Source organism: Phocoena sinus, chromosome 4 (genome assembly GCF_008692025.1).
Source record: "Phocoena sinus isolate mPhoSin1 chromosome 4, mPhoSin1.pri, whole genome shotgun sequence".
In the NCBI taxonomy this organism is placed as follows: domain Eukaryota; kingdom Metazoa; phylum Chordata; class Mammalia; order Artiodactyla; family Phocoenidae; genus Phocoena; species Phocoena sinus.
This window is the reverse complement of record NC_045766.1, coordinates 127869432-127941520: the sequence shown is the minus strand read 5'-3', so window position 1 is coordinate 127941520 and position 72089 is coordinate 127869432. Positions and strand designations below refer to the sequence as shown.

The window sequence follows — 72089 nt, the reverse complement described above, 5'->3', positions numbered from 1 at the left end:
TTTTAATCTTTATAAGAACCCAGGAAGGTAAGTGTTACAATCTTCACTGATTGGCACATGAAAAACAGGTGCAACAAAGGGTCTACGTGACTTCTAAATTACAAAGGATCACAGACAGTGCCTGGGCTGAGATAGAAACTTGGGCATTTTGGCTTCTTGCTGTTGTTTTGGAGGGATGTGCTCAACCATACAGCAAGTTGGCATAAAGTAAATCTTCTGCTACTCTCGTGCCTCATGGTTTGGTAGAAGAATTTTCTTATGATGTTTGGCTCTGGTGGTTTCCTCTAATTACCAAAGCCCCGCGATGACTATCTTTCCACACTGCGGGGTCAGCACAGAGAGGGGGCAGGGAGCCAAGCATCTCTTCAGAGCACACATCAGAGGGATGTTGGGTATCCTTAGGTTCCAGAATGTCACAGACGTTTGCAGTGTTTAATAGGATTAAACAGATTTAGAATCAAAGAAGTACAACTGAAGTTTCAGTTTTAACTAATCATAAATGTGAAAATTTCTGCCATAAGTGAATCAACCCAGATAAAAAGTGTTGAAAATTTTGATACAGTTCATCATGAGACACATCAGCGACATGAAACAGAATAACAGGAAATATAATGATAGACTGTGTGATGCATTTATTATGTTTGACAGCTAACATCAGACAAATATATTAATATTGAGAGTTCATTCCTATAATCTGTGATTCAAAAAATATTTAGATTGTCTACCATATGCAAAGCATTGTGTTTAGGCCTACATATAGCGTAGCAAGCAAAACAGGGGTGTGTTCATTCAGATTATTTCTATTTTAGGTGACAGAATTTCTAATTAAACTAGCATAAACAAAAATAAAGATTTTATTGACATTGTGAATTCAAGGTTTCTAATGTTACTGTCTTCTTTTTTTTTTCTCCCCTTTCTTATTTTCTCCCTCTTGCTCTCTTTCTCACCCCTGCTTGGCTTCATTCTTAATCTTTTTCCATTGGTGGCATCTCTAAGATAAATGGCAATTATCAGAGACTGACTAAATGTTGTTTTCACCCCCTTTCTTCTTGGGTTCACACCTGCCTCCCTCTGTCTTACATCTGGGTCGCTCCCTATGGCTAGTTATGCCAAAGGACTGTTAACAGAAATGAAGTATGCCACTGTTGGAAGAGGCAAGTAAGAGAGAATGCCTTATCTACCGTCTCTTTCTTCCCTTTCTAAGTCAGCCTCAGAGGCAACAGGTGAAGAATGGGGTAGGATCACAGGATGAAACAAGGTTGAATTCTTGATTGATTGCACGGAGCGGCCTCCCACCTGCCATCAACCCACAAAGAACTTTGATATCGAAGGAGAAAATACGATTACGTAAAAACACTGAGAATTTGAGGGTGTTTATTATACACTTAGAATAAACTTCAATTGTGTGAGAACATTGAGAATTTGTGGGTGTTTTACAGCAGTTAGATTTCTGTTTTTAGTACATGGTCCTTATAGCTTTTGATCATGGAAAGAAAAGTATATTTGCCTAATGACCTGGCAAATGTCCCAAGTGAGAATACAATGGGCAGAGCTCTTTCTGGGACCAATTTCTATGGCCAGGTCTATGGAGAGCTCTGAGCTGCCAGGTTTGGTGTCAAGTACCCAGACCTGTGGGAATGGGACAGAAATGGGATCAGCTTTACTCAAACACGTGGATTAGGGCTCCCTGAAAAGGTGTGGTTTTATTATTAGAGAAAGAATGGTTAAGAAAGGTGACAAATATCAAAAAACACATGCACAAATACTTTTAAAAAATAGTTAACATAGATGTTTTGCATAGTTACCATGTATCTATTCATGCCTCCCATTTGCAAGTTACCAAGCTAGAAACTGGAGTTACAAGGTGATAAAGATAAGCATAGGTCCTGTTTTCATGGCGCATGCATTCTAGTGGAAAAGGCAGACATAAAGAACGGGAGAGGGAGGGAGGGAAAAAGAGAAAGAAGGAAGAGAAAGAGGCCAAGAATAATTCTGATACATGGAGTTATCTTTGGCATGCAAAAAGTTTACTTATGTAGGAGGAACCCAACCATTAAACTTGTCAATGATCAAAGGCAAAAACAAGGTTTATGATAGAGCAGAGGGAGAGAAACAAAAACAAAAACACCTCAGTCTCAAGACATTGTTTTGCATTTTTTTGAGAATAAATTATTTGGCTGATAGCTAGCAGAGAGTCCAGTTGGCATAGTTTACCCTTTAATCCTCTGACAACTAATTTTTTTAAAATTATTTTTAGATTTTCTGAAAATTCTGTAGAATTTAGCTGTGGAACGTATGTGAGAGGCTTTCTTTATGTCATACTTGATAGTTTCCTGCTGTGAATGCCTCTGCCTTATGTAGTTTCAACCTGCATCATTTTCCTCAACCCACTTTTCTAAAATAAATCTCACGAGGAAGTAGGTGAATAAAATACTGACCGATTTGATTACTGCTGTGGCAGAAATAAATGAAGATCTGAGATGCAGAAAAACAGGCTAGAGATGATATAGTTCATTGTAAATATGTGTTTAGTAATTCACAACCAACTACTGGTAATTAATTCTAAAGTCATGAGTCAAAAGAGCTCTTTCAGGTATAATTCAACAGTCACTTAAAACATTTGGGCCCAAACTGACATGGACCATCAAGGTCTGATAATGACTGTGGACAGATCTGGTAAGGACTCCTTTGAGAAGATGATTTTGAATGTAGGTCTGAGTTTCATGAGTGACAGCACCACAACCTCATTCTTTCCAACCCAGCTCTGTTCTCAATAGAATGTGATGCCCCAAATGCCTGAAGGACAAGGGGAATCTTTCTTCATCACGTATATAGACTGGAAAGGGTGTAGATGGCTTGAAAGAGGATCCCGAAATGAGAAAAACGAAGGAGCAAAAGTAAGAGTCTGGCTTTGGGAACAAATACATAAAAATTTGGGCAAAGATTAGTTCCCTCAAGTACAACGCAATCAAATTCTATTTCCTCTTCTCTTCCTGCTGCCTCAAGCCCATCTACTCATATTCTTAAAGATGAGAGATAACGACCTCATTGAGACCCTGGGTCACGTCAGTAGAGGTGAAAGGGGAGTTTCCAACAGGTTCAGGATGGACTAACTGGAAGAAGAAAAGAGGGAGAGTTGATGGTGATTGTCATGAATGGGCTCCTTCCTTGAACTGAGAATAAAATTTTTACTCAGTAAGTCAATAAGTAAGAGCGGCATTGTTACTTCCTGTTTCCGCCATGATTCGGGGCTTGGGAAGAGGGGTATAGGAAGAGGGACACCTGTGAAGTAAAATAAGGAAACACTGCAAGCTCTTTACCTGCATCCCCATCCTCATGTAGGATCATAACCAGGATAACTGCTCCTTCCACCTGCTAGTACCTGTCTAAGAAAAGTATGTGTTGGACAGGTATGTATTAGTCCATGGATAATCATGAAAAATGATACTCTGTATTTCTTTCTTAAACCATCTATGCAACCAGCAGCATGGGTGGAAGGTAAGCTTATTGATTAGGCAGCCACTGTCTTCATTTCCTTACTAGCCAGGGGCGAGTGAGGCAGGAACCAATTGATGTTTATCAGCTTTGTTTGGACTAACTTCCGCTTCTTACTTTACTGACCAGAATAAGGCAAATACTTTTAATAAGGAGAGATTCACTGGTTTCCAAGGAGACTGTGATATTGCAGAGGTTGAACAAAGTGTTGCTACCATGTAAACTTTACTTAAAAAAACAAAAAAAACCCACTAGTTGTAGGGCTATGGAACAACAATTCTTACCTGCTACAATTACGATGGCAACAACTACTCATTACGCAATTTGAACTCTGCTTAAATTTGTCATCATGAAGGAAAAAATAAAAAACTCAAATGTTTTAAATTACTCTAGGCTGGAAATTCCTGATTTTCCATGTGTTTCCAGTAACGTTTGATTTTGAGATAATTTTTGGAAAAAAAAAAAGAACTTGAGTAACTCCTAAAAGAAAGTAATATGTGCATATTTGTGTGAGAAAAGCTAAAACAACGTTTCACAGCTGGTCAGCATAAAAACACTTGTTGGTTTTACTTTACAGATAGCACCTGTATGTCTTAAATAATACCATGTACATTACTCACTTTTATACTGTATAAAATTTCTGCATATAAAAAAATGAAAATCTAGCTTTGTCCAAAATTTATTCTTTATAAAATTAAATAACACTGATTCTGAAGCATATGTTATCTGTCACAAGAGATAGACCATTCTGTAATATGTCCTAAGCAGAGACCAGAGAAAATGGTTTTGAGTTTTATCAGAAGTGTGGTATATTTCCCTAAAAAAATAAAATCTCTACAGTGAAGGTCTCAAGAAAGTTTTCTCTGCAAGGGGAAAGGAAGAGCTGGCATAATACCCTCTCTTATTTTCTCAAGACATTCTATCCCCTTGTCACATCAGTACAGCCTAGATGGGAAACCGAGTTAGGGCGAAGCGTGTGCACAGGTGCACACATGCTGCTGTGTGTTGTGTGTCTAATATGTGTGAGATTGTGCATGTACATTGATGTGTACACCATTGTAGATTATAGGAGGAGATGGAGAGGGAGGTAAAGGGTTAGGAAAAAAGAGAAGGATAGGGCATCCCTGGTGGTGCAGTGGTGGAGAGTCCCCCTGCCGATACTAGGGGACACGGGTTCGTGCCCCCGTCCTGGAAGATCCCCCATGCAGCAGAGCGGCTGGGCCCGTGAGCCATGGCCGCTGAGCCTGCGCATCTGGAGCCTGTGCTCTGCAACAGGAGAGGCCACAACAGTGAGATGCCCACATACCACAAGAGAATCATAGTTTAGGTAGTAGTTTTACCCTCTAAAAATTTAGGATTCATATCAAAGATAGCATACACTTCTTTCCCTATTCCCCAAGTGTAACCTTCGGTTTTCATTTTGTTTTTGTGCTAAGAATATTTAACATGAAATCCACCCTCACTAAATTTTTAAGCATACAGTACAGTATTGTTAACTATAGGCATGATGTTTTACAGCAGATCTCTAGATTTCATTCATCTCGCATAACTGAAACTTTATACTCTTGAAGAGCAACGCTCCATTTCCCCCTCCCCCTAGACCCTGGCAGCCAGCATTCTACACTCTGCTTTTATGAGTTTGACTATTTTATGTGGACAGCATGGATGAACCTGAAGGACATTATGCGAAGTGAAATCGACCGGTCACAGAAGAACAAATTCTGCATGATTACACACTTACATGAGGTATCTAAAATAACCTTTGGTTTTGAAGCAAGTCTTCTGAGAACTGGAATTTGCAAAGTTGAGTGGCACTTGAGGAAAAGGCTGACCTAGAATCTTTAGAGCATTCATATAGAGCCTCAAGCAGCAGTGGAGCTGCTTCACTCTCAGCATCCAGCATCCTGCCTCAGGGACCTGATACTCAGGGACTTCAAAATACAGCAAGACCTAGGGTAGGGATCCTGATGTGGGAAAGGAAAACTATTACAGAGTTGACAGGCTGTCATTCTCCTACTTGGGAGGTAAAGAGCAGGTGTTTGACTAGAGGGGAATATTTTATTGTCAGTTATTTCCTCATTTTTAGCATTAAAATCATAGATGGGGGAGGGGAGGAAATGACACATTAGCAAATAGAAATTTGAGAAAATACTACTTACAAGAATATACACGATAACACGGGGGGGACCTTGAAGATGGCGGAAGAGTAAGACGCGGAGATCGCCTTCCTCCCCACGGATACACCAGAAATACATCCACACGTGGAACAACTCCTACAGAACTCCTACTGAAGGCTGGCAGAAGACCTCAGACCTCCCAAAAGGCAAGAAACTCCCCACGTAACTGGGTAGGGCAAAAGAAAAAACAGAGACAAAAGAATAAGGACGGCACCTGCACCAGTGGGAGGGAGCTGTGAAGGAGGAAAAGTTTCCACACACTAGGAAGCCCCTCCGCGGGCGGAGACTGCGGGAGGCAGAGGGGGGAGTTTCGGGACCGCGGAGTAGTGCACAGCGACGGGTGCGGAGGGCAAAGTGGGGAGATTCCTGCACAGACGATCGGTGCTGACCAGCACTCACCAACCCGAGAGGCTTGTCTGCTCACCCGCCGGGGCGGGCGGGGCTGCGAGCTGAGGCTCGGGTTTTGGTTTTGGACGGAGCTCAGGGAGAGGACTGGGGTTGGCGGCTTGAACATAGCCTGAAGGGGTTAGTGCACCACGACTAGTCGGGAGGGAGTTCGGGGAAAAGCCTGCACCTGCCGAAGAGGCAAGAGACTTTTTCTTCCCTCTTTGTTTCCTGGTGCGCGAGGAGAGGGGTTTAAGAGCGCTGCTTAAAGGAACTCCAGAGACGGGCGCGAGCCGCGGCTAAAAGCGCGAACCCCAGAGACGGGCGCGAGCCGCGGCTGAGGGCGCGAGCCCCCGAGACGGGCGCGAGCCGCGGCTGAAAGCGCAAACCCCAGAGACGGGCGCGAGCCGCGGCTAAAACCGCGGACCCAAGAGCCGGGCGGGAGACGCTAAGGCTGCTGCTGCCGCCACCAAGGGGCCTGTGTGCGAGCACAGGTCACTCTCCACACCCCTCTTCCGCGGAGCCTGTGCAGCCCGCCACTGCCAGGTTCCGGGGATCCAGGGACAACTTCCCCGGGACAACGCACGGCGGGCCTCAGGCTGGTGCAACGTCACGCTGCCTCTGCCGCCGCAGGCCCGCCCCGCACGCAGTGCCCCTCCTTCCCCCATCCCCCAACCCCCGGCCTGAGTGAGCCGGAGGCCCCCGAATCAGCGGCTCCTTTAACCCCGTCCTGTCTGAGCGAAAAAACAGACGCCCTCCAGCGACCTACACGCAGAGGCAGGGCCAAATCCAAAGCTGAGCTCCTGTGAGCTGTGAGAACAAAGAAGAGAAAGGGAAATCTCTCCCAGCAGCCACAGAAGCAGCGGATTAAAGCTCCACAATCAACTTGATATACCCTGCATCTGTGGAATACCTGAATAGACAAGGAATGATCCCAAATTGAAGAGGTGGAATTTAGGAGCGAGATCTATGATTTTTTTCCCTTTTCCTCTTTTTGTGAATGTGTACGTGTATGCTTCTATGTGAGATCCTGTCTGTATACTCTTGCTTCCACCATTTGTCCTAGGGCTCTATCCGTCCATGACTTTTTTTTTAAAATTCTTTTTCTTAATAATTAAGTTTAATTGTAATAACTTTATTATACTTTACCTTCGTTCTTTCTTTCTTTCCTTCCTTCCTTCCCTCCTTTAGACAACGAATCACCCCAAATTGAGGAGGTGGTCTCAGGGAGCAGGATTTATGATTTATCCCCCTTTACCTCTTTTTGTGAAGGTGTATGTGTATGCTTCTGTGTAAGATTTTCTCTGTATAGCTTTGCTTCCAACATTTGTCCTAAGGTTCTATCCGTCCCTTTTTTTTTTTTTTTCCTAAATATTTTTTAATTCAATAACTATATTATACTTTATTTTATTTTTACTGTATCATCTTTCTTTCTGTCTTTTTTCCTTCTTTCCCTCCTTCCTTCCTTCCTCCCTCCCTCCCTCCCTCCTTTCTTTCCTTCTTTGCTTCTTTCTTCCTTCCTTCCTTTCCTCCTTTCCTTCTTTCTTTACTCATACTTCTACTAATTCTCCCTACTTTTTCTCCCTTTTATTCTGAGCTGTGTGGATGAAAGGCTCTTGGTGCTCCAGCCAGGAGTCAGGGCTCTGCCTCTGAGGTAGGAGAGCCAACTTCAGGACACTGGTCAACAAGAGACCTCCCAGCTCCACATAATATTAAACGGTGGAAATATCCCAGAGACCTCCATCTTAACACCAGCACCCAGCTTCACTCAACGACCAGCAAGCCACAGTGCTGGATAACCTATGCCAAACAACTAGCAAAACAGGAACACAACCCCACCCATTAGCAGAGAGGCTGCCTAAAATCATAATAAGGCCACAGACACCCCAAAACACACCACCAGACGTGAACCTGCCCACTAGAGAGACAAGATCCAGCCTCATCCAGCACAACACAGGCACTAGTCCCCTCCACCAGGAAGCCTACACAACCCACTGAAACAACCTTAGCCACTGGAGACAGACATCAAAAACAACGGGAACTACGAAAGTGCAGCCTGCAAAAAGGAGACCCCAAACACAGTAAGATAAGCAAAATGAGAAGACAGAAAAACACACAGCAGATGAAGGAGCAAGATAAAAACCCACCAGACCTAACAAATGAAGAGGAAATAGGCAATCTACCTGAAAAAGAATTCAGAATAATGATAGTAAGGATGAACCGAAATCTTGGAAGTAGAATGGACAAAATGCAAGAAACAGTTAACAAGGACCTACAAGAACTAAAGATGAAACAAGCAACGATGAACAGCGCAATAAATGAAATTAAAATCACTCTAGATAGGATCAATAGCAGAATAACTGAGGCAGAAGAACGGATAAGTGACCTGGAAGATAAAGTAGTGGAAATAACTACTGCAGAGCAGAATAAAGAAAAAAGAATGAAAAGAACTGAGGACAGTCTCAGAGACCTCTGGGACAACATGAAACGCACCAACATTCGAATTATAGGGGTTCCAGAGGAAGAAGAAAGAAAGAAAGGGACTGAGAAAATATTTGAAGAGATTATAGTTGAAAACTTCCCTAATATGGGAAAGGAAATAGTTAATCAAGTCCAGGAAGCACAGAGGGTCCCATACAGGATAAATACAAGGAGAAACACGCCAAGACACATACTAATCAAACTGTCAAAAATTAAATACAAAGAAAGCATATTAAAAGCAGCAAGGGAAAAACAACAAATAACACACAAGGGAATCCCCATAAGGTTAACAGCTGATCTCTCAGCAGAAACCCTACAAGCCAGAAGGGAGTGGCAGGACATACTGAAAGTGATGAAGGAGAATAGCCTGCAACCAAGACTACTCTACCCAGCAAGGATCTCATTCACATTTGATGGAGAAATTAAAACCTTTACAGACAAGCAAAAGCTGAGAGAGTTCAGCACCACCAAACCAGCTTTACAACAAATGCTAAAGGAACTTCTCTAGACACGAAACACAAGAGAAGGAAATGACCTATAGTAGCGAACCCAAAACAATATATAAAATGGAAATAGGAACATACATATCGATAATTACCTTAAATGTAAATGGACTAAATGCTCCCACCAAAAGACACAGATTGGCTGAATGGATACAAAAACAAGACCCTTATATATGCTGTCTACAAGAGACCCACTTCAGAACTAGAGACACATACAGACTGAAAGTAAGGGGATGGAAAAAGATATTCCATGCAAATGGAAACCAAAAGAAAGCTGGAGTAGCAATTCTCATATCAGACAAAATAGACTTTAAAATAAGGACTATTAAAAGGGATAAAGAAGGACACTACATAATGATCAAGGGATCGATCCAAGAAGAAGATATAACAATTGTAAATATTTATGCACCCAACATAGGAGCACCTCAATACATAAGGCAAATACTAACAACCATAAAAGGGGAGATCAACAGTAACACATTCATAGTAGGGGACTTTAACACCCCACTTTCACCCATGGACAGATCATCCAAAATGAAAATAAATAAGGAAACACAAGCTTTAAATGATACATTAAACAAGATGGACTTAATTGATATTTATAGGACACTCCATCCAAAAACAACAGAATACACATTTTTCTCAAGTGCTCATGGAACATTCTCCAGGATAGATCATATCTTGGGTCACAAATCAAGCCTTGGTAAATTTAAGAAAACTGAAATTGTATCAAGTATCTTTTCCGACCACAACGCCATGAGACTAGATATCAATTACAGGAAAAGATCTGTAAAAAATACAAACACATGGAGGCTAAACAATACACTACTTAATAATGAAGTGATCACTGAAGAAATCAAAGAGGAAATAAAAAAATACCTAGAAACAAATGACAATGGAGACACAACGACCCAAAACCTGTGGGATGCAGCAAAAGCAGTTCTAAGGGGGAAGTTTATAGCAATACAAGCCCACCTTAAGAAGCAGGAAACATCTCAAATAAACAGCCTAACCTTGCACCTCAAGCAATTAGAGAAAGAAGAACAAAAAAACCCCAAAGCTAGCAGAAGGAAAGAAATCATAAAAATCAGATCAGAAATAAATGAAAAAGAAATGAAGGAAACAATAGCAAAGATCAATAAAACTAAAAGCTGGTTCTTTGAGAAGATAAACAAAATAGATAAACCACTAGCCAGACTCATCAAGAAAAAAAGGGAGAAGACTCAAATCAATAGAATTAGAAATGAAAAAGGAGAAGTAACAACTGACACTGCAGAAATAAAAAAAATCATGAGAGATTACTACAAGCAACTCTATGCCAATAAAATGGACAATCTGGAAGAAATGGACAAATTCTTAGAAATGCACAACCTGCCAAGACTGAATCAGGAAGAAATAGAAAATATGAACAGACCAATCACAAGCACTGAAATTGAAACTGTGATTAAAAACCTTCCAACAAACAAAAGCCCAGGACCAGATGGCTTCACAGGTGAATTCTATCAAACGTTTAGAGAAGAGCTAACACCTATCCTTCTCAAACTCTTCCAAAATATAGCAGAGGGAGGAATACTCCCAAATTCCTTCTACGAAGCCACCATCACCTTGATACCAAAACCAGACAAGGATGTCACAAAGAAAGAAAACTACAGGCCAATATCACTGATGAACATAGATGCAAAAATCCTCAACAAAATACTAGCAAACAGAATCCAAAAGCACATTAAAAGGATCATACACCATGATCAAGTGGGGTTTATTCCAGGAATGCAAGGATTCTTCAATATACGCAAATCTATCAATGTGATAAACCATATTAACAAATTGAAGGAGAAAAACCATATGATCATCTCAATAGATGCGGAGAAAGCTTTTGACAAAATTCAACACCCATTTATGATAAAAACCCTCCAGAAAGTAGGCATAGAGGGAACTTTGCTAAACATAATAAAGGCCATATATGACAAGCCCACAGCAAACATCATCCTCAATGGTGAAAAACTGAAAGCATTTCCACTAAGATCAGGAACAAGACAAGGTTGCCCACTCTCACCACTCTTATTCAACATAGTTTTGGAAGTTTTAGCCACAGCAATCAGAGAAGAAAAGGAAATAAAAGGAATCCAAATCGGAAAAGAAGAAGTAAAGCTGTCACTGTTTGCAGATGACATGATACTATACATAGAGAATCCTAAAGATGCTACCAGAAAACTACTAGAGCTAATCAATGAATTTGGTAAAGTAGCAGGATACAAAATTAATGCACAGAAATCTCTGGCATTCCTATATACTAATGATGAAAAATCTGAAAGTGAAATCAAGAAAACACTCCCATTTACCATTGCAACAAAAAGAATAAAATATCTAGGAATAAACCTACCTAAGGATACGAAAGACCTGTATGCAGAAAATTATAAGACACTGATGAAAGAAATTAAAGATGATACAAATAGATGGAGAGATATACCATGTTCTTGGATGGGAAGAATCAACATTGTGAAAATGACTCTACTACCCAAAGCAATCTACAGATTCAATGCAATCCCTATCAAACTACCACTGGCATTTTTCACAGAACTAGAACAAAAAATTTTGCAATTTGTATGGAAACACAAAAGACCCCGAATAGCCAAAGCAATCTTGAGAACGAAAAAAGGAGCTGGAGGAATAAGGCTCCCTGACTTTAGACTATATTACAAAGCAACAGTAATCAAGACAGTATGGTACTGGCACAAAAACAGAAAGATAGATCAGTGGAACAGGATAGAAAGCCCAGAGATAAACCCACGCACATATGGACACCTTATCTTTGATAAAGGAGGCAGGAATGTACAGTGGAGAAAGGACAGCCTCTTCAATAAATGGTGCTGGGAAAACTGGACAGGTACATGTAAAAGTATGAGATTAGATCACTCCCTAACACCATACACAAAAATAAGCTCAAAATGGATTAAAGACCTAAATGTAAGGCCAGAAACTATCAAACTCTTAGAAGAAAACATAGGAGGAACACTCTATGACATAAATCACAGCAAGATCCTTTCTGACCCACCTCCTAGAGTAATGGAAATAAAAACAAAAATAAACAAATGGGACCTAATGAAACTTCAAAGCTTTTGCACAGCAAAGGAAACCATAACCAAGACCAAAAGACAACCCTCAGAATGGGAGAAAACATTTGCAAATGAAGCAACTGACAAAGGATTAATCTCCAAAATTTACAAGCAGCTCATGCAGCTCAATAACAAAAAAACAAACAACCCCATCCAAAAATGGGCAGAAGACCTAAATAGACATTTCTCCAAAGAAGATATACAGAATGCCAACAAACACATGAAAGAATGCTCAACATCATTAATCATTAGAGAAATGCAAATCAAAACTACAATGAGATATCATCTCACACCAGTCAGAATGGCCATCATCAAAAAATCTAGAAACAATAAATGCTGGAGAGGGTGTGGAGAAAAGGGGACACTCTTGCACTGCTGGTGGGAATGTGAATTGGTTCAGCCACTGTGGAGAACAGTATGGAGGTTCCTTAAAAAACTACAAATAGAATTACCATATGACCCAGCAATCCCACTACTTGGCATATACCCTGAGAAAACCAAAATTCAAAGAGAGTCATGTACCAAAATGTTCATTGCAGCTCTATTTACAATAGCCAGGACATGGAAACAACCTAAGCGCCCATCATCGGATGAATGGATAAAGAAGATGTGGCACATATACACAATGGAATATTACTCAGCCTTAAAAAGAAATGAAATTGAGCTATTTGTAATGAGATGGATAGACCTAGAGTCTGTCATACAGAGTGAAGTAAGTCAGAAAGAAAAAGACAAATACCGTATGCTAACACATATATATGGAATTTAAGGGAAAAAAATGTCATGAAGAACCTAGGGGTAAGATAGGAATAAAGACGCAGACCTACTGGAGAACGGACTTGAGGATATGGGGAGGGGGAAGGGTGAGTTTTGACAGGGCGAGAGAGAGTCATGGACATATACACACTAACAAACGTAGTAAGGTAGATAGCTGGGGGGAAGCAGCCGCAAGGCACAGGGATATTAGCTCGGTGCTTTTTGACAGCCTGGAAGTGTGGGATGGGGAGAGTGGGAGGGAGGGAGACGCAAGAGGGAAGACATATGGGAACATATGTATATGTATAGCTGATTCACTTTGTTATAAAGCAGAAACTAACACACCATTGTAAAGCAATTATACCCCAATAAAGATGTTTAAAAAAAAAAAAAAATTAAAAAAAAAAAAAAAAAAGAATATACACATCCGATGAAATGAAGCTGTACTGGAAATACACAGCTCAAAGCACCTGCAGAAGTTGTTCTCTTGCTTTTTTCCCCTCTTTTTTCCCCTCTTTTTTCCAGTTTGCATTCCAAGTATCTCTTGGTACAGTTGGCTCCATCTCTGAACTGTCAGCATCTTTGAACATTAATCATGACTTATTCATTTTCATATGTCTCCAGAGAACCTCCAGAGCACTTTGCAGTGGGACCTCGACAGATATTTGTTACACTGGGTGGATTTTAAGAGAGGTTGTAGATTGCCCATCAAATCAGGGGGAAGGAATTTAGGTTGCAGGAGAGCTGGCCACTAGTGGATTTTTGCCTCCCAGGCAACTCACTTTGGTCTCAACTCTTAGATAATAATCTCTAAAATAATTTCCAATTTGTAACATTCTGGAGTAGAAAGACTCTCTTCCTTTGGGGAAATGTAAAATTACACATCAGGTGTGGTCATATACTCTAGAAATGCAGTGGAAACTTCTCATTAAATATGCACAAGTAACACTTCACTTGGAATAATGAAATAACGAAGTAGCAAATTGTCCCCCTAAATGTGATTCCTCATACATGTTCTTTTTCTTCTTTAAAAAGAAAATAAAAACATGGGCTACTTTTAGCCAGTGCAAAGTATATTATTGGACTGACAGACATTAATTTTTCTGGAACATTTGTGGAATATTCATCTTAATCCACAAGGGTAATATTTTTAAAGTGTTACCACATGAACTTCCTAAAGTGCCCAAGTTACTTTCACAGAAAAAGAAAAAGGTTATATCCAATTAGAAATGTTCTGAATATGTAAGAACTTACTCATTAAATTTATAAGCTGTATTAGTTCCTGTCCTTGTGAATATGTGGTTATATTTATATTTAGTACTTGATATTCACGTTTGGAGCTTTATCTGTATCTATCTTGTTCTTCAACATACTTCTAAAATTTTGAATAATCTACCTGAGTACAAATATCATTATGTAATTAAAATTGAAGGCATAAAATTCAGAGGCATGTGAGATTCATGTGAGAAATGCAGTGTTTCTGAGAGAGGAGAAAGATGTTCATTCACTAAGAAGAAAATTCATTTGGAATTTCTTTAAATGCTAACTATGAAATCTGTGAATTCAAATAATTATAATTAATTAATTTACACCACTGCCATCTGCTTCTCTATCAAAAGGATCCTTTGAGATTAACAATGATGAAAGGGTTAAAATTAATGAATCCAAGTTGTTTTAGAGATGGTATTTAGTGACAAATATTGGGCTACTTTTTACTGAAATTGGTAATAATAACAATAACAAATCCTATCTAAAGGCACAGGCAATGACCCCTGAAGAGAGAATGGCCAGTACAAACTTGAAGGCTACTGGGGGAACAGGAAGACTTCAGGAACTAGGTTCTCCTTTATTTCCTGATTCTGAATGTCTCTGGTTCCTCAAAATATTCAACTGGTAGTATTGGTCTTGGACAGCTGACCACTGAGAGACTAAGGGGTCATGGAATTAAAAGGCAACGGCCTTCAGCAATAGAACTTCCTCCCAGATCTTGAGGTATTTCAGAATCCACTAGAAGTTATTGGGTGGTCCAGAAACCCCAATGATCAGTTCATTTATAAGTGAGAACTAACTCTCAAAACACGCTTCACCCCTCCCTCCAGGTGACTCCAGAGGGTGCTCCAGGCACAGGGCAATGGGCATCACTGCTGGGCAGCTCTGGGATTCCCGGGTTCATCGCTGCTACTCAGAGGACCTCAAGCCAGTTCAGGACCCTCCCGATTCCCTGAAATAGTCATCAGATCTCTTAACAAAGATACAAAAACCACCAGCAGCTTGGAGTGCACAGAGGTGCCCCTGCTATCCTTGGCATGCATCTCTGTGAATTAAACAAAGGTAGAAAGACAGAAATGTGCTAACTATATAGCAGATTCATTTTCCACTGATGTATTCATTAATTCGTCTTGGAATAATGGGGAAGGAAGGTACTCTTGTCCCTATGGTAGACCTTCTAACCATTATCAGTAGTGGTTAGAAAGTCGGATTTTCCTTCTTTTCTACTAGAGTTGATAATTTGAGGAAAGAAAGAGGAGAGAGAAACCAAGTAGCAGTAACAATACCACTCAGATACTAATAAACACCAACCTGCGCCCTTCCTCCCCACAAAAGTCTTCTTTTTCACCTAAAAGGAATTTCTGAGAATGATAGTAGGTCAGGGCCAAGGGTGGTGGTGGTTGTTTTAGGAGAAATAAATACATATATGGGTATTTATCGTTTAAATATCATTTTTGACGAAGGAATAAGAGAAAAGTGTGGGCACTTTTTTTTTTTTTTTTTTTTTTCCCTAATCTTATGGGGAGAAAAAAAAAATGAGCGCAATTCCCTTCAAGAGTTAACTCTCCCCCCCTCCCGCCCTTGCCTTCTTAAAGCAAAGCAAAGGAAGTTCCAGTCATCCGGGATTAAGTGACAGATCGTGGGCGAGGATGAAAGGCGCGCTTGAGGAAGGGGGGAGCCCGCGGCTCGCACACAAAGGCGCGGAGTTCCCAGGCCTCCCGCGGCCCTGTCCCGGGGACACGCAGCCCTCGGGGCGCAGAGACGCGCCAGGAAGCGCCCGCGGCTCTCCGCCTGCGCGGCCACTCTGCTGGTGGCTGGGAAAAGTTAGTCACCCGAAGACCGAACCTAGTGTGCAACCGAGAACGAGAGCGAAGAGTCCGAGGGATGCGGAGGGAGGAAACCGGTACCGGCAGAGCGGGGCGAGGGGGCGCACGGGAAGCTGAAAGCCCTTGGCTGATGGATGCGGTTGCAAGGTCTACGAGGCCAGAGCGCACCGGCGTGCACAGGGCAAAAACGTGCTGCAGGAACTTCCTACCGAGGGAAAGAAAAGCAGGAGAAAAGGGGGCAGAGAGAGACTTGAAACGTCTCAGTAACTTTAAAAACATACCAAAACACCCCGTCAGGAGATGAGGTAAGCCGAGGTTAGCCAACCCCGATTGGTTGTGAAATATCAGACAAACCCCAGCCGCTGTGGCTTTAAATGAGGCCAAAGAAATCTTCTGTTTTTCTTACTCAAATACTTTTCTCCCCCTCGCCCTTGCTCCCTCCCCCACCCTCCTTCCACCTCACCGGGTCCCTTCCTCCTCCGCTGTTGCCCTTTCCTCGATCACCCCCCAGGCCCGCCCTCCCCCATCTGATTAGGCGCGGACCAGGAAGGGTGGGAGTGGTGGGGGAAGCTCTCCCTTTAAGAGGCAGCTTGCAGTGACGAATTGTTGAAATTGCCATTGCAGGATGGCATGCCGCTATAAATTCATTGTTCCACCTCCTCGCATCTTCACAGCGCTCGCGCTGCTCTCCGCGCTCGCAGCGGCCGACTGGGGATGACGGCGGGCAGGAAGACACTGCATCAGAAGGGACACCGACGCGCAGCTTCGCTGGCTCGCCGCAGGCCGCCCCTTGCATTTCTGTTTTAATTTTTATGGCTTTTTTTCTTCTCTTTCTTCCCTTCCTCCCGGTTCCAGTAGAGTCAAGGAAACCCACAAAATAAGAAAGGAAGCGGGCTCCGGAGCTTGGAACCCCTGCTGCCGGCGGGTCCCGAGCAGCAAGGGGGCTGGAGGCAGCACGCATCAGTTGCCCGCCTGGTGCGCGGCACCTTCCTTACTTTTCTCGGTGCTCCAATCCTGGCTGGGGTTGGATTGGGGTTTTTCCCCTTTTCTCCACAACCCGGCTTCTTTTTCTTTTCTTTATTTTTTTCTTTTATTCTTTTTTTTATCCTCTTTCGGGAGCACGAATCCAAACATTTTCCAAACCAACAAAGAAAAGTTCGCACGCTGGCATCGCGGCCGGGACAGGCTGGCGCTGCTGCCGGGTCCCCCTCCCTCCGACACTTGACTCAACCTTGCAAGCAAGTGTCTGTGTGTCCCCACCTCCCGCCCCGGTAACTTCCAGAGCGAATAACAAACACCCATAAAGTCCCCGTCGCGCAGCCCCTCCCCGCGGGCAGCGCACTATGCTGCTTGGGTGGGCGTCCCTGCTGCTGTGCGCGCTCCGCCTGCCTCCGGTCGCGGCCGGCCCCGCCGCGGCACCTGCCCAGGATAAAGCCGGGCAGCCTCGGGCTGCTGCGGCGGCCGCGCAGCCCAGCCGGCGGCAGGGGGAGGAGGCGCAGGAGCCGGCCGAGCCTCCCGGCCACCCTCACTCCCTGGCGCCGCAGCGCACGAGCCGCGGGCTTGTGCAGAACATCGACCAGCTCTACTCGGGCGGCGGCAAGGTGGGCTACCTGATCTACGCGGGCGGCCGGAGGTTCCTCCTGGACCTAGAGCGGGATGGTTCGGTGGGCGCCGCTGGCTTTGTGCCCGCAGGAGGCGGGCCGAACGCGACCCGGCGCCACCGGGGCCACTGCTTCTACCGGGGCACGGTGGACGGCAGCCCCCGCTCTCTGGCTGTCTTTGACCTCTGCGGTGGTCTCGACGGCTTCTTCGCGGTCAAGCACGCGCGCTACACCCTGAAGCCGCTGCTGCGCGCGCCCTGGGCGGAGGCGGAGGCCGGGCGCGTGTACGGGGACGGGTCCGCGCGGATCCTGCACGTCTACACCCGCGAGGGCTTTAGCTTTGAGGCCCTGCCGCCTCGCACCAGCTGCGAGACCCCCACGTCCCCGCCAGGGCCCCGTGAGCGCCCCCCGGCGCACAGCAGCCCGGACCGACGCTGGGCGCTGGCCCCGCAGCTCCCGGACCAGTCAACTCCCTCGTCCGATGGGAGTCAGAGACCACAGACGTGGTGGCGGCGGCGGCGCCGCCGCTCCGTCTCCCGGGCCCGCCAGGTGGAGCTGCTCCTGGTGGCCGACGCGTCCATGGCGCGGATGTATGGCCAGGGCCTGCAGCATTACCTCCTGACCCTGGCCTCCATCGCCAACAAGCTGTACAGTCACGCCAGCATCGAGAACCACATCCGCCTGGTCGTGGTGAAGGTGGTGGTGCTGGGTGACAAAGACAAGAGCCTGGAAGTGAGCAAAAACGCGGCCGCCACACTCAAGAACTTTTGCAAATGGCAGCACCAGCACAACCAGCTGGGGGCTGACCATGAGGAACACTACGACGCGGCCATCCTGTTTACTCGGGAGGTAGGTTCCGCCTGGGGGAGTGGTTCAAGCCCCGGAGTACGGAGGTAGGTCAACAGGACAGCCTTGTTGACAGCCTTGTTTCTCCCACAAACTGCCTGCCCCCATGGGTTTGCTTCCCTGCTTCTTGCAGGAAACCCAGCCAGCCTCCAGATCTGCTCCCGTATTCGGGATAGAGCCGGAGCAATTCAAGCCTTAAATGACCAAGACCTGCTCACACAATCAGTCCAACAGGCAGGATGTCTCCAGTCTGAGATACGCAGTCATAGATGCGTAAATATGGTAAAATGGAGCTAGAATGCTTGGGGGAATGTGCGTCGTTAAATGAGAAAAGGGGGAAAGCAAGTTTGTCTTAGGAATCAGGGATCATCTACTTTCCAATGAACCCAAAGATATAACTTTGTCTAACCTAATGGCAAGGGCTGATGATTCATTCACTGTAGTCACTTTTACCCACCATCTTCCTTTGTAAACGTCCATACCTTCTTACTTGAACCCCTTTCAAGACATAAGTCAAGAGAAGGCTTTCCAAAGGAAGGACTTGTTTTCCAGTCTGGCTTCCTAATAGAGTTCTTACATACCCAGCTTGGTGGAATCTTACTTCCTTGGATGGAAGGGATTGGGGATGGCCAGGAGGATATAGAAACCCAATCTTGTGAGGTTCCTTAGCAACTCCTTTGCCTAGTCCTCCAATGCATGGCAAGAACTGCTCCGTCCTCCACAGCTGCCAGTCAAGGGTCACATCCAGCTTGCATGTTTGGGTTTTGGATGAATGTTTCTGAAGCCCCAGTGTGGAAAGATCTGGGCAAAGAGTCAAGACATGAAGCAATGTTTTCCCAGGATTTCCCTCTTTTAAGGAAGGGGGTTACAGGAAGGGAAAAAATACTGATCTTTATAGGCCCAGAGGTTCTGGGAGGAACACAATATCTATGTAGACCGCCACAAAAGTGTGACATTCAGATACAGAGTCTGGACTGGTTTTGAGCTTGTTTTGCTCAGAGCTTTGAGCCTCAGTTTTCACAGCTGTACTCTGATTGGCGGTTTTGAGTCATGCTTTCACATGCCTGGTAAGAATGGACTTTGAAAGCTCATTCTTTAAGTGTTTGAGATCCATCCAGGATAGAGAGAAGGATTAGAAGCTTTGAAATATTATGCAAAATCATGGTGCAAAGGGAGCAACCAGAACTAGGACAGGAAATTCAATGATGGCTTGCAGGAGGTTTCAGAATCACATAGCTCCACCACCTAATTCTCCTATTTTTACTACGGCACCTCTGGTATGAAGGAAAAGTGTTGATAAATTTGGAGTGGAGAAACACTTGTGGTTCACAGGGTGGACACAGATGTAAACCACGTGTAAATAAAGATGCTGGAGGGCAGCAGTTTAGGGAGAAGTGGGCAATGCACAGTGCTTTGCACAATGGAAAACCTTTCTCTTCATGAAGTGATCTCCTGGAAACCATCCTTTGATTTTTCTGCACAACATTAATCTTTAAAACGGAAGAACATTCATTTGTGTAGCCTTCCATATGAAGTGAAGTTCTCCTGTAAAACTATCCCTTTTTTATTTGGTTTCCAAGTCTTTTTTTTTTCTTTCTTTCTTTTTTTGGTTCACAACTTTCCATGTCTGGATTTCTTGCTTTGCTACATCACTAGGGGCTGCCAAGAAGGAGGCTTCAGAGAGTTTATGGAAGGAAGTTCTCTAAAGACTGAAGAAAAAATACTTTTGTAGGCCTACTACGGCAAAGTGTTCACTTTGAACATTTTCATGGTTCACTTTCATTTTGGAATAAAAATGCACATTCCATAAACATTAATAGAAGACTCCAATACTCCCTATTTCCTGCCCCATAATTTTCCTAATTGCTTCTTAGAAAAAAAAGGAAAACTAGTCAGTGATTCAAAATGATCTGTCTGTTGCTTTTTCTGCATTTGTTTTTTGTTTGGGTAGTTAACGATTCCTATTTTCCAAGCTTTGAAATATATCAGTTCCTTTAAATAGATAAAGCAAGGGGAAAATAAGTTAACATCTATCTTAATTTTAATAAGTATTATAAGAACATTCATTTTTCAAACTAGTCTACACATGGAAAATATTTTACATGGGCCCTCCCTGGCCTCCTTGCCAAGCAGAAGCATACTTTTAGTAAAGTAAATCTCATTTAGTTTGTGGTTGGCCCTCTGGTATATACATCTAACTTGATGAGAACCAAATATTTGAAGAGCATATTATTATGAATGTATGCACCTAATTTTAAAAGCACAATTAATTAGGGGGCTGAGGAAAATATTACAAGACTCATGTAGCATTCATTTGAGAGTACTTTAAAATATAATACTTCAGAATGTGGAAACCAAGAGAGCTAGAGGAGAAATGATCTGAGATCTTCAGTTTCATGGAAATCAGATATCTGGGACCTAAAGAAAAACTTTCATGGCTATTTTTTTTTCAATGAGAAATACCCAGAGTTGGCACCAGGATCTACTTTTACATCTCTGTTTTGAATGTAAGAGGTACGTTGCTTAGCAGCCAGACGCCAAGCCATGAAATCCATGTTTTGATGGGCTCTGAGCACTGTTCAAATTCTGTATCCAGATGTCTTCTCCTAAATTGCTTGCTTTTCAGGCATGAAGCAAATGTGTGAGGATATGTTTTCCACCCATGTTGACTAGCCGAGGGCACCTTGAGCGTTATGTCTAGGAATCAGCAGAATACTGCTAGTAATTCATTTATCAAACTAACAGGCTTCACTATCAGGACTGTACCCCAGCACAAGGCGCTGTCCTAATTAGGGAAATATAGCACCAGTCACTTTTTTGCAAGAGGAGCCTTTTTCATTCCAGAGTGGCACTTACGCTGGAATTCATATCACTTCTACCATCAAACAGTAGAAATCTGATCTCCCCAGGATTTATGTTTGCTTTCCAGAATCCTTTTCTGGTTCCTGGCTTCCTCTTTTCTTTTAAGATAGTTTCCTTAAAGGCACACTCCTAAATCCATTTTGGAGATGATGCACTCTCCTTTAGAAACAAAACACCTACCTGCTTGAGAAAAAAAGTGGGAAATTGTTTAACGTTCCCTGTCTATGACCATACCACCCTGAACATGCCCGACCTCATCTGTTTAACATTCCCTCACCCCTGCACAACAAAGCTTAATGAAAGCTTTACTTTTTCATGGCTTGAAAGCATTGGATTGAAACTGAACCAGCTACGAGACTATATAATAGAAAAGGTTCATTCATTTTCATTAATCATCAGTGTGCCAGTTAACAGGCAATTGTGTGTCAGCTAACACCTCACTTCTATATTCTGCCTTTTTTTTTTAATTTTATATTGGAGTATAGTTGATTAACAATGTTGTGTTAGTTTCAGGTGTATAGCAAAGTGATTCAGTTATACGTATACATGTATCTATTGTTTTTCAAATTCTTTTCCCATTTAGGCCATTACAGAGTACTGAACAGAGTTCCCTGTGCTATACAGTAGGCCCCTACTGGTTATGTATTTTAAATATAGCAGTGTGTACATGTCAATCCCAAACTCCTAATCTGCATTCTGCCTTATAATGCTGTGGTGGGGACTCCACCCAGAATTAACAGCTGGCTCCTTGCAAGGTTATGACAATAGGGGTCCCTAGAGGAAGACTGGAAGCTTGGAAGAAGGAAACGGATGTGCTGCTTTTTCTTATTTGCTTGTAGACTGGATCGACTATTTCAATCACATATTTGAGTTCAAATCCCATTTAAATTCAAAAGCAAGCCCTTATCAAGGAATCATAGCTGATAGGTCAATTCTAACCAATAGAAGGCTAAATGTCTAAGAAATGGGAAGACTGGGAGCAGATTCAGCAGCTCAAGTTGGCATTTTAAAAATAAATAGTGGGGCTTCCCTGGTGGCACAGTGGTTGAGGATCCACCTGCCGATGCACGGGACACAGGATCGTGCCCCGGTCCGGGAAGATCCCATATGCCGCGGAGAGGCTGAGCCCGTGAGCCATGGCCGCTGGGCCTGCACGTCTGGAGCCTGTGCTCCGCAACGGGAGAGGCCACAGCAGTGAGAGGCCCGTGTACCACAAAAAAAAAAAAAATAATAATAATAATAAAAAATTGTGAATTGAAAATTGCTGAGAGTAGGTCTTAAAAGTTTGCATCACCAGAAAAAAAACTATGTGTGTGATGGATGTTAACTAGACTTACTGTGGTGATCAGGTTGCGATATATACATATATTGAATCATTATGTTTTACACCTGAAACTAATACAATGTTGTAAGTAAATTATATCTAAATTAATTGTGAAGAATATTACGTAAAATCTGAAGTCTATTATACGAGAGACAGTAAACCACAGCACACAGGACATATTGTCTTCCTCACTTTCAGCACCTGCCTCTGGGCATCTCCTAAGTGTGAGACACTCATTTAGGGAGCTGAAAGCAGCGAGATGGAAAATACCTGATCCCTGCCCAGCCCAGCTTATCACAAGGGGAGAGGAAGCAGATATATGCATAAATCAGCTAATGTTAGGAAAACTCTAATAAATGCTGTAACTAAGCTATAAACAAAGGCTTAGAAAGGAAAAAGGAAGGAAGAATCAATTCTGCCTCTGTATCTTTATACAGGCTTCATTGTAAATGTAGAATTGAATTGGTCCTCGAAGGATGGACAGATTTGATTTGGATTCAACCACCTTTTATTGAGCATTTCATAAGATGCTATCCATAGTCATAAACCATTTTATAATTAATCCTTTCAACAGTCTACAACCATAGTGACATTATCATAAGTTGACAGATAAGGACATTCATACAAAGAGAAACAGAGATAAACTTAGAGTAACAGCTGACAGGTGGCTGAGAGGGAAGTTCGTCCTGTCTAGTGGTCTCTAAAATAAAAATATTACAGCAAATTTATTCAAACATTCAATATGTTTCTAATAGGCAAAGAGGGATGAAGAGATTTGAAAAGTAGCCCCTTTCCGAAGAACCTATTCTAGGAAACAGACAAGGAAATGAATAATTGTTATACAGTGTGATGACTTTTGTAATAAATGTGGTCATTAAATGTCATGGAAGTACATTAGAAGGTAGCCTAACCCATTTGAGTTCAATTTGGAAGAAAGAGGAGAATTAACCAGATCTATAAGGAGGAAATAAGCATTGCAGACACACCAAACTAATAGTGCAGTGGCCCAGAGGCAGCATGGTAATTCTGGGAAATATAAGGGTTTAGGTATAATAGGACAGATGGTATGAGAGCGGAAAGGCGATAGATTAGTCTAGAGAAGATGATAACAACCAGCTTATAGAAGAACTTCTATTCCATGTGTATTAGTATTCTTGGGCTACCATCGCAAAACTCCGTAGACAACAGAAACTTACTTTCTCAATTCTGGAGGCTGGGAAGTTCAAGATCTAGGTTTCAGCCTATTTGCTTTCTGGTGAGAACTCTCTTCCTGGCTTGTAGACTGTTACCTTCTCACTTTGTGCTTACATGGTGTGTTTGAGGGGACAGGGGTAAGAGAGAGTTTTCTGGCATCTCTTCTTAAAAGGACACTGATCCTATTAGATCAGGGCCCCATCCTTATGATTTAATTTTACCTTAATTACCTCCTGATAGACCCAATCTCCAAATATAGTCACGTTGGGTATTAAGGCTTCAATACATGAATTTAGACAGTGGCAGGGAACACGATTCAGTCGGTAGCATAAAGAGTTTAAATTGTAAATTAAATTCAGTGGGAGTCTACAGAAAAAGCATCAGAAGGTAAGAGGCAGTGATCAGAGGGGTGTTCTTGAATGAGCCTTCTGGCCTAAGTAGTTGGGCTAGAGCCTGCGGGAGCCTTTACAGACTATTTTGGTAATTTTCAAGGAGAGACTCAAGATGGTCTAAACTAAAGCAGTGGCATTAGAAATAGAGAGGCAGGGGTCGAGTCAATAAGTGTTAAAAAGAAGTGGATTTGAGTAAATTAATCCCTTCTAGCAGGAGGAATATTGGGGCTAAAGTTTGGGCAAAAAAAGTTGGGGAGATATGCAGGAAATAGTGGACAAAATGGATCATAAAGGTGCAGTTAAAGCTGGCAAGGAAGCCTGGGTTGCATTGTGCAAGGTTTTAAATGCCAGGCTGAGGTTGGCATGCCTTTTAAGTTTTGCAGGAATGGAGGAATCCTATAAGATCTGGGTTCTAAAATGTAATTGACTGCAGCATATAGGTAGGGAAGTCACAGGAGACGAAAGGACCATTTAGAAGCCTTAGGTGATAGTCCAGGCAGGAGGGAACAATGGAAGGAACAAGAAAGAGAGGACATCTACGTGAGGCATTTGGTAGATGGAGTCAGTGACTTACAGTGACTGATCTGATGCGGCAGGTGAGAGACAGGCAAGTTAATGATGTCACCAGGTTTCTTATCCATCACTTCCAGTTTCTTGCTTTCTGGAATTCCTTTCTCAGTGCATTTTGTGTTTTTCTGTGCCTCTAGATTATTGAGTTTCACCAGATATACCACAGAGAGAAAGACTGTGTTATTTGTTACAACCAAGGAATTTGCTTGACCAAGTAGAGATTATGAATGTGAAAGATAAGAGTAATGTCGGGGGAAACACAGGTGATGATTTAACTGCACCTTGGTGAAGTAAGTTCAGGAATTGGAGTGTTTAGATATAGGTTTGAATTGCAGCTCCACCAGTCTCAAGCTTCTGATTTTGGACACTAATGACCCCAGAGCTTTAATTTCTCCATCTATTAATTGAAGTGTTTTCCCTTAATCTCAACATGTGTGTAGCTGGGACAAACCCATAAACCACCTGGTCCAAGTTCCTAATGCTATTGATGAAGGAAAGTAGTCTCAAAGCATATAAATAATTCACGCAATGAATCTAATTAATAGAGTTGAATTTAAAGCATCACTATCTCTAATCAGCTTCCATCTCCATTCTCCAGAACGACGACTCTTCTGAGCATCTATTCCCCTCAATCTCCAATGTGCTCCATCTTTCCTTTCTCTTCTTCTTATCTCATATTTACCAGGATAAGTTCCCTATCTTGGAACTCCGGGCCCAGGCTACCTTTCCAGCTTCCCCTGTTCATCCTCCACCAGGTCTATCCTGTACTCCAGCCACAAGAAACGTGTTGTCATTTCCAAAACAGACCCTGCCTTTTCCCACCCCTGATATATTCACGAGTCTTTCCTTTTTTGAATACCCTTCCTCTAACACTGTCAGACTCTTTTTCATCCCTCAAGATCCAGTGAGCTCCTTTGAAACACCTTTATTGATTCCCCCAAGGAGAGCTTGGCAATTCCTCTTCTGAACTCCCTCAGCAACCTGTTCAATCTGCTTCCTTCTTGACATGTCTTGTTTTGCTCACTAGATCATGACGTTTCTTAAGGGTCAGGGTCAGATCTTATTGTATTTATTCACCACACTGTCAGCACTTCACACAGTGTCTGGCAGGTTGTGGACACACAATAATTGTTTTAGGAATAAGTGTACCTGGATCCCTTGGTCCCTAATCCAGCAGAGCTCCATGTTTTTTTGTGTTACCTAGTTGTATCCAGAAGCATGGACAGAGACTGCAGAACATGGGTCATTGTCATGGTTGGCCTAACAGACCCTATTAATGTAGTTTCTGCTGAGGTCCAAATCAAGATCTCTGCTATTGGGGGCTGCTGTTTAGGTAGCCCTAAATCCCTCTTCACTAGGAATCTGGTAGACAGATAGGTAGATACCTGAGACTAGTTAAACCCTCTTCTCTGCCCTTCCCTTGAGCTCTGAGCTTGTCCTTACCAGGGGGTAATATCTGCAGAAATAGAAGATGCTGCTATTTAACTCCAGATTCCCCCATACAAGGTACCCTGCCTTCATTTTGGCTGCCGTTACCACAGCTGTGATGATATCTGCTCTTATCAGCCTTCACGTTTCCTTCCTTCCCTCAGCGCATTTATGCTACCTGAGAGACCAATCTCACATCAAGACTAGAAATCCTGCGTCTCCTGTTATGCCTTCCACTTTGCACACTCACATCGGCTTAGTTCATTTTCCCCACCCAGTAGCGACCACTGGGATTTTCCAAGTTGTATTAGCTTCTGGGCACCTGCTTCTCAAGGTAGCAGACTTTGCTGGCTCCCTCCCCGACCCCACTCCATCCACAAGAATAGGTCTGATGTATTGTGAGCACCAGTTAAATCTCTGCATGCTCTTGCAACCCTTACATTTTATTAAATCTTCCATTGCATTGTTGTCTACACGATATCAATATCATGATAAGATATCAATCCTGCATAAAAAGAACCATCTTTAACATAGCAGATATAACTTCTCTTCAGATTTACACTTACTAAGCAGAAGAATTCTTGAGAGCACTTTTATTTTGTTTGCCTCTTATGTGGCTACTGTATGTGATTTACATTTCTTTAGTATCCCCTGCTTCCAGATTTGGAAGATAGATGGATGGGTTGACAGACGGAGAGACAGACAGACAGATAGATAAATGCTATTGCCCCAATGGTGTCTTTACTCTTTCTCTGAATTAAAAAAATTTTTTTTCTATAAATTTCAAATAAGGTTTGCACCTGTAAATGTTGTTATAAATCACCATCAGAAAATAGACATGAATGTGATGTGCTGTATTCTTAATAATTTGATGCACAAGTTGAGTTTTAATGCAATTGAGTGAACATTGCCTCCCAAAGAAATACAGGCATTCGTTGTATAACTTGAGGAAGAAACCATAACTGAGCTGCCACGGTTTGAAATTGCATGAGTGAAGTGGAAAGGTTGCCAGTTTACATAATTACAGTTACAGAAATATAGTCTGTGGCTATGCAGTCAAGGGTTTAATCAGTGTGATTAAAAAAATAACTGCTTCTGTTCATTATTTTGTCACATGTACAAATTTCCATGGCAAAGGGCCAAATGCATTTAATGCAATTCAAGGATGACAAGGAGGTTTGATGGGCTCTAATGAGCAATTGATTAGCAGTAAACAGAGAGAGATTAAGAATCCACATTAAACTCTATTCAGAACAAGAGGGCCATTTCCATTAGCTGTGGCTGTTCATCCGAGCTTATTAATGAAGTAAGGAGTAAGAAGGGGAAACAATTCTTCGGTTTTGTTATTTGAACCCCAAATTGTGAAGATAAACATAAAACACGGTTTAAAAAAATATGCATGTGCAGAAATAACCCACAGTGTCCAGTAGTTCACTTAAACCATGACCTGGGCCTTGGTCTTAAAGCTACTAAAATGACTGGGGGAAAAATGGATTAAAACATGTATTGTACTATATAATTATCTCAAAGACTGATTGTTATGCAAAAGTGTGTTCCAATTTCAATTTTAAAAACTACTAATTTGTTCTCAACAGCTGTAATTTGAGATCCCATGGATGACATATGAGGATACCCAGGAGACATTGGGAGGCTATTGTTGGTTTGGTGACTGGATTCACCAAGGCTACTTGGCTGAGATTTCTACTGTCTGCAGCTATAATAATATGGCGGCCACAGTGCAATTCGTCACAGCTGGGATCTCATAATATACAGAACACAATAAGGACCTGAAAATGTACTAGGGAGATCGTAGGGTATACCTTTTAAATATTATTCACCTTAACTGGACTTTTATGCAGCTTTTTATGCAGAGAAAAGTTAGCAGAGTATGTTGACATTGACTAGGCGGCATTAGTTATGTAGTAGTAATATCTCGTGCTGGCTTCCTGCAGTCTGTTGAGGTCTTGCTAGCATACAGCATATTAAAGGTATGTGACAATGTTCAGTAAGGCAAAAATCTGTATAGGATAACCATCTTTTCTCTTGGTCCTGGGAGAATAAAAATATTAGCTCCATGTCATCAAAAAAAAAATAAAAAATAAAATTATGTGAGGTCTACATTGCATCTGACTATATGTCAGAATTCACCTCAATTAAGCAAATGTTTGTTGAGTTCCTATTATAAGTCAGGCATTGTGGTAGTTGGAGATACAAAGATAATAACTGCAACAGAGAGAACACTTATTTCAACTAGTAAATAGTCATTTTTCACAGTAATTCATATTTTTTTAAAATTCTTCTGCAGTTATTCACTTATGGCTTTTGCTTTGGATAGAAATATATATACTGTCAATTAATTTTCATTGAAAACAGGAGTCAAATACAAGAAAGTCTAATGTCCATTAATACTCAAATAGCACTTAATGGAAAGCTTATCATTACAAATCTATCATGTCAAAAAATTTGGCTTATATTTTCTTTATATGCTTCGTAATTTAAAATTGTCTTGTTGATGTCTCTTTCGTCTAATTTGATCATATTAACCATTAGCGAGGTGTGATCATGTTCCCCTTTGAGAATCTCTTAAAAGCTATGCAATTTCTCTCCAGGAGAACAGGTAGGCTCATTTATATAAATACAGTATATTACGTATATTTTCTGAGAATTGATCAGGTTGAAAAACACTACATTAAACACTGTGGGAAAGAGTGTATACATTTCTGAAGACACAACCTATGAAATTACAACTCAATTTGGCAATTAAGAGATGATCTTTTGAGGAATTACCCTTATAGATTAAAATTTAGTTTCTTACCCAAATTACTGGGAAATTTATATTCTGCCATAAATAGGTGATTGCAATTTGCCCCTGTGATGGAAAACAAATTATTAGACTTGGCTTCTGATAAATTTAGCAGGAATTTAGGTCAGAATATTAAGGCTTTCCTAAGCGTGACTGTATGTGAAAGTGATCCATGGCATATGTGCCTGCATATACAGAGTACAGCTTTGTTAAGGCTGCGACTGCTATTGTAATGGACAAGCCACAATCTTATGACATCTTTTAAAACGTAATTGAGTCCCTTCTGTGCTTCTGGGACCCAGAGAAGCTTAGAAGAGCCAATGCTATTAGTTTGTCTTTGGAAGGTTTCCAGAGCTGAGCAGGTGATACCATAAACATATCCCAGTGTTGACATTTGGAGTGAGCAAGTGGCTCTACAAGGTGGCTCCTTCTGGATGTAAATTGATTTTAATGATTTCTTTCTTTCTCCCGGGCAGGATTTATGTGGGCATCACTCATGTGACACCCTGGGAATGGCAGACGTTGGGACCATATGTTCTCCTGAACGCAGCTGTGCTGTGATTGAAGATGATGGTCTCCATGCAGCCTTCACCGTGGCTCACGAAATTGGTATGCAGTGTCTTTTCTCTTCCCTGGCCAAATCAAACACTTGTAACAGCTGCAACAGGAACCAAAATACTTGGCAATTAATTCCAGATTTCTCCTGGTTCAGATGCAGCATTGGGGATTACATTTGTTTATATTTGTACTTTTAGGGTTAACTAATAAGAGGGAAGGAAAACAAAGTCAGGCATACACAGAAGATATTTCCTTTCTGTCAGTGCCATTTAAAAGTTTAAGAGAAATTCACTAGTGCTACTGTCTTTTGAAGCATCCATAAAGGACTCAGACAAAATTTGTCACAGTTGACAATGGAATGCAGAGATGTTTGCCTTAGAAGTTACTCTATTGATTCATCCAGGGCTAATCAGTTTACACAGAAATTCATCAGGTTTTATTCCACTGTGAGTGATAATAGTCAGCTCCTGGAGAAGGTAATCAATAGATTATGGACAGCATTCCTGTCCTGCTTTTAATAGCAAAGCAAATGAAACAAAACCTAACAGTTACCAGGGTTGGTTTTAAAATGTCACTTACCTGGTGACATTAAGAAACTCATCTAAATCCTAAAACTAGAAATTTAGGACTGAGTTAAATATGAAAAATATCCCAGCAATTAGGAATATGTGTTTCCTAATAATTGACCTAGCTACTAGGTATATAAGAAGTTAATTTAGTACTTAGGATTAAATGTTAGAATTATACCCATCTGGGCTCAGTTCTTGCTAAAGTACTTTCTACCTGTGTCATGCTGGTCTGATTATTTAAACTCTCTAAGCTTCAGTTTTCATATCCGAAATATAGGCATAATAATGCCTATTTCATTGAATTATTTCAGGGACCAAGTTGGGTAAGTTACAGATACCAGCTGTTATTTATATCCATATACACTTCTGTTTATCTTTTTAATTAACTAGTTCATTTACTTTTTTTTTTTTTTTTTTGAGGTACGCAGGCCTCTCACTGCTGTGGCCTCTCCTGTTGCGGAGCACAGGCTCTGGACGCACAGGCTCAGCGGCCGTGGCTCACAGGCCTAGCCGCTCCACGGTAGTTCATTTACTTTTTAATGTGTCACCTTTTAGCATTATCTTTTTGGAGGCAAAGTATGGCTTGATAGTTATTGTACTTTTTTGCTGTATGTTATTAAGCAGATTGTTTTCTTAAGCTAAAATCATAATTTTAAAATAGAAATTAAAACTTTTTTCCCATAATTTTAGTAGGCAAAGAACATTTCACAATGTGTTGATTTTTGGCTGCTATGTTTTCTTTTGGGACTTAAAATAACTTCACATCAAAAATGTAACTGTATAAGTCAGTATATTGGAGCAGTAAAATAGAAATTAGCACTTAAATTCCAGTTCGTATGTATTAATCATGATCTTAATTCTCTTAACTGACACTCTTACCATCTAAGCAAAAAAACACAAACATAACATCTTAATGTAAATAACTGTCCAATAGCATCACTGATAACAATTCAATTTAATACTTTATTAATTGAGCATCTTTAGCTTCAAGATGGAATCCCAGCTCTGTCTCCATGGTCTCTTTTTATCTCAGGAAAGAGATTCAGACAATGAGTCTCCATTTCTTCCCTAGAAAGTGAACTAATAATGAATGAGGCATGGCTCTCTGGTGGCTGCACTAGAAGACCTGGTATGTCTGAAAGTGTTTTAAAAACACAAATGCCATTTGAGCTTTGGGGCTGGGATTATGTCTTCACCTCTCTCTTATTCATGCCTATTAAACTCACTGATAAAAAATACAGCCTAACATTGATCCTTCATTGATATTTCTTATATATCTCTGTATGTGCATGAATAAGTGGGAGAAACACAAGAGCCATCCAAGGCAATATTCTGATTTTGCAGCAAAGCTAAGAAGAATTAGTTCAAATACTCAAGAGCATTGTAGTGACGCAGAGACAATTGAAAAAGTACACCAGTAATTAATCACCATTATTCAGAGTGAGAGAAGTTCCATAAGAAAAGTTCTAAGCCCTGGGTAGGTAGAGGCTGGTTCATCTCACACTGAGTAGAGGAATGATGAGAAATAAGCAACAGTGCTGCAGTGAACATTGGGGTACATGTGTCCTTTTGAATTATGGTTTTCTCAGGGTATATGCCCAGTAGTGGGATTGCTGGGTCGTATGGTAGTTCTATTTTTAGTTTTTTAAGGAACCTCCATACTGTTCTCCATAGTGGCTGTATCAATTTACATTCCCGCCAACGGTACAAAAGGGTTTCCTTTTCTCCACACTCTCTCCAGCATTTGCTGTTTGTAGATTTTCTGGTGATGACCGTTCTGACCAGTGTGAGGTGATACCTCATTATAGTTTTGATTTGCATTTCTCTAATGATTAGTGATGTTGAGCATCTTCTCATGTGCCTCTTGGCCATCTGTATGTCTTCTTTGGGGAAATGTCTACTTAGGTCTTCCCTCATTTTTTAATTGGGTTGTTTGATTTTTGATATTGAGCTCCATGAGCTGTTTGTATATTTTGGAGATTAATCCTTTGTCTGTTGATTCATTTGCAAATATTTTCTCCCATTCTGAGGGTTGTCTTTTTGTCTTGTTTATGGTTTCCTTTGCTGTGCAAAAGCTTTTAAGTTTAATTAAGTCCCATTTGTTTATTTTTGTTTTTATTTTCATTACTCTGGGAGGTAGGTCTAAAAGGACACATGTACCCCAATGTTCATTGCAGCATTATTTATAATAGCCAGGACATGGAAACAACCTAAGTGTCCAATGATAGATGAACGCATAAAGAATATGTGGTACATATATACAATGGAATATTACTCAGCCATAAAAAGGAACAAAATTGGGTCATTTGTAGCGATGTGGATGGACCTAGAGTCTGTCATATAGAGTGAAGTAAGCCAGAAAGAGAAAAACAAATATCGTATATTAACGCATATATGTGGAACCTAGAAAAATGATACAGATGAACATATTTGCAGGGCAGGAATAGAGACGTAGACGTAGAGAACAGACTTGTGGACACAGGTGGGGAAGCGGAAGGTTGGATGAATTGGGAGATTAGGTTTGACATAAATACACTACCACATGTAAAATAGCTAGCTCGTGGGAACCTGCTGTATGGCACAGGGAGTTCAGCTCGGTGCCCTGTGGTGACCTAACATGTGGGGGGTGGGTGGGGCGGGGAATTTGGGAGGAGGGAGGTCCAAGAGGGAGGGTATATAGGTATACATAGAGCTGATTCGTTTCATTGTACAGCAGAAACTAACACAACATTGTAAAGCAATTTTACTCCAATAAAAAAAAAAGAAAGAAGCAACAGAGTGGAATTGTGGCATCGACCGCCCATGAGATCATGAGCCCTAAATCCTGACCTTGTGAAAAAGAGATTACAGATTCCATGAAGGAAGGGCTGTTCCTTCAATCCTCTAGTGATCCATTTTTACACATTGACAGCTTCTGGTTTCTTTGTAAAGAAACCAATGTGGCAGTAAATGCAGCTTCTTTGAGGCTGCATTGATCCCCAAGGCAACTGGACTGGAATGAAGAACCTTCCAGCATCATCTTTCCCAGCCCTCCTGAGTTCCTAAACCAAGAGGTTATGCAGGCAGGCAGCAGTCAGAGAGGTAGGAAGCCAGTTGCTAATGAGAACATTTTATTAAAACTGTATATGTACAATAAGAACTTTTCTTAATAATACAAGAATAGTGGACATAGTTTTATAAGAGAACAACGTGGGAGAAATGTGGGTTTCTTTGCAAAAAAAAATCATACCTAACTCTTTGATGTCTGACTATGCTCTGTGTTCCCTTTAATTTCTTGTTTGGATCATTTCTATTTACTTCTTTAGAATTCTCTGTAATTCATTCTCCAATCAAACAGTGCCTACTTAATTTCCCTTTTTCCATTACATGTGCCCTAATCTGAGAAATTTAATGTCTGGGAATAGGGGGATATGGATTTAATTTCCCTTTTATAAAGGGATCTGGCTTTCATTCACTTTGTTTTCTAATTGCTTTATTTTTCTTTAATTTCACTTTTCACCTAAATATTGTAAACATGTGTCATAAAGTATAAGCCTTAAAAATTGTAAAGATAACCTTACAAAATATTTCCTAATCATCTGTATACAATTACAGAGCTTTGCTTCTGCAGCCAGTGTGATCTTGCTATTCTGTTTCTAGCGCTTTATTTTTAGATTGTTGCTTGAAGCCATCAGCTTGAATTAACTATGCTCTGGATTCTAATTCTACTCTGTTCTTCTTATGTAATTTCCTCCCTTCCCTTTTATTAGACATTTACTACTTTCCAAATTTGGAGGTTACATATCCAGGCTACATATGGTGATAAAATGACGTTGTGAAACCTCGGTTTTGCCAGAGTGTTTTGAATTCGCTTCAGTCCATTCCAAAATGAGCAATTTGCTTCATGCAAACAGTGTAAATACATTCCTGTGCTCAAAACATAAGCTGTGGAGAAAATTTCCAGGATGTTCGCATGATCTTTCTACTTTATTTTTTCTATAAGAAGTGAAATTATATATTTGATTAATACTTTTATTAACAGATTTAAATTCCATTTCACATGGAATGTCCCACTCACTGCTTCCTCTTTCTGTACATAGTGGTTTAAAATACAAAGTCATTATAGTTGAATAAAAAGTTTTTTTGTTCTTTTACTCCCTTCATCAAAAAATGCCCCTACATTGAGAATTATGTAAAATGTCAATAAACAGAGGCAAGCCTAAAGTCTTTATCTTGTACCTTTTCTACCCATGATGTTAAAGTCATAATGAAGTGACTTAAATGAACAGTTCTGAAAAGTGACTCTTCATGTGCCACGTATAAACGGGAGCACTTCTCTTTTCCTGCTAGTTCTTTCCAAAAAAAGAGCTAGATTCTGGAGATGCATAGTCAACTGATGTCAATACAGGCTTCTGGAAAATAGAGTTTGATGCGTCTAGACTCTGCCTAGACAGTAACAAATTGCCTGCCATCTTGCTATGTTAGGGGCACGTCAACACTGAGTAAATTGTTAGGACGTTTAAGAAAGTTGTTTGAAACTATCAAGAACTCAGTCCCCCATCCCTGGACCTTGGGTGGAGGTAAGAATTTTTACAATCCAAATGTGAACTGTAGCAAGTTTCAAGTGAATGTAAGTTTACATTTGGAGTTTATATTTTTAACTTGTCAAACTTTTATTATCAGCTTTCAATAATAAAGATTTCACCTGCTGCACACATGGCTCTCCAACATAATAATTTTACTGATGTTAGGCCAGCTTCTGATGTGCTAGGGGGAGCAATCTGATTTTATTTAGACTAATGAAATCCATAATTTGCAAACAGGCCGAAGCTTAACCTTAGAGTAGTTAATTATAAAATGTGCTAAGTGAATCTCTCCACCATGAAAGTCTCCAAAATGCTCCCTAAGCTAAAATCAGGCAAAGTGTCAGGGCCAAATATTCAGCTGGAGGCTTAGGAAGTGGTCGAGACACAACAGTATGGCTGCATATGTTTTGCTGCAGTTGGAGTGATTCTCTGCGGTTCTCTGGTTATGTTGATCTGCATGTGACTCTGCTCCCACCGATGATTAGGTTAAACGAGCCCATGTTTTGAAAAGCTGCAGAGGCCCTGGAAACACCATACACCAAAGCCAAGTGCACAGAATCAGATGTCAGGACTGACTGTGAGATGTGAGGTAAAAGGAAGCTAGGTTTAAATTTGGTATTTACCCTCAAACCCATAACTTTAATCAACATGAACTGAGCGTTTTTTTCTGTCCAGTTTGGAGCAATGCCACACTGTGTCTTTCTTGGCCCCCAGATGAAAGGTGGGAATAGGTCTTTGCTCCATGTCCGGAGGCAGCATTGAAAGATTTAGCGTTTAGTATCAGTTGGTTTGTTTTTAAATCAAATCCCAATTCGTATTTCTCTAGGGGAGGCCTGTAGATTGTCTGTCATGTGTGTGGAAAGCCAACAAGTTGAAGGTGGCATAAAATAAATATATCACACACTTAATGAGTGATTTTTCCTCTTATGAATAGAAAATTTTGCCTTCTCTCACAAATCAAGAGTGTCTAGTAATATCAAAATTTATCAAAGACTAGAATACCCATAAGTAAAGTTATAACAAAACCAAGATATTAGTGAGAACAATGAAGTTAACTAACTATCACTGGGTATTTATGTTTGTCAAGCACGTATTCTAAGCACTTTACATCTTTTATATCCTTTAAGCCTCACAAAATCCCATGAGGCACGTACTATTAATGAGTCACCCAAGAGGGGATGCTGATACACAGAGAAGTTTCAAAACCTGTCTAAGGTCAACAACTAGTATACTGCTCAGGGAAAATTTGAACCCAGTTCATCTGGCTATAGAGCCCAAGATTTGGACACTATCCTATAATGGTTTACTAGTGTTCCTTTTGAAGGAGATAATCCTGAATTTGATTCAAAAAGTTATTGACACAGCTATTTATAAGGTGAAAAAATTTGTTTTCTTCCTTCTAAATTACATCATTGATATAACGTTTAGTGTTTATGTTTAATGTTTTGAAATGGAAGTTTTAAGAGTTTTATCACTGCTACATAAAGATTTGCATTTGAATAGACACATAGGATCCAATTATTGGAGCTCCTGGTTTCCTTCACCAAGGAGTCTAGATTCTGATCCCATGTGAGCTTTTGACTCTCTTTTCAACCTCTGGCAAGACCTTCCTGCATCTCAATAATCTTAACTGGAAAATTAAGTAAAAATAAAAACATCACGTCATTAAGAAACAGATGCTTCATCTGAGCAGTGCTTTCTTAAGTAAACACATGACAGAGCTTCTTGTGACATTTTTTAAAGATGTGGTGCTATGTCTCCTTGTCTATTGGTCAGTTTGGGGTCAGGAGACAAGAGCTTGAAATTCTGTTTAATTTACAGACCAAAGTTTAGAAAAACAACCCAATTTCCCTCCTGAGGTTAATGTTATAAGTCATCCCTAGTTGTACGGTAATAACTGATTTGGATAAGAAGCTGAACCAACATTTTCCTTTAAAGTAATGTGTCTTTACCCGGGTGTCCATTATCTCAGATTTTAGAACACCAGATTCACTTGTGAATTTAAGGAGACAAGATGCTTTTTAAATCTACATTGTGAATGTCCAAGACGAAATTTATTTAATGAAATGTCACCCATTTACCAATTTTAAAAGACCATTTCTGTCCTAGAAAAATTATCAGGAGACTAATTGTTTGCTATTTCTGAGCTAACACTAAACTCAGACTCCTACCCTACAGACTTTGCTTTAATGTAATTTACCATGAAACTCATTTCCTTAGCATAATTCAAATAAACTCCTTCCTGAGGTTATTTTGTGTGATGGGCACTCAGCAGGACTGTTGTATTTATGACATGATTTAATACATATGTGTATATGTATAGCTGATATATAGCTGATTCACTTTGTTATAAAGCAGAAACTAACACACCATTGTAAAGCAATTATGCTCCAATAAAGATGTTAAAAAAATTAAAAATAAAATAATAGGTCAGTATTTTATACAGAAGCCCATTTAATTTACACCTTGAGTTTTACTAATGATTTCAAACAGCAACACACAATTCTGGAGGCTGCATCACTTGGGAAAATACTGAATTGGACCCCTGCATTACTCTCTAAATTTTACTGTGACTTCTGTAATACTTAAAAAAAAAAATTTAGTGTGTGAATATACAAATGCCATTAACAAACTCACCCACTACATAACTGTGTTTGGTCCTTAACTCTGTCGGGATTTTAGGCGAGAAGTGGCTTCCAATAACAGGAGTCAAGAATTAAAGATTCACTAAGAAAGATATTGTTGTAAATAAGATTGCCTAACTTCATTAAGGCCAACAAACCGCTCTTCAATCTTTTGCATGTCTACTGATTACAAATGGTTCCAAATACAAATGCTAATGCTTCCTTGCAGTGAGTCTTTGGGACCTCTGCTTTAAACCCAGACCTTGAATTGTGGTCCTTAATCCATATCAGTCCTGTCCTCTCACTAGGATTTTTCACAGCCTATTTTACTAAGGTAGCTTGGTTGAACTTCCTCAGATCTCTTCCTTTACCTTTTCCAAATTGACTTGAATCTTCCTCTTTTCCTATACCTGGACTAGAGAAAGAAGTATCTCCTCTGTCTTTCAAGGGAAAGAATCGCCTTTCTCTGTGGCTTTCTGGAACCCCTTGCCCTGACTCCTCCAAGACCTCACCCCTCAACTAACTCTGGTCTGCATTGCTCTAAAAACTCATCATAAAATACATTTTGATTAAAAAACAATACGTTATTTTAGGAGTTGTCAATATTTTCTCCAACATTGTTTTATTCTCTGTGGCACACGTGTTTAAATCTCAGCTGCACTAATCCTGCCCAAGGCTGCTTGTGGGAGAAATCCTTAATCTCTAATCTTTAAACATTTCTGTGGATGATTTAGGAACAGTCTCTCACTGGAAAAGTCACTCCTAGGCAATCAGTGACATCGTGATAAATTCTGATTAAGCTCTTCACAGCATTTCCTTAAAATGTGTTGTTGTCAGCCATGACATTACATTTGAAATTTCCTAGATTCCAGAATTTTCTCTGTTAATAAGCTTTGAATAACATAGTGTGTGATCTCTAATGTAAGTGTCCCTTAAAAATAGCATATGCTTTTATATGTAACTTGTCATTTCAGGGTTCAAAGATATTGGCAGATTTCAGACTGACATTAGGTGTCCTAGCTTAATGATTGGGGGAATCGCATTTGAAAATGCCATTTCTTTGGCCGCTCACAGCCTTTAGTATGCCTGTCACGTCTCTCCAGAAGAGCTTCCAGACATCACTCACATTGTTCTTCCATTTCAATTCCTCTTCAGCTCCTGAAGGGAAATCACATGGGTCTCTCTTGCTGTGCCCTGGTTCCAGCTCCTGTGGCACTGGCTGCCTGTTTCTTTGGGTGCCTAAACGTTCTTCACATTGCCCATGACTCTCTTTGTCCTTGGGAGAGCATACCTCTCCCAGCCAGCTGACAAGCTTTCTTCATGGAAAACAGAACTTTCATCCTCCCTCCAAGGAGTCTGTCTCTCTCAACTGACCCTCAGGCAGTCCCTTTCTGACTGACTCTTGGAGATCTTACAAAATTCACATCTCGTCTCAGCTCTTGCTAAAGTGGAACTGAGATGTGTTCATGCCCAGAATGGCAATCTTTTCTGATGGCCGTCTAAGCATTTCTTATATGTATCTTCAGCAACAAGTAAATTACATTGATAAATTAGCAATTTAGGGGCCAGAGTGCATGTCAAAAGATTCATTAAAAGAGACCAAAATATCTTAAAATAAATTGCTTTGCTTAGATGATTGATATTTAACATTATAGGCTTCACCATTCTGTATAAAAGAAAAAATGGAGGTACTCTCCCAGGTCCCTCAAAGCGAATTTGGTGTTTACCACCTGGCTTGTATTTATATCGGAAATCTAAAATTTAGCCTCCAAATGAAGGGAATATCTCTTGATGCAGTAATACAAAGGCATATAAAAAGTGCTATTTATTTAGATACATTTGGAGGAAAAGACTATTACTCCATTAAATAAATATAAATATCTTATGAAATCGAGTGCAAAGATCACATTTTTTAAAGTAGAAAACCTGGATTCATATTATAGAGGTCCCCTTAGGCCACTTTCCCTTTCTCTTCTATGCCAGGGGGGAAAAAACTCAAGTATGAAGCTTCCACACTAATGCCACAGTGTTAGCTGATAAACATTCTACATTCTCAACAGTGTTTGATATACTAAGTAACTTCTAGCAGTTTTGAATAGGACATGAATGAAAGGTTCTATTCTTCTGTGAGTGCGGTGAAAAACTCAACATACCACCCCAAAATTGGACAAGCTGCTGCCAGTCTTCTTTTGCATGTTACTTGGAAGATATTTTACATACTATGATGCGCATTTATGCTCCTGACCAAATAGAAAGTGAGTGGTGGTGAGAGGGTTTCCCACAGAGAACTGACTAGCCTAGTAAATGCTGCTGAAGTACATAACTGCATAAATAGCATCAAAATGTGGAGCCCTAGAAGGTCACCGAGCCCTGGCCACTTAACTTCAACCACAACATCAACCAGCTGCTCAGTGGACAATTTTGTTATGAGGTGTTAGTGATTTAACAAGTTGGCCAACAGTAGTTTGGCATAAAAAATTTCATCTCTGTTGGATTTTACTGTTGCTCACTGGACTTTTTCTTGGCAGAATGGACAAAGTTCCTGCCATTGGCATTCAGGAACCCAAGGAGAATGCAGTAATCACTTTTCTGTGGTATTTTCCACATTCTTTTTTGGTGGTTTGTGTATGATTCTATAAAGCTTTGCAGAAAACACTACTAGGATGACTTGTCTACCTTTTTAGAGTCTCTCCAAACTGTTGTCCTGGATTTTTTTCAACAATATTTTAAATTTATTGGAGAATGCATTATACCTTTAGACTATGTGAAAATTAATCTTATGTAATCAAAAAAATTTAGTCAGATTATAAGAATGGGGTATGTACTCTGTGAAATAATACCTAGCTTGATAGAATGGGAACGGCAGTGTGGGATTGCACAGAGCGTGTTTGGTAGACTTAAGCACAAGCACCACCTGAGTAGTTGTGGACAATCACTTACCTTCTCAGTATTTTCTTTCTCTCCAAGCGCTAACACTCTGTAATGGGCATCTTGGTGCTTTAGACATCTCTTAAGTGTAAGTGAGTATATCTTCAAAATATACCATTTACTTGTGGGACTAGTATACCTTCACAACTCACTAAATAACTAAAAGAAACGGGAGTGAAGCAAGCTTACATATGCATGGAAACAGAAATTTACTTGAAATCTTTTTTTTTCTCCTCTAGTCATCTCTTTTATGGCTACCTATCTACTTGGCCAAGAAAATAGAAGTCACTGACATTCAAATACCATCTATTAAGTGTTTGTAACTTGCAGAACATTGAGTTAAATACAGATTTTTTTCAACAGTGGATGACGGGGGTAGGCTGGGGGATGCTCTCTGATCTCCTGCGGCTTATAGTTCGTCAGAGAAGATAGAAAATTAGACAAGCATTCAAAATAATATGTAGTGAGGGCTATGACATAATCCCACAGTTGCCTTGCAAATTCTAGATTCTAAATAAGGCCTGTTTCTACATATCCTTGAGCATGTGTGATCCAGATGGATTATAGGAACATCTACTCTAGTGTTTTTCAGTTTTCCTCTAAATATTCACCAGAGTGACCACTCTGACTACATGCAGCTTTAATTTACCTGGGGGTCCAGTCTCTATGTGAAAAGGCAGTTAAAATAAACTCATATACAATTGGGAGGAAAAAAGTCAAGTGCTAGTATAATTTCCACAGAAAAGTAGAAATACAAATATCACTCATTATTTGCACTTCATTTGTTCTGTCCCTTAGGACATCTACTTGGCCTCTCCCATGACGATTCCAAATTCTGTGAAGAAAATTTCGGTTCCACAGAAGATAAGCGCTTAATGTCTTCCATCCTAACCAGCATTGATGCATCCAAGCCCTGGTCCAAATGCACCTCAGCCACCATCACTGAATTCCTGGATGATGGCCATGGTATGTATAGTTCCATAGGCTCAGAAACAAAACTTGGAATTATTGCAAGTTGTGCTTCATTATGTCCTCGTGATGTTCACCTTACCCTCTAAGACAGTGGTTGCTTAGAAAGTGTCAGAAAAAGGAACAAGGGGACTGTCTGTTGGTGTGTAATGCCAACGTCCTCGGTGGCATTATAGCAATGGTATTTTTGCTTTTGAATTACAAAGTTCAAAGAGAAGCAATGTGGGAGGCCACACAAAATGCCTAGCCAGTGCCCAGAAAGCCTGGCTTTTATTCCCTCTTTCACCACTAGCTTACTGTGAGAACACTGGCAGATAATCTTGCTTCCCTGCTATTAATATGACTCTCAGAATTATTTGTTACATCCTTATTATAGGGGTGTGGTTAAAACGTAGGTGACAGTTCTGTCAGATTCTCTTTATGGCGACATAAAACCAAGAATGGAAGCTCTTTAGATTTGCATTCACTAAAAAGTTTGGTTTCATCCTGACAGCCTGTTTTCCTGAAAGTGGAGTGAAAACTGCAGAACAGGAATAGAAAAATCAATCTGAATGGTGAGAAAACAGTTTAAGAATTTCAAAAGAAAATCCTTGGCTTTATCCCCTAAGTACAGTTCAAGAGCACAGCGCATTTTATTAAGTTCTGCAAATCTAGGATTAGTGCTGTAAATTATATAAAAATACTAAGGAAGTCACAGTTTTAGAAATAATAAATTCTGACCCTTAAGTAATCTTTGAAACAAGCTGTTGCTAATTTCCTAGCATTCCTTGTTACCTTAAAATATTAGAAACACAGGAGAAGAGATGAGGTAGAGTTGGAAGAGATCTTCAGAGACCACAGAGTTCAAGTTTCTCATATTACAGAAATGGACATCTTCTCATTCCTTTTTTTTTTTTTTCTCTTAAAACATGTCTCTTTCTAAAACTGGTGGTTGAAGTGAATGTGACAGAAATTCTTGATCACGATAATTGTTCACAAATTTATCTCATGATGTATGGTTCAAAGTTAGATAAACAGAATCTGCAATAGCTGTTTTTCCTTGTTCCACAAAGTTTATGGCTTGAAATTTTTGTAACTTCATAGTGAGTTGGTCATCTTGAGCTTTGGCTACATAATTACACAACAATTAATAAATTCAGTTCTTTTCAGACAGAAAGAAATTCCACTACACAGTTCTTTGCTATCTTGTAGCCAAAATGTTCATAAACTCATTTTTGCTATGTTAATGGTGAACTGGTAATGCTTTAGTTACTTTCATCTACTTACATTGACTATTCCTGAAAACAATCCACACACATCTTGCTTTAAAATTTCCCTTAATACAAAATAAATATTCTTTGTTAGTTGAAATGATGGCCTAATATCTTGATGATTCAGAAACAATATCAAGAATCAATGTATTAGGTTTTTCCTAGACTAATATAAAGTGGTAATGTTCTGTTTAGTTAGCCCAGTTTAAAATGCTGATTAAATGCTGATAGAGTCCTGGAGTGAATGCTTACCTAATTACCGGCCTACCTACATTGATCAAGTCCATATCTAATAACGTGCTTCTTGGGAGGAATCTTAGTTTCCACTCTTAATATTACTTTTACTGTTTTTCTTCAAGTTTCCTAAAAATGGAATAACATTAATATTTCATTTCAAAATCACACATTACTCATTCCAAAAGGTTGAGCTAAACTTTGAATCACTAAATGAACAGATTTAGTTGCTAAGGCAGCAAATACTTATGGCTAAAATTGAACCAACTTTTTTTTCCCTGTGTAAGTATTAGGTCAGCTAATTACAATGCTGTGCAGAATTTTGTTCCTATTGCCATATTTCTGGAATGATTCATTTATTTCATGTTTGTGGAATTCATGATTTTACTTTCCATGCAGTAAAGATGCTCCCAGTATTGTTTTCATTTTTTAAACATTATTTCTGTATTTAAAAGAATCTACACTCAGATTTTTTAAAATTTTACAACAAATTTTATACATCTTTCTGTGTCTACTCCAAAGGGTCTCATGGTAGATAACAGCCAAAACCATACTTTTGCTAGAAATAGGTCTTATTCATTTGCACTGAGGAAATCACATCTGAATTCCCCATTTATATGTTAAATAAATAAATAAATTCAGTTACCAACATTTGTCGGACAGGAAATTCTCATAATATATTCATTCATTCATTCCTTTCATTATGCCTAGGCTCTCTCACTTTTGAATGTGTTGGTTAGGCAGTCTTGTGTTTTAACTGCCCCATCCCACCAAAAACTTCAATTTTATCAGTAGCCTATAGTGAGTAAAGAAATTTCAGAATGATGAGGATCTAAGAAAGGCACTGTAGCTGTGACACAGTGGCAAAGTTCAATTACATTCATTTCAAAACAGACGCAGAACTGAAGCTACAATACTCTCTGTAGCACTGTCATTTACACTTGAATTTAAATAATTTAATAACGTTTAGATTGCAACCAAAAGCTGACTTAAGTCAGTTAAAGCCAAAGTATGACAATAGGAACTAATCAACAGGATTTTCAGATGGTGGCAGTTCTGACATTTCAACTCCAGATCTTAGGAGAGAACCAAGGGGACAGTCAAAGCCCAAGATGATGGAAAAACAAACAAAAAAGCAAACAGAATACATCTTTGTTCGAAGACTAAGCTGATATCATATCATCAAACCTTTTCAATTTACTCGTAGGGAGCTACACACATTTGCAAGCAGAGCCCATTCATTCATATGTAGTAGAAACAGTTCTACTATTTTTCTGTTCTAATTTTCTAGGCCACTATTTAGAGCAAAAAAAAAAAAAAAAATAGTCATTTGGGTGCATAGGGGATGCCAGACAGGTAAGCTGAGAGAAAGAAGTAAAATCATTTGACAATAAGAGAGAAACCAGAAGAGCTGTAAAAAGTAGCCCTGAAACAGTAAAAGCACAGTGGTCTGGCACCATCTTCCAGAAGGTCAGAAACCCTCTTACCCCATTATTGTATCCTGCTGAAATCCCTCAAGATTTCAGCAGGATACAATAATTGATACTCAGAAAAGAAGTGATTTTCTGTTATTTAGGAAGGTTAAATTAGGACACTCATATAAAAGGCAGCAAAGCTATTGATGTTTTTAGGTAGATAGTCTCACAAAATTGATACAATTTTTAGGTGGTGCCTAAAGACTACATTACCTAGAGAATCCATTTATGTAATAGCTTATCTGTCTTGTTCCCACCTCCAGCAATGCCGGAGAAATGATGTCTTAGAGTACAATTAAATTTGAATCATTTCATTTGTTTTTAAAATTATTAGCCATAAGTAGCCAGACATGTGTAGCACTCTACCACTGCCAAATTTAAATTTCCTAATATTGAGTGTTTCCCGATTTAGTTCCAACAAGAAATATGCAGCAATTAGGTTATGGTTGAAAAGTCAGTGTGCACATTCTAAAATAACTGGGCCTGCAGATTTGATTCAGAAAGGAAGAAGCCATGTCTTATGGAGACTACCTCCTCCAACTCAGCCTGGCCAAGATACTTGCAGACTTCCTGCAGTGTTTATACAAGTTAGCTCTAGGCAAGCTAGCTAGGAGTATGATCCTCAAAAATAAAGGTAAGCACTGGCAGAGAAACTGTTCAGCAAAAACAGGTTATTCAATTTCTTTTCTCAAATGTTTAATAACCATGAAGCCAAAAACAATAGCCCTGTCTGCTGGATCCCTCAGTTCACAGTGCCAGGTGATAAGAAGGACCACTGCCTGAGCAGACACAGCTCAAGAACACCCAAGACACAGGCTGCTAAGGAAAATCTAAAGACAGCTTTGAAAAATTCATATTTAAAGAGCTAAGTTTACAGCCACTTACTGAACACAGAACTTTGGAGAGAAAGTGGTATTAGAAAACCAATTCTCTGAATCCTTTGTTAAGTGTAGACAGTGAAGCTAGTAATAAGATCTTAACATTCAGTTTTTAAGGCCCTACTCATAAAATTCAAGGCCCATGATGGTATTCTCTTTATTTTCACAATAAATATGTTCTTTAACATGGTCTGTGAGTAAAACATGTTCTTTAAGTCCACAGTGACCCATATGTTTAAAAAGCTATGCTTCATCCTTTAACACAGAGAATTTTTAATCGAATTTCCTTGGCATCACATCTGCTAAACAGTGTACCACAAACAGATCCCTTGAATTACTTTGGTCAGCAACCACTGTCTGTGCCTTTGTCATTGCCCAAGTTAGTTTATTCGTCACTGAACCCATAATGCATCAGTGACTCTTTTAAACATGCAAATAAAGACCTTAGAAAAGAGTTGCAAGACCAGGGAGATGATGATAAAAGAAGAAACTTTGCAATGTTGTGAGCCTTCTTTGAATGAGTTTCATTAGGTATATTCATTGATTTTTCCTAAGCCAAGGATATTTGGACCAATTCGTTTTCTGTTTTTTTTGCCACACCATGCAGCTTGCGGGATCTTAGTTCCCTGACCAGGGATCGAACCCGGCCCCCGGCAGTGGAATCGCAGAATCCTAACAACTGGACCACCAGGGGATTCCCTGTTTGGGCCAATTCTTATTTTCAGTGTGTGTGTGTTAAAAAGGAAGAGAAGACAGAAATAACTACAGTGCTAGAAACGGGGCGGGGCGGGGGAATGAGAAGAATAAAGAACAACCAACCTTCATCTGATGTTTCATTTATCATTAATATGAAAGACAAACAGTGCCAGAAGTCAGATACAAAAAAACAAAGATTTTTCTGCTCCATTTCCTGGAGGCATGGCATACCTTCCACCACCCCAAGTGTACTTTGTGGCCATGGAGAGACCACCACTTTCTTTCCTTTGTTTATCCATCTCAGATCACTGGCTCTTACTTTTTAAAGTTTCTACTTTACTTATACCCTAACAGTTAACTTAGCATTTAACTTAACATGGATGGTGAAACCAAATATGTGATGTGCACACCTTTTCATTGTCTTTCTTTTAGAAACAATCCATCTATATACGCAGAATGTTAAAACAAAAGGAAGGAAGGAAGGAAAGGAGGAAGGAAGAGAAAAAGGAGGAGAGAAAAGGAAAAAGAACTTGGCAATTTTGTGGAACAGAATAAACAGACAAAATGTCAGCAGCAAAGCCCAGACAGGATTTCAGGCTAAGATAAATTTTAAAATATGTGAAGATATGGTTGAGAATAAAAGTAAAACAGATTAAGAAAAGTCAACAATAGATTGGACACTTTTAGAGGTCAATATAAAAGATTCTAAAAGACTGATCAATTTCCTCTCTCAGCCCTCCCCCAAATTGAACATATTTTTTTGATGAAAAGTGTATATCCGACCCACTATTACTTAAATCTTAAATATTTCATATCGTGAGATTCGAAATCAGGCTTTATATTGATTTTTTTATGGTTGTCCCTTGGCCCAAGTTTTCCCTTTGGTAGCACTGTCTGTACCTATTTTATTGCCAAAGGACATAATTCAACATATAGATGGAATGGATAGACTGTAGATTTCACTGTTAACAGAAACTAATGCAGCAACAAATCTTAATGTTGAGAGCATTAAAGTAATAAATGAATAGCAAATCTGAATAAATCATTTTATTTTAAGCAAGAAAAGTTCATCTCCAAATGACCTCTAAGGGAAAATCATAGAGCTAAGATATCTCTTTTTTAATAGCCAAGTAAATATGTTATACATTTTTAAAACTTATACTTTGGTATTGAGCTTCATAAAGAGAGGCCACATCTTGGAGCCTCCTTTGTCATAAGCCGATTCCAAATTGCATTGTACGTTTCTTTTCACACATCATACATCATCAGGGAGGTAGAGGAGGTATCAGTGACCGCATATCCATGGAGATGTGCTGAGTTATTTCAGCTTGCGAGAAACGAGGTCGACCCATGCCACATGCACCCACACATGTTAAAGACTTCCCAGCTAATATTTAGTTACCCAGTCTTACAGTCTGTGCTTTTCAGTAAAATTTAAAAAAAAAGAAAAGTTTCTTCAAACAGCACTTTTGGAGAACTGGAAAGCATTCTTGCTGCCTCAGAGATCTGTTGACAGTCTTCTACCATCAGCAATCCGCTATGCATTCCCTGGTTTACACAGGCTCTTTTTTATGTAGCAAGGAAGATAATGCTTTTCCCGAGTTCCAAAGGGCCTCATCTCACTTTATCTTCTAAACAAAGCTTAGTGAGGTTTTACTATCATTCCTTCCTATTGACTTGCTGTTGATGTTTTTCTTTTAACTTAATGTTTTTCTCCCCAAGTTCTCTTTGGCTGGATACTGATTTTTAATGCTTTTTCTGGCTTGCCTTAAGAAGCTTTACCTCTTCAAACATTCTGGCTCAGAAGTTAAGTAGGAACTTTGCTCTTTATTCATTTTCATATAATGCCTCCAACACAGATTGACAAATTTCAAGGTATTCGCTTTGAAGAAACTTGAGTGTAGTTGTAAAAACATTTGCAGTATACTTAAAATGTGCTGAATATTCCATTTCTCAGTGGAAAGTAGGATTTAAACATGGTTTTCTTTTGTTGAATAAAAAGAATGACTTGAATACATCTGAAATGTTGTTAAATATGTTGGGCATAGTACCAATATGATTGTTTTCTATTTTTCTGGTCCCCCCTTATAGCTCTGTGAGCTAATTTTACCCTTCCAGTGTCACAGTGAGGAGAGAAACATTCCACAGATCTTAAGAATAAATTAGGGAGCAGTTAACTAATATGGCCAAGAACACTCAGCCATTTAGTGTTTTGCCAGAATTAAACTTTAGATCAACTGTTTCTTCCATTAGCTACCATTTAAAGGATCCCTACACATGCCTGCCCTTTAGCAATAAAATAAGCAATCTATCCATGTGCTCAGCAGAGGCAGGATGGGCCTCTGAGCATAAAACCCTAACAGCTATGGGACCTTGGGTAACTGATCCATCTTTATATTCCTCAGTTTCCTTATCTGCAAAATAAAACAATGAAAGAATCTGCTTCATAGTGTTCTCGTAAAGATTGAATAAGCTAATACATTTAAAGAACCCGTGTCCCCTGCATCGGCAGGCAGACTCTAAACCACTGCGCCACCAGGGAAGCCCCAATTATTTTTAGTATTGTTAATAATCAGTGTGTAAATCTTAAAATCAAGTAGACAGAAAAACACCAGAACTGATGGGCAATATGTAAGCTCCTGTATGAAGAGGAGAAGTTGAAGGTGTTAACTCACTGGGAAGGGATTTCTTAGGGAAGCTTTTTGGGGAAGGTGAGGCACATTTCAGCTTCTGAATTGGCACCGTCTATGTCAGCTTCTACTGACCTCCCCCCGCATCCCTTTATAATCCCCACATCACTACGTACTGAGAGCACCAACTTGTTTGTGACAGACACACTCCAAAGACCCAACAAATACCAACTGCATTCAATAACTGATACAAAGGGGAGAAAAAGGATGCAAAGAGTAAAAAAATGGGCCTACTCCCAAGTTATCAAAGATGTTTTCTTTTCTCCTCCCACTGCTCCTGATATATGATGCTTGAAACCTCTTTATTAAAATTCTTTCAGTCTAAGAGAAAGACTTTATTTCCTTCATTTTATTGGGAGACCTTTAGGGGCAGATCTGGGTCATTTTTCTGTATCTCTAATATCTAGTATGTTTGCTAGAACATTGTAGGTGCTAAGCAGATGCTGGTTGAGTGCAGGAATGAATGAGGCATCCACTTGTTTATTACTTATGGAATTAATGGAAAGGTGACATGGATGGGGGATGGGTCCCCCCGATGCAGGGGACACGGGTTCGTGCCCCAGTCCGGGAGGATCCCACATGCTGCGGAGTGGCTGGGCCCGTGAGCCATGGCCGCTACGCCTGCGCGTCCGGAGCCTGTGCTCCACAGCAGGAGAGGCCACAACAGTGAGAGGCCCATGTACCGCAAAAAAAAAAAAAAAAAAAAAAAAGAATGGGGTAGTTGGAAGTGGAGAAAGGGATATAGGAAGGGTGCAAGGACAAACTCTGTTTCTCAAAGTTGTAAACACCTATTTATTATTATTGTTATTGTTATTATACCCACTATCTTATTTCCTCTAGGTCCAACCCAGTTTCTGTTAGTCCCTCAGCACAATGACTATTTTCACAGCTAATTATTATGAAATAATTTTATTTAATCAAACCACTGCACATCATTATGTATACCCCAGAACACATCATCCATGGGAAATCCTAGTGGGTGCTGGTGAGCTCACAGAGGCACTCAGCCTCGTCCACAGGGAGTCCCCTCCCCCGGGCATCACACTGCAGATCTGTAGATGCATCGTGTTTCAGCACCAGCTGGAGTCTTGCATTTTCAGATCCATAATTTTCAAGGTTTGAAACAGAAACACAGAACAGTGGTCAATCTTGGTTATTCTTTTAGGTAACTGTTTGCTAGACCTGCCACGCAAGCAGATCCTGGGCCCCGAGGAACTCCCGGGACAGACCTACGATGCCAGCCAGCAGTGCAACCTGACCTTCGGGCCCGAGTACTCGGTGTGTCCCGGGATGGACGTGTGCGCCCGCCTCTGGTGCGCCGTGGTGCGCCAGGGCCAGATGGTGTGTCTGACCAAGAAGCTGCCAGCCGTGGAAGGGACACCATGTGGAAAAGGGAGGATCTGCCTGCAGGGCAAGTGTGTGGACAAGACCAAGAAAAAATATTATTCAGTAAGTGATTTTCTTGTCACGCAGGGCCTGGAGACCTAAGGTCTGATGTACCTTCCTGTGACACCTGTGGGGACTGGCCACAGAAGGCTCTATTTCCTAGTTAAAATATTTTTCCTTGAGGGATCTATTTACAGCTCCCTCCTTTACCTGCAAGAGCCATCCCCAGCTGTCAATTACTGGAGAAAATGCAGATCTCAGGTTATATCCTGTAGCAAATAAGGAGACAGCCCAGATTCTGTCTAACTGAGACCCCACGTAGGGCCCCAAATTACTGCTTGGGAGTTTACTTTCAAACTGCTCGTAAAGTTATTGGAATACATTTATTTAAATTCGGTAAGGAAATAACAGCAAAGCTGACACATGGTCCTCATGCATACTTGGTGAACTCCAAAATGGTCACGCTTTCCCCCTCATGGCAAGTTAATCTAACTTCAGGAACTATAATAGCCACACCTGCTCCAGGGAGACACCTCCTCCCTCCCTATGCACCCGGTCCAGCTTCATGTCAGCAACTGACACCTTCACTGTCAAGGTCCAAGCAAAGCATTTGTTCCCTCTCACTCATAACATTTTCAAAGTCCCTAGAAGAGTGTTGCCATAGGCGTGTTGCCTGTGCCTTTCAAGACTAACACACAAGCAAGCATCCTCAGATACCCTGACACAGATACCCTGACACATACAACCAGAGGAAGTTCTTCAGGAATTCCCTCGGCAAAGGCGTTTCTAGTATCTTCCTTTTGGAGTCTCTCAGCTTCCTGCTGCCTGCCGTGTTTCTATAGCAATAAACCTGGGATGTCATAACAGGACTCTTCATTCCCTGTGATGTGGGTGCATGTGATTGGGTGCTCTTCAGTATCTGTCCCATTTCCTTTTTACAGGGTGTAATGAAGCCAAGCCCAGGTCAGATACATTTATGCATGTGGCAGAGGGTCTGTCACAGGTGGGACGTGTGATGTCAACAAAGGGACTGCAGAACTTCAGTGCTAAAGAGGGAGAAAAGATGGAAGCATAATCAACCTGGAATCATACAGAATCTTTAGCATCACACAGTTCTTTAAAGATGCAAGATCAGGGTGGACACAAAGTAAACCGTGGTTCGGTGGTTATTAACAGAAATGTGCAGTATCAGAAGATCCAAAGAAGCCACGAGCAACCCTTGCAGTGTGCTCAGTACTTAGGGTGAAGTGTTCAGACCCTCTAGTGCTGGGGGGTGGGGGACAGAAAAGGTGGATTGCCAAGATTTGGAATCACATTGTAATTCCAGAGTGTTCAATACCTGTGACCATGTTAAATTCAGTGAAAATTTAACTGTGATGAAGTGTCCACCGAGCGACTGAATTCAAGTGATTTCCAAATGTACATTCCACTGAGTCATTGAATGCATGTGATTTCCAAATGTACATTTTGAATGTTTTCCTCGCTTCTCAGTTAAAATATCTTCTATTTTCTGTTTTAGACATCGAGCCATGGCAGCTGGGGATCCTGGGGTTCCTGGGGCCAGTGTTCTCGCTCATGTGGGGGAGGAGTACAGTTTGCCTATCGCCACTGCAATAACCCTGCGCCCAGAAACAATGGCCGTTACTGCACAGGGAAGAGGGCCATCTACCGCTCCTGCAGTGTCTTACCCTGCCCAGCCAATGGTACGCTGCTCCCAAGTGTCAGCAACCATCATGTGTCGGGTGTAATTTGTACTCTAGCAGTAATAAATAGAGGAGGCTGGAGAAATAGCCTATTAATCTTGTACTGCACAGTTCCACCAGTATGCAAATCAATAACAAATACATGAGTGATTTTTAAATTATTATTATAAACAACTGAGTGTTCAGGGAGTAGGAAGAAAATAATTGCTGTTTTCAACTCTGTGTTGAAGATAAAAATCCTTCAACACTGGTGTAGAGAGACTCTGGAAAAAAAATATATCATCTATCATCTCCTTAAATGGATTTAAATGAGCAAGAATATATCTAAGTTTCAGAACAGAGAGAGTAATAATGTGACATGTTTGATTTTTAGGTAAATCTTTTCGTCATGAGCAGTGTGAGGCCAAAAATGGATATCAGTCTGATGCAAAAGGAGTCAAAACATTTGTGGAATGGGTTCCCAAATATGCAGGCATCCTGCCAGGAGATGTGTGCAAACTGACCTGCAGAGCTAAGGGCACTGGCTACTACGTAGTGTTTTCTCCAAAGGTAACTGCATGCAGACGGTCCAGAAACAGTAGGCGTCCATGGTGGAAATTATTTGGTAGAATGGAGCCTGCACATACCAAATGTAAACAGTCATTATTTGGGGGGTGGCTAGGTTTTGGAAGGTTTCATTTTCACCTCTGTAATTTCTATATTTTCAAACTTGCTACAATGAATCAAAAGGATTTTGTAAACAGAACAAGTAAATGTTTTAAAAGCTATTTTTGAAAAAGTGTAACTCTCTGTCAAGAAGGTGAATTGCAAACTTAACTTCAAAATAGTATTCCCTAGGTACATTTGTAAAGGGGACTATAAAACAAGAAAGTTTTCTATTTTTCTGTCATCTTTTACTGAAGAATTTCTTTGGTGATTCATGAAGATAGATTCAAGATCATCATCCCTGACCTAGACTTTAAAATGTCTTGCACCTTTAAAATGAATCAATGTCCTTTTAGTTATACACATTTATAATATATGCATGTGAAATTATCCCTTGTTTTTCACAGAAGAGCATTTTCTAACTTATTGAAGTTTCATTTCTCACAAGCAACATTATGCAGCAGTTTAAAACAGTTTATCTAATTTGCAAATATGTACTATATTTAAAACCATCTCTGTAACTGGTCTTCAGATATTTATGACATATTATTGAAAAATAAGTTAATGTCCAAGTTATGTAACATTTAAAATGTTTTATCTTTTTATTGAAAAATAATATATTTTCATTTAAAAGTATTATAGAGAGATAAAAGCAAAAATATTACCTGGAAATATAATCATTTAGAGAGCTGTTAACCTGTTGAAGAATACCCTACCTCACTTTATACACATATACACCCTCATATACACACACTTATATGAAAGAGTTTTGTATATGCACAAATACAAAATATGTATGTTTACACATATGACTATATATGTTACTTATACATACTTATATGCACAAACCACTGAGTCCATATACATAGTATTTTGTAACTAGCTTATTAAATATATGCTAATTCTTTTTTTTCAAATATATTCAGTCTCTTCCAGTAAGTACTTTTCTCTGACCTTCCCAGACTTATTTTTTACACAAAATTGTCTCTACTTCAGTGTCTCACAATTCAACACAATAGGGAATGCTTTCCAACCGTTACAAGGTTGTGACTGTCCAGTGAAGATTTTCAATTTTGTTACAGTAATAACAATTACGCACAAGACAGAAAAAGAGTCACAGATATAGAAAACAAACTACCAAGAGGGGAGGGAGGAAGGGATAAATTGGGATTGGGATTGACACATACACACTACTATACATAAAACAGATAACTAACAAGAATTTACAGTATAGCACAGGGAACTATACTCAATATTCTGTAATGACCTATATAGGAAAAGAATCTAAAAAAGAGTAGATATAATGCATATGTATAACTGATTCACTTAACTGCACAGCAGAAACTAGCACAACATTGTAAATCAACTATAAAATTAATTAACAAAAAACAATTGTGTAAACAAAAAGGATGTCTGCATTCGTGAGCCTGCTCATATCTCTGCTCTCCACACAAGTGACAGACAGTCCCACACTAAGTGAAAGATTGTTTCTAGCAATAAAAAGGCAAGACTATACCATGGGAACGTGTTACCCACACAGAAACGGAGACTAGGACCTCGGGTCTCCTAACACGTTCGGAATTAAGCTCAAGAGATAAAGAAGAGAGAAAGGGCATAACCCCAATTTATCCCAGTTCTTCTTTCTGCCAATATGTCAAGAATTTTTCAGTTGGATACTCCTGGAAACCATGTTTTTTTTTTTTTTTTTTTGATTCGTTGTTTAGTTTCCAAAGTACTAGCCATTCCAATCAAACTTAAAACTCCCAAATTAGAACTTGCAATTTTATCAAAGAACCCACCTACGCAGGCCCAAGTATTTCCCACTGCTAACGTGTTTCTCATTATTCAGGTGACCGATGGAACGGAATGCAGGCCATACAGCAATTCCGTCTGCGTCCGGGGAAAGTGCGTGAGGACAGGCTGTGATGGCATCATTGGCTCGAAGCTGCAGTATGACAAGTGCGGAGTGTGTGGAGGAGACAACTCCAGCTGCACAAAGGTGATTGGAACCTTCAATAAAAAAAGGTAACGTGAGAGAACGATTGCCCTTATCTGATCTGAATGAAGCTTTAGACTCTTGCAAAATTGATAAAGGAGAACTCGTGTTACATCATAAGCTATCTGTGGGAGGACATCTAGCCAGGACCTAGTTACACATGATGAATATGAGAAGTGAAGGGAAGGAGAGGACATGAAATGAGCTCTGCATGCCGACTGGAAACCCATGGCACCTCTGCGAGCAGATTAACTGCAGTAGCCATGGGTCCAGGTTTTACAGAGTGTGAAAAAGGCAAAGAAAAAGTCTGTGACATTCCACTTTAGCCATATCTTGCAGATCTGTTATTTCTGAAACACCATTTAGGAAGAGATGGCTGGTTTCCAACGTAACTACTGTTTTGTTTTGTTTTTTTACAAATATATTCTCATTAGGCTGTAGTTTTATTGAGAAAACATTTCTCAGTGCAAAATGTAAGTTATCTGCAGTAGTGTAGATGGCAAGCCTGTTTTTGAGACAGCTATCCTCGTTTATATCTACTCTGTAAAGAATAATGTCAGTTTTCTACTTCCTCTTATGGTCCTGATTACACTCTTGCTTTACCACTTTCTGGCGTGAAATATTATACTATCAGCTAGGATGGCTGAGTCAACTAAAGAGTCTGCTGGAATGCAGGATTGTTTTTCCTCTTCACCAGACCACTCTTATGCTGAGTGGTCTTGGTCAGGTTCACCTGTGTTCCTGATATATGTGCTGTGTTGTCTTTAACTGGAGAGGAATATACAAACCAAGTCAACAATAAGAATTCCTTAAAACAATCACATGCCATGGTAATGTAAAAAACTAGAAATGACCTTTGATATGATAAAAAAAAAGTATGGCTGGAGAATTTATTCTGTATTAAAATATGCATTACTAATCCTATTTGCTAGTGATATAATAATTATTCATCGAATTGTGTTGGGCCATCTAGGTCAAAACCCCTGCAAGTCCAATTATATCCTGCGTTTTAATATATTTCAAAGGTTCAAGGCTCCTTAGAAATGATCCAGTCTAACGTTTTGCTTTACAAATGAGGGAATTGGGGCTCTGAAAGTTTAAGACTTACCCAGTTTTACTTGGCTGATAAATGCCAAAGTAGAGGCTATAGCTTAGGTCATAAAAATAGGATGCACAGGCCATTTGTAAAAAAGAAACCAAAAAAGAAAGGGTAAAAATTCAGGAACCAAATGAGAAATAAAATTATTTTTTTAAAAGTAATACCTTACCTTATGTACTGTATGCTGTGTATCCTTCCTACATCAACTTATAAACCTCTTTTTATAGTGCTAAATTCAGCATTAAGCTTTTTTATTTACAACAAATATCCGCATATTTGATGTCACCTGAAAAGGGGAAGGAAGACATTCATGATAGCAACAAGCAGGATCCCACATAACTGCTTGCAAATTGATTTGACCAAGATTATAGTATGTGGTACAAATGACCTGTTTGAGTATCCTATATAAATTATCTTGGCCAAGTGTGATCGATAAAAGAGAACATTGATCTTGGAGCTGGAATATTTGCAATCACGCTCTGACTCAGTAATTCACTAGCTATGTGATCTTTGAAGAGTCACTCAACTTCTTTACAATTAGCATCCTTGAGAGTAGAATGGAAATAATAGTAATTATCTTGCAAATGAATGTTGCTGTGAGGACCAAATGAGATAATGCATATTAAACTACCACACTAAGTTCAAACCTCTTCACAAATATGATCCTAATTTTAATTCACTCCTCCCTCAATTTACTTCGTGTCAGTAAAGGGCAACTCAATCCTTCTACTGCCTAGTACCAAAACTTTGGCGTCATCTTTCACACCTCATTTTCTCTCACACCCCACATACATCCATCTGCACATCCTCTCAGTCCTACTTCCAATATGTCCAGAATCTGGTTGCCCCTTACCACACAATCAGAAGCACTGCCATCTGGTAGTCATTGTCTCTTGCCTGGACCAATCCAGCGGTCTTCCCACGGGTCTCCTGGCCCCTGGCCCCTCACAGACTCTTTTTCACAAAGCAGAGAGAGCCATCACTTTATCACCTAAGTCAGATGGTGGCATTCCTGGGCTCAACTCTCCAATGGCTAACTTCTCACTTAGAGTCAGTGTCCAAGATCTCTTCATAACCTGTGAAATGCTAAAACATTTGGTCCCTGCCCTGCTCTGAGTCCCTTCTACACTGGCCACTTCGCTTGCTCTGCGCTAACATACTGGACTTCCCAACACTCCTCAAACACGGCAAGTGGCAGCATGTGCACTATTTCCTCTGCCTGGAACAATTTTTAACACTTAATAAGCAGTGCTTCCTCTAGAATTCCTTTAGATGTCTGTTAAATGTCACCACTACCCACCCCCCAAAAAGGTGGTGGCTTCCATAAGTGAATAGGAGCATCTCTCCCCCATCCTTGTCATTCCTCTATCTTCTTACTCTGTTTCTTCACAGCTCTTAATCAACAGATATTGTCACATATTTTGTTTGGGGGTCTAAGCCCCACCCCACTAGAATGTCCCTTCCATGGCAGCATGCTTAGTATGTAAGAATGCATGTATTCCTTCATGGCAGGTACTGTTCTTGTACTGGGGAGATAGCCCTGAAGAAAAGAAGATTCCCCTGCCTTGCCAGCCACACTTCATACTTCATAGTTATATGAAAACATCTGCATTCATTCATGGTAACCAAGGAAGCTGGTTAATGTCTAAAGTGTAAATGATACCAAGAAGGGTGCAAAGAAAATGAATAAAGAGTACAAAGGGAAACCTATTTTACTAAAACATCAAGAAATCAGAGCATGACTATTTACAATAGCCAGGACATGGAAGCAACCTAAGTGTCCATCAACACATGAATGGATAAAGAAGACGTGACTCGTATGTACAACAGAATATTACTCAGCCATAAAAAGAAACAATAACTTGAGTTATTTGTAGTGAGGTGGATGGACCTAGAATCTGTCATACAGAATGAAGTAAGTCAGAAAGAGAAAAACAAATACCTTATGCTAACACATATATGTGGAATCTAAGAAAAAATAAATGGTTCTGATGAACCTAGGGGCAAAACAGGAATGAAGATGCAGATGCAGACGTAAAGAATGGACTTGAGGACATGGGGAGGGGGAAGGGTAAGCTGGGACGAAGTTTAGAGAGTGGACATATACACACTACCAAATGTAAAATAAATAGCTAGTGGGAAGCAGCCGCATAGCACAGGGAGAGAAGCTCGGTGCTTTGTGACCACCTAGAGGGGTGGGATAGGGAGAGTGGGAGGGAGACACAAGAGGGAGGAGATATGGGGATATATGAATATGTATAGCCTATTCACTTTGTTATACAGCAGAAAATAACAGAACATTATAAAGCAATTTTACTCCAATAAAGATGTTTAAAAAAAAAAGAAAAGAAATCAGGGCATGACTCTTCATACTTCCCAGTGGCTCGGGAAGCTCAGTTTGAGGCCTGCGCGGTGCTGAGAGTTCCCAGCGATTCTCGTGTACATGAGTCAGACTCTAAGAACAGGATTTAAAAAAAGGCTCTCCCGTCTAATTCCCTTACCTTATATTCTTCGCTTTCTTGACACTCTGTTTGGTATCATTTAAACTCTGAACGTCACCAGAACTTATTTTAACTGTTATGACGTACAGTTGTTGGAGGGAAGGGATTCATGCAATGGGGACGTGGTAAAAGGAGCATAAAGTGTGAGTCGAGAGGCCTAGAACTGCCACTCATTAGCTCTGGAGTGAACTTGTGCAAATACTTTAATACATCTCCACATTATAGACTTTTTAGGTAAGATGGAATGTTTTCTCCTGGCTTTGTTTGAAGCCATTGTAGAAACATCTCATCTCTTAATATTAGATACTTCAAAAAAAAAAATCCTGTGACAGAATCTAGTCCAAATGTATTAGAAAAATTAAGATAATGAATCAAATTAGGGAATTCCCTGGCAGTCCAGTGGTTAGGACTCTGGGCTTTCACTGCTGAGGGCCCATGTTCAATCCCTGGTCGGCAAACTAAGATCCTGCAAGCTAAGTGGTGCGAGCAAAAAAAAAAAAAAAAGCTAATGAATCAAATTGAATAGATAAGCAACATCATCAGCATTGCATCTTCTCTCTTCAACACAGTAGGAAGCTCTGACACCTGTCTGGCCATCATGGTAGGTCAGATGCCCAATAGAAAGGGGCCTTCCCTGGGGATAAGCCTCCTCTCCAATTCAGAGGAAATGTTTGAGTGGGTAACACATTTGGATTTTACATATATGAATCCGTTATCCCGTATCCTCCAAACTTTAGTAAGAATTCAGAAGTGAACAATTAAATTTCACACACATCCGTTAAACTGTACAAGTAAAGTATTTGTTTCCATTTAAATAACTAGGAAAGTAAAACATATGAGGACCTTAATGTGAAATTACTTAGGCAAAGATTTGGGCAAAAGATGACTCCTCCCCACTGGTCTAGTCCCTTGGTGCTTAATTAACCTTTCTGTCCTTGCATTTTCTGCAACCTTATGGGTATCAGAGATATTTATGCCTTTGCCCATTTTCCTGAGCAGATGATGGGTTATTAGAGATCTATCTCATATGTCACTCACCATAAAGCATCGCTCAATTGACCGTAACACTTTGCAGACCCTAAGCTTTCAGGGAAATTTGCTAAGGCATTAAGGATTCTTTTGTCCTTTGATGATTCTGGTAAGCTACGGTTACGCAGTTAAAGAATTTTATGTTCTATTTTCTGTCTTGCCCCAGGAAATCCAGAGTTTTAGTAGAAATGGAGTCAGAGCCTCTAACCTGTCTATAGCCCAACAAATAATTAAATCCGTGGTTTCCCAACTAGTCTGCACCTTGGAACAGTGTGGGGAACTCTAAAAGTACTGCTGCCTATGACCCATCCTGAAAGATGGGGATTTAACTGTTCTGGCATCTGGGGATTTAAATTTGTAGGCTTTGGAATTTTTAAAAGATCCTCACATGATCTTAATATGCAAACAAGCTTGAGGAACGTTCATTGAAAGGCTTCTATGAGATTAATTGAGGGTAGATTTTTGCTGGTTTGTGTTTACGGGCATTTTGTGCCAGAAAAAACCTAAAGCAGCTTTGTAAAGATGATAAGATTTGATAATGATGTGTGATTTTTGTGTAAATCTTTAACTAAAGGAAGTATAAATTTTTAAAACCAAGGCAGGTTGCTAACATCATCCTAATTTTGAACATCATAATACAAATGTATACAATATGATAGTCTGACTGCAATTTTATTTTGTTCTAAGAAAATTAATTTTTGAAGGCAATTTAAAATGAAGCTTTTTAATACATTAAAACTTTATATTAAGGTAAGGTGAGACTTTTAGAGAATTTCTATTTGTTTATCCATTTGTTAAGCATTTACTTACTTTTCTTTCCTCTCCTTTCTTATTCTCTCTCTCCCCTGTGGACATTCCTGCTTCCAGCAAGGGTTACACTGATGTTGTGAGGATCCCAGAAGGCGCAACTCACATAAAAGTCCGACAGTTCAAAGCCAAAGACCAGACTAGATTCACTGCCTACTTAGCCCTGAAGAAGAAAAACGGTGAGTACCTTATCAATGGAAAGTACATGATCTCCACTTCGGAAACCATCATTGACATCAATGGAACAGTCATGAACTATAGTGGTTGGAGCCACAGGGATGACTTCTTACATGGGATGGGCTACTCAGCCACAAAGGAAATTCTAATCGTACAGATTCTTGCAACAGACCCAACTAAAGCCTTAGATGTCCGTTACAGCTTTTTTGTTCCCAAGAAGTCCACTCCAAAAGTAAACTCTGTCACTAGCGACAGCAGCAATAAAGTGGGATCGCCTACTCCACAGCTGCAGTGGGTGACAGGCCCGTGGCTCGCCTGTTCTAGAACCTGTGACACGGGCTGGCACACCAGGACGGTGCAGTGCCAGGATGGAAACCGGAAGTTAGCAAAGGGATGTCTTCTCTCTCAGAGGCCTTCTGCATTTAAGCAATGTTTGCTAAAGAAATGTTAGCCTGTGGTTATGATCTTCTGCAGAGACAACTGGATGATTCATCACTGACACAGTTGTGGTGAACACGAGGTCAACCGAAAGCACGGAAAGTCACACTTCAGGGTCATTGTCAACAGGAGTCCGATTATGGGCAGAATCTGCTCTCAGCGACCAAATAAAGATGCGCACTGCTTCATGGGACAGTGGTGACCTTGGAATATAGAAAAACTTGGGAGTTATTGAACATCCCCTGGGCCTACAAGAATACAAAAACACTGATGAATGTAGAATCAGGGGACATTTGAAGATGGCAGAGCAGTCTCCCCCTTGTCACCTACCTCTTACAGAATGTCTACAAAGGCATCGTAATCATTTTCGTGCATATTATTTACACAGTAGCTTATTTTTACTGTTTGTAAATACATTCTTCCTTGGTATGTCACTTTATATCACTTGGTTCTATTAAAATATATATATATATATATATATATATATATATATATATATATATTTCTATAAAAAAGTGTTTGACCAAAGTAGGTCTGCAGCTGTTTCCACTCCTTCCAGTTTCTAGAAAGAGCTGTGGATGTTTTACTGGAAATTAAGAACTTGCTGCTGTTTTAAGAAAGATTTAGTATATGTTCAGACTACAGGAGATAAAGTTTTCGTCAAAAACCATTTTGACAGCAAGAATCTTCTGAGAAATTCTGAAAAGAAAAAAGAAGCTCAATATATCTAGTCATTTAAATACATACAGGGGTCCATTTATTTAAGCCTTTGACTGCCTGTATTTTTTCAGGCAGCCAGCCAAACTAATGCATAATTAGGAGGTAGAAGAAATGTTTGTGTGTGTGTGTATATTATCGAGTCTAAAAATTAGTTTCCTCCTGTTAGAATTTAAAAAGAGAACAAATACATGCTTCACCATATTTTCAAGTTATATTTTCACAACTGCTTTCTCTTTCTATGGTTCCCATCTGATATCTCACAATGTGTAATATACATTCAGAACACACAGCAAAGAGTTTTCTATCACCTTCAACACTGGTATACCTCTTACCAGCGAGCCTTTAAAATGCATTTTGTTTTTGCTTGTTTGTTTTGTTCAAGGGTTCTGTAAGACCTACAATGTTTTGTACTTTTTGTTGACTTGGTAGTTAGCCATATCTAGAAGTGGTTATCATTAATGTGGCTAGTGAAAAAAAATGGTTAATATTAATAATACTGTTTCCACACCATAGGCAATAATTCCTTGCATTGTTTTTTTTCTTAATCCAAGTATACTTATACTGTACTTAAGACTTTTCCCAATTAGAAAGCATTTGGTTGTACCAGTAAGTGTTTGAGTGATGAAATGTGATGGTCTTTGCAAAGTCTGCTCTTATTTCCATAGCCTGTCTAGGTAGGTTGTGAGTTAGAATAGTTAGACATGGAAAACTTTTACAGTCATCTGCATAAAAATCTCATAGACAGTAAACTGCATCCCTCTACCCCATAGCTCAGAAAACCTAAGATATTTCATTTCATTTGGTTTTTCTTTTTCTTTGTGAAATATCACAAAGCTACTTGTTTTTATAAAATTTTATAATAATCATACCAAATGTGCCTATTTTTAAAGATTTGCATATAAGGATATTAGGGAACTATTGCTTGAGTTTCCTTACGCTCATGAGAGTTTATTTTTATTATAAGATATTTTTAATATAAGAGAATTATGTATTTGATCTTGCTATATAGCACATTCATTTCAATAGACCAGGGGAATGGATGTCTCACTGTTTTAAGTATTTTCATAAGAAATCATTAAGAAATCAAAACTGTTAATCATCCTTTGGGTTTTCATAGACTGACTTTGCTTTAGATGTGGTCCTTTTTTCTTAATAAATTACCAGTTAGAAAAAGGAGGCCTATACAAGACTGGTAACCTCCATTTGATAAAGGTACCAGATATCAAGGACAGGGAGCAAAGCTGTTCATATCAGTCAGAAAAAAAAATTAAAAATAAAAATCACACTGACCATTGACTATGCAGAGAGAATTAAGAGAAGGACCAACTTTACTTTTTCCAGTATTCAGAATAACTTGAATCAAGTACTTAAACTATGACAATTTTTTTTTTATCTTTTGTGGTTATATTGACAGCAACATTAAAAAGTAATTGAAGAGCAAACATGATTGTGTCCTACTCTGCTTCTCCATACTGTATTCATAGATTTTTAAATATGATTTACCAATGATTCATTTTTTCCTCAAATATTAAAGTTTTACACTTCTCATGGGAGCAACCCTAGAGAGCTTAGAACAAATAAACCACTATTCCATGCTTTTAAGGAGTTTCCTTTAGGGTTTTTTGTTTGGTTTGGTTTGGTTTGGTATGGGTATCAATAGACTGACTAAGGAATGTATGTCTAAACTCCTGAGAAAATTTATAGACTGGAAACTGAAATTCAGAGAAATAGAGTGTTTGGTAGACATAGAGAATGATGAGCAAAGGGAAAATCCTCTATAATGAAGATAATTCAGTTCAGTTTCACATTGGGTTATGCCTTTTACCTTTCCATAGTTACATCTTGAATAGAGCGTAGGATTCAGGATGCTAGGGGCTACTTCCTAAAAAGAAAAAAAAAAAAAAAAAGAGCTTGTCTAAAAATGCTCAGGTTGGTAAGAATCTAATCTCACTCACAAAACTAAATACTCCAGGTTGTTTCATTAAATACTAAGGGAGCCCAGAAGAAAATAGCATTTATTTCTTCAGGAACAGAAAAAAGTCAAACGAAGCCCTCCCTTATTGTTTAGAGCTTTAAGGACATTGTTTTAATTTATTCAGCAAATTCAACTTCCTCTGCCTTCCTGTGGAAACAGTTTTAGCACATTAAGAATGAAGGGATTAATCACAAACAAAAAAAGTTGCAGCACTGAAAAAAAAAGTAATTTATTGTTTTTGCAACTGGTATGTGAATTTGTGTGATAAAATTATTTATTCTTATTTAACAAAAATATGTGCAAATTCTTCTATATTTAAGATGTTTTGCTGTTGTCCTACTTTTTAATTTATGCTTCATGTTTGTGTATAAAGTACACTTTGTGAGTTTACATAATATACGGCACTGGTTGCTTTTGTATTTTTTTTTTACAGAAAGCTTTCTGTGTGAAACAGGTGTATATGTATATATTCCTCATGTATTCGTATTCTGATACTATCCCTTTTCTTTCTAAGTAAGTTTTAAATTTAACCTTCCATGGCTAGTACTGTTCATCACTTGTAGTTATTTTAATAGGTCTTTTGGATTCCATTTAATACTAATTTTTCCAAGCTTCAGATAAGAAAAGCATTTATTCAAGCAACTAAGGTCTAAGTTTTAAACTAGGATATATAGGTAGCCTGGAAGCTTCCCATAGAAGCTAAGACACAATTCAAACTCAGGTCCATGAGCTTCACTGATGAACTTTGGACAAGGAGTTGTTGATACATCACAGCCTCCAAGTGATATCAATGATAATAAAACCAAATAATGTCTTTTGCTGCTCTAGAAACCCTCCTTAAAATTAGTATCATTCAGTCTCTAGTATCTTTAAGATTCTATAGATGAGAGTAAACAAAGTGGATTTAAATGATTCAAATGTTTGTAGTCATAACTGTTTCACCAAGTTTGGGATCTCCATCGATACAATATGACTTTTTACTACTACAAGTTAATCTCTTGGAGGGATAATAGGACTTGGGACAAGCAGGGACACCTCTGAGCACACCAGCTTGCTCCTGACTATGATTTCACAGTCTGGTCATAGCAATAAGGCAAAGCACCTTTGGATACACAATTGACTAGATCAATCTCTGGTTCTGATGTTTCTCCCCTTTACTCCTTCCTCATTGGACAAGGTCATTGTAATGGTTTAGGTGAGGGCAGCAGCCAGAGTCAAAGAAGTTCAGGACTTGTGCTATAACTTAGAGTTCACTGTTTGTGAAATAAGATCGAATTTAATAATGGTTGGATTTTGCTAATAGTTTATAGCTAAGTATGAAATCTCATTGGTATGATTGGTGACTATTAGTAATCTAATAGTAGTTAAACTTGAAGCCATAAAAACACCTTTTTTTTTTTTAACATTTCAAAGGTACAAAGTAAATGAATGACCTTGAAGACAGAAATGGCCATCCAAAGCTATAATAGAACCAAGTACAGGGTCAAGGTGATCTATCATATAGACACACAGAAAAGGAATTTACATGTTTTCTCTATTATTTTTCTCATTTGTCAACAACATGTAGTTTTAGGTTGTCAAACAGGTAGATCAACTTAACTCAATAGCCCACTGAAAAATACAATCTTTCTAATAGCTCCCTGTTATCATGAACTACAGAAATGACTGCTCAAGTTACAACACATGAAACACATCAGTCTATACCACATAATTTTGTGTTCTATTCAATTAATGTATGAGAACATACTGAAACACCAACCCATGCATTAGTGAGCCAGAAAATGAGAATATATGTAGTGTTTAGATCAGAAAAGCTTTCAACCTGGCAATTATTTTTCCGGTGCCATTATATCATAATTTTAATGCAGATTTTGTAGAAAAGATAAAGGAATCTGTTGTTAGAAAACGCTGGTTTTAAAATGGAGTAGGACTGAAACATACACATTCATTAACCCTGTTAGTTGCACCCTCTTAATATTCTAGCACTAAGAGCAAGTTTGCTGTCTGTGGTCCTTATCTCATAGCTCCACTGGCTGATCCATGTGTACTGCCATAGGTCAAATGAAAAAAAATAAACAATGGCCCATCATCCTATAAGGCACTGCCACATCAGAGTGACCCAAGTCTAACACTGTGAGGAAAACTGTGATTTATAAATAAAACAGGGCATTTTTTCTTTTACTTTTCCTTTGGCACATCCAATGAACAATTGTAATCTTTATCAAGGTGCTAACACTTTCAGTGACCAACTGCCAAATGTGGTATTTCTGAGTTACTATTTTATTCTACATGATTTTTCAATTTGCAAGAAAGAACTCTAAACAGTTTGTCAATCTTGGGCACAACTTGATACTCAAAGTTTGGGAAATTGTATTTAATGGTCATTCAGATTGGCAGTGTTTAGTGACATAAGCTATATGTACATTGAGGATGCTTAATGTGACGTCCAAACTTGAAGAGCATCAGGTTGGTGTAGCCCACTTTTAGATGTCATGTTCCATCACATACTAAGCCATCAGCATTTCTTTCAAAGAAACTTGTCTGTTTCTTATACACAAAGGAACTTCTGTGTATATTTAGCTGGACTTTCACACATACACTTGGCTACTATATCTCCATCTTTTCTGTAACAATTCACAATGTATGAAAAACACTCACCCCATGCTGAGTATATCTAGGATAGAATATAATACTGTGTGTGACTTTGTGAAACTAGACTTTGGATTAAGAAAGTCTCTGGATGGTATTTTTGCATCACACACTCCGGCATGACATAAATGTAGGAGTCAACAAATACTGCCTACATTTTAGTGTGACACATTGATCAGAGCAAATCATGCACTTGCTTTGTAAATAGACTGCAGATAACTAAACAGATTGCGGGAATATGTTCGATTTGATGTAGGCACTGGCACGAATATTTGGTTTCTATATTAGAGTCTGTGAATCAAGTCAGGTAATAAAAATAGGTAGAACTGAGATTCTTAAATCTTGAAAGATGCTTTCAAGGTAGAGTAAAATATTGAAGATTTACATGCTGTATACAAGCAGTAAAATGTAAGCTGCTTTTTACACTCAATTTTCCAGAAGTGTTAGCATTTTTCAGTAAATATAATGCTGTTGGAAAACCAAAAACAATCTTGGAAAACTAAGATGGGTCTTATTTCAAATGTCTCTTCAGCTTTGGCAAATTTCAAATCTGAAACGACTATTGAAAGCATTACTGTGTCTTGTAGCCTGCATTCCACAACAACTCTGTTATTCACGTAAACCACTTGAACTGAGACTTTTGGGACCTATACTGTAATATTTTTCATTAAGGAACAATATCTTATTTTGTAAAGCATTTCCCCTATGTGTGACTTTAAACTGTAAAATTAAACATTGGCTTTGTGGTTTCACTGGGCATAATAAATGTAAATTGTAAACTAGGTTAAAGTATGTACTGCATATAATATGTTTTAGAGGTGGAAACTACTGTCCATTTATTTTTAATTTTCTCATAACAGCAATAGGACCAAGCCAGGTCTTAATGAAGCCCTAGGTTCTCTATAATTTCTCCCATTCCTCATTCACATTGGCACAGACAATTAATACTTTCTCTCTCTTAAAATACAATGAACTATATTGCTTCAAGTTCTTCTTACCAACTACCACCTGCTAAGTCTGTCTAGTGTCAAACTTCTGGTGTTAAATTAGAAGCAGCAAGCAATATAATCTACCTGCTTCATCCTTTCTTTTTTAAAAATGAACATATTCTAGATATAAAACTAAAGAACCAAAATAATAATGCATGCATGGAAATTAAAAAAGAATTGATATCCACTAGCAAAAGCCTATTTATTAATATTTGGTATCAAATTTATAGTATTAGGATTCCAAAGGACATGAATTCCTTCTAAACCTGAAATCATTACTATTAGTGTATATTGCAAACATTGAATTTCTCTCTCTTATCAAATAGTATTTCAGAATTGTACATTAAATTTTATTCTTGGTAGGATGTATACTTTTGAAAGAAATAATTTAAAATGCTTAAACATTTAAAAGCATGGTATATAATAATTAGGTTAAGATTGGTTGAACATCTCTTTGGGTCAGGCCCTGGGTGAACACGTCACAAACTTTCTCCCAGGTGTTTCTCTCCATGACCCCTATGGCATTGGTCTTAAGATCCCAATATTGCAGACGGCTCTCACATCATCGCAACTGTCAATGGTCATCTAGGTGTCACCAAGTGCCAGGCACTGTTATAATCACTTTAGATATTTATTATCAATTATTGGCTTTTCAAAGCACTAGGAGTCTTAAATCCATATGGACCAAGAGTCTGAGGGAGGGATTGCAGGGTGGATGGAAGAATGTATGAGACTGGGGAAATGAGGGGAAGTATCTAGATGTCCTAATGTGTGGGCCCTTGAGTAAAAGCAAGAGTGGTCCTAAAATTCCTATTAAAATGGCATGGAAACTGGAGAATCGGGCAAGCAGTGAGAGTAGAGACAAGAGCTTAGAGTGTACAAAGAACTATTGTTTAAGGAGAGAGAATTTGATGTAGAAAACTAGTAAAATGGCTGGAATGGGGAAAAAAAAAACTTTGGTATTTAATCTTACAAACTCCTTCACAGCTAATAATGAGCTGGTTCAGGCAAGGTCGAAGGTGTAAAAATGGTCCTGGGGGTAGTTTTTAGATTGGGAGTAAACTGAACAAAGAAGATGGTTCAAAATGGAGCAACAGACGTTTGAAAAGCCCAAACCATCTTTAATTCCTAGATTCTATGGGGTTTTTCTTGATATATTATTGTTGTATCTGTTCAATTAAACTTATGTTTTCCCACGGAATGAAAGATATATATGTTTTAATGTAGACACAAGCAAAGGAGCATAGCTCTGTTTTTCCCAATTTTCCTCCATATCCATCTCATAGGTAAAGAGATTCGAATTCCAGGATGATTCACCAACTGGGGCAGTTCCCAGGGATGGAGAAAGATAGTAAGCAGTCCCAGAACCTCACTCTGACTTGAATTTCATTAACTTTGCCATAATATTGATTCCTGTTTTTATTTCTATATGCCCATAGCACTTTGCCTCCCTATTTCTGCTTTCATTGGAGTTTGCCTTGAAGTTTCAGACCTTTTGTTGTTGTTATTTATTATTAAAAGCATCTAGATCTTGGAAAGCAGGAAAGTATATTCGTAATCATTTGTAGTAGACTCATCCCCAAAACAGTAACTGAACTAGTATCAGGTGTAAAGAATTTTTCATCTATAAAAGTGTTGGGGACCACTAACCTATTCATCTTCCAAATAAGTCTGGTACCTACTAGACATTGTAAAGAATTTATCCAGAGTGTTCCTTTAGTCTTGAGCCTTTTTACTATCTCTTTCCTATTCAAAGATGTTTTTTCTTGTTCCTTGGATTTTTTTTTTTTTTAGTACACCTATGTTCATAGCAGCATTATTCATAAGAGCCAAAAGGTGGAAGCAACCCAAAAGTCCATTGACAGGTAAATGGATAAACAAAATATGATACATACATACAATGGAGTATTATTCAGCCTTTTAAAAAAAGGGAAATTCTGACACATGCTACAACGTAGATGAACATTGAGGACATTATGTTAAGCAAAATAAGCCAATCACAGAAGGACAAATATTGTGTCATTCCACTTATGTGAGATAGTAATTGAATTAATGGTGGTTACCAGGGGCTGGTGGGAGGGAGGAATGGGGAGTTGTTGAATGGGTACAGTTTCAGTTTTGCAATGAAGATAATGGTGGTGATGATTACGCAACAATGAAACTACTTAATGCTACTGAACTGCACACTTAAAAATTGTTAAGATGGAGCCTCCCTGGTGGCGCAGTGGTTGAGAGTCCGCCTGCCGATGCAGGAGACACGGGTTGGTGCCCCGGTCTGGGAAGATCCCACATGCTGCGGAGCGGCGAGGCCCGTGAGCCATGGCCGCTGAGCCTGCGCGTCCGGAGCCTGTGCTCCACAACGGGAGGGGCCGCAACAGTGAGAGGCCCGCGTACCGCAAAAAAAAAAAAAAAAAAAAAAAAAAAGTTAAGATGGTAATTTTATGTTTATTTTTACCAAAGTTTTAAAAAAAAAAACCTCACAGCCTAGTCTGGGGTGGGCACACATGAAGGAGCCCACATTTTCACCAAAAGTGGGTTATCAGAGTAATGGCCTGCAAGAGCCCTGAAAGGACGAGGGAGGCCCTGAGGAACTTACATGTATTTTGCACCTATATTTGGGGGAAGGGGACAGACTGGAAATGGGACAAGGGGCTTCATTCCTTGGTTTTCTTCCCAATTCAGATAGAAAATGTCTCAAAGACTCACTGGGGTACCTGTGGGAACACTGGTAGTGTATTTGATGAGAACCTAGAAAGGGGAGATTTTTTTAAAATTTAACTGTTATAAGCCAGCAAGTAGGTGGGACGTTGACACATGAAGGGGCAGGGCAGGGAGGACATCTAGGAGCAGTAGCTGGTACAGCACCTCGGGATTTGCAAGAACACACAGCTTCCATGAGGTTTGGGAATCCCACCAATCACAATCCATTCTACTTTGATTAAAAAACGATCATGCAGCTTGATGTAGCCTCTCCATCAGATTTGACTTGGACTTACTGTGGCTCTTTCCAAAAATTAAGTTTGCCCTCAGATTAGAACTTTTACAATACTGAGAACATTCCAAAGAATAACGGCGCCACCCCTGGAAGCTTTAAAACAGAGAGCCACTGAAGTGTAATCCCATAGGGGAGCAAGGGGAGATCCCTGGTCCACCAAAACGTGCAAGCCTGGAATGTCAGGGGTATCCCAGAAAGAAACACGCATAAAATGGAGCTTCACGGGAGGGGCGCAACCCTTTGTGCCCATCCTGGGCTCCTTGGATCTTAGTTGTGTTGTTTTAGGCAGTTTGAATATGTGAGCTCACTTAGAGCTGGATGTTATCAGACAGAAGATACAAAAGACACAAGAGCCTATTAGGTGGAACCCTGAAGAAGTGGTCAGAGTGACCACTGTGGGTATGTCAGACAGAATATTAGTGCACAGGAGCAAGCAATAGATATCCCTTCCCTCTAGATGATGCTAATAGCCGCTTCTGAGCTCCTCCACTGCGACCACCTAAGTCCAAACCACCAGCATTTTCCACCCTGAATGATAACAAATGCTTCCTGATAGTGTTTCCTGCTTCCTTCAGCAGCCAGACTGATCATGCAAAACCGTAAGTCAGATCATTTAACTCCTTGGATGAATATTCGCCAATACCTTCCTACCTTACTCAAAGTAAAAACCAGTGTCCTTTTCATGGCTTTTAAAGCCCCCCAAAATCTGGTTCCTGCCTCCCCTCTGACTTCCTTTCCTATTTTCCTCACACTGGTCCAGCTGCTTTACCTCCCATCTGATTCGCTCAGTACTGAGCAGAACTCTTTGCATAGAACATGTTTGCCCTTATATACACTTACTTCTCATCTTCCCTCAAGTCACTACTTAAATGTTGTCTCTCAGAGAAGCCATCCCTGACTACCCTAAATCAAAGAGAACCATCCCTCCTTCATTTTTCCTCATAGCACTTATAATCATTTGAAATTTTATTATATACTCATTTGTATATGTCTGATTATCTATCTCTCTATCTATACAAATGCACATACTTTAAGGGTATAGTCTTTGTTTTATCCACTACCATATCACCAGCTTCTCAGAAGGTACCTGGCATATAATAAGTACTCAATAAGTACTTGTCGAATGAAGGAAGGAAGGAAGGAATGGATAGCAATCCAGGCAGGTAATCATCATTAAGGGGATTCAGAAAATGGTCAAAGTTATCTTAGCAAGTGGGGAAAAAACATGGTAATGAAAATATTTTAAACAGGTAACACTGACATTTTAGACAAAAGGCAAGCCAGGGTTAGGCCAGGGAAGTAGGGGAGCCAGGGTAGATGGGTGGTAGCAAGAATTCAGCTCCTTGGTTCCAAGACAGATCTTTAGTTCCTAGGATGGAATTGAAAAGACAGAATTCTAAAGATTTCCCTCCATAATTCCCATCCCTTGATTATTCAGTCAAACACTAATCCAGGTACTGCTCTAAAGCTATTTTGCAGATGGAATTAATGTTACTAACCCCCCTAACTTAAAATAGGAAGATTATCCTGGGTTAACTGGGGGTCTTCAAGTAATCACATAAACTCTTAAAAGGAGAAAAGAAAGGCAGAAGAGGAAGCCAGCGAAATTCCAAGCACAAGAAGGATTCCACGCACCATTGCTGACTCTGAAGATGGAGAAAGGGAGCCAGAAGCCAAGGAATGTAGACAGTGTCTAGAATCTGAGAATGACCCCTGGCTGACAGCCAGCAAGGAAACAGGGACCTCAGTCCCTTTAAGAACTCCTCAGTTCTACAACGGCAAGACACTGGATTCTGTACAATATGAAGGAGGCTGGAATTAGAGTCATCCTCAGAGCCTCCAGAAAGGGATGCAGCTCTGTTGACACCTTGATTCCAATCTGGTTATACCCAAAGCAGAGACCAAACAGAGCCATGCTGAGCCTAGACATCTAGAGAACTGTAAGATAATAAATTAGTGTTATTTTAAGCTGCCAAATGTTTGGCAATTTGATATGGCACTTACAGAAAATGAAAACTAGGAAAGATCCCAATCTAGAGTGGAGTATTAGAAAGTCTACCAGTTTAGACCCTTAATCAGAATGAACAAGGTTAAGAACCAGTTCTTGGGACTACATTATGAGAAAGGGGAACACAAGAAAAACACAGAATCCAACCTGCTAGAACAGGCACAAAGGCTTGAGGTCAGACCCTCATCTAAACTAACTTTGATATGGAGTCACTTGGGCTGCTGGACAGTGATCCATATATACACCCTGACTCAAGGACAGGATTAGCTAAAAGCTTGTTGGGAAATAAGAACTTGTAGCCACAGTGAAAAGAACAAGCAAAAACAGGTTAAAAACAGGGGCAAAAGGGATAGGAGTTCATGGAATAAAGAAATCTATTGCCTGGAAAAATGTTTTCCAAAATGCAGCTAAGAAATCTTTTGTTGGCAATAAATAAATAAAGGTTTTGATCAAATAAGTTAAAATTTTAATAAGGATGTTCTGATTTTGTATTGCTATTAACAGACCATGCC

At 39.6% G+C, this 72089-nt stretch overlaps 1 protein-coding gene across 1 annotated transcript; it reads left to right on the top strand.

The window, feature by feature from the left end:
* The first annotated feature begins 16192 nt into the window (after nucleotides 1–16192).
* Nucleotides 16193–66367, top strand: ADAMTS5 (ADAM metallopeptidase with thrombospondin type 1 motif 5). Its single transcript, XM_032631004.1, has 9 exons — nucleotides 16193–16309; nucleotides 16629–18454; nucleotides 29501–29633; nucleotides 41067–41234; nucleotides 49626–49909; nucleotides 51366–51549; nucleotides 51923–52098; nucleotides 54044–54219; nucleotides 59687–66367. Exons 2-9 carry the CDS (start codon nucleotides 17348–17350, stop codon nucleotides 60252–60254), a joined length of 2796 nt encoding a protein of 931 aa, XP_032486895.1. The 5' UTR covers nucleotides 16193–16309; nucleotides 16629–17347; the 3' UTR covers nucleotides 60255–66367.
* Nucleotides 66368–72089: the final 5722 nt, after the last annotated feature.

Excerpts from the sequence above, each read along its gene's own strand:
- ADAMTS5 (XM_032631004.1), top strand. The coding sequence starts at position 17,348 with ATGCTGCTTGGGTGGGCGTCCCTGCTGCTGTGCGCGCTCCGCCTGCCT. Across the intron at positions 49,910-51,365 it reads CCAAGAAAAAATATTATTCA|ACATCGAGCCATGGCAGCTG; the intron begins GTAAGTGATTTT and ends TTTCTGTTTTAG. Across the intron at positions 54,220-59,686 it reads GGAACCTTCAATAAAAAAAG|CAAGGGTTACACTGATGTTG; the intron begins GTAACGTGAGAG and ends TCCTGCTTCCAG.